The sequence below is a fragment of the Hyperolius riggenbachi genome, chromosome 7, assembly GCF_040937935.1.
Source record: "Hyperolius riggenbachi isolate aHypRig1 chromosome 7, aHypRig1.pri, whole genome shotgun sequence".
NCBI lineage: Eukaryota > Metazoa > Chordata > Amphibia > Anura > Hyperoliidae > Hyperolius > Hyperolius riggenbachi.
Window position 1 is genome coordinate 278,355,251 of NC_090652.1, and position 71,896 is coordinate 278,427,146.

A 71,896-nucleotide genomic window follows, 5' to 3' on the forward strand; every position below is an offset into this window, starting at 1 on the left:
CAATTCAGGTATAAAGTTTTCTATTACTATTAAGTATTTATATAGCTCCGACACCTTACGCAGAATTGTACACAGTACATTGTCTTGTCACTTAGACTCTCAAGCGAGTCTAAATCTGCATTTTTAACTTCTATTTATGTTAAGCACTATAGCTCGTGCTAAAACGCCGCATCCCTGTGGCAAAACAAGGGGTTTATACCCCCAAGTCCCCTTGTCTAATTGCGGGGAGCGCTTCCTGATTGAGGAAGAGCTTAGGGCTGTAGCTCTGCCTCTTCATGCGTCAATCCCTGCTTATCACCGCCTCTTCCCGCCCCTCTCAATCTTCCTTCAGAGGGGGGCAGGGAGAAGCAGACATCCACCGGCAGATTGATGAGAATGGAGGCAGAGCTGCAGCTCAAAGCTCTGCCTCCATGAGCAGCAAAATCCATGGCCAAGAAAGTTGTGGATTTTGCCCTGTGATTTGAGGGGATATAAACCCCTCGTTTTGCCATGGGGATGCGGTGTTTTAGCACCAGCTATATTACTTAGTATAAATAGCAGTTAAAACATGAATTTACACTCGCTTCAGAGTCTCCTTATAGAGGAACATTAACCAAGGAATGAACTCCATTCCAGTCAGTAGCTGATACCCACTTTCCCATGAGAAATCTTTACCTTTACTCTAATAGATCATCAGGGGAGTCTGTATGGCTGATATTGTGGTGAAACCCTTCCCACAGTGTGATGTCAGGGCCATGGTCCTGACCGTTTGCTCTCTGAGAACCTCGTTGCATTGTGGGAAATAATGGCTTTTTCCAACTGCCAAGCAACCAGTATCTCCCTCTGTGCATAGAACTCCCAGTAATGAACATTCCGTACAGATCACCTGGCAGAACTAAACACATCACCACCAGTGATCCATTTCAGAATGTTATTTTCACTTCAATTCCTCTTTAACTGTCCCTCAGAGGGGCTCACAATCGAATCCCTACCTTAGCCCCATGTCTATATTGTGTAGTGTATGTATCATAGTCTGTATGTTTTTGTGATGTGAGAGGAAACCAGAGTGCCCAGAGGAAACCCCTATAGACACGGGGAGAACATACAAACTCTGTCCTTTTGTTATAAGGTTACTGAATGGCCAAAAAGATGCAAATAATTCATAGATGCAGAATTATGCAACATTCTGGTTCATTTAAAATGCATATATTTGCATAATTCTACATAATCTGTTTTATTTGCATCTCATTAACCACTGGCCCATCTATAGCCTGTCATTTCTGAGGATTGTATATTATCTGGAGTATTCACACTGGCAGGGATGACACGCCTTGCATGGTAAGAAATGTATATTTACCATTCATTTCCTGTATGGATGTGTAATTGAAGGAGGTTGGAAGTGCTGTGGGTAAAGAAATCTGAGTTGGGTGTTTTGTGTGTCCGAAGCCCTGCATAGCAGTGTGCTAATAGGTGCATTACTCATGTTTTACCACTAGGAGGCTCCAGAGCTCTCATCTCTCTCCTGGCTCAGTGCAGTGATAATAGTCCTGCTTTGTCTTGCAGAGTGGATGTTGGAGTTACTGCTGGAAACACTGGCGTAGGGCCCGTGGTCGCAACGGTCGCCGTGGTGACCGGGCCCGCCTCCTGAGGAGGCGGGGAGGGGCCCGGGGGCCTGGACCGACAGGTGTTGAAATCCCCGCAGCGCACTGCGGGGACTAGCTCCCGGAGGCAGAGGAGGGCTACGAGAAGATGGTTGCCGAAGCCCTGCACTGGAGACTATTTGTGTCTCCAGTACAGGGCTTCGGGCGCCATCTTCCGTAGCCCTGCACTCTGCCTGTCAGCACGGGAGAAACTGGCTGCAGGAGAGGATCGTCTCTGAGGAGCTGCACGGGGGAGGATGGCTGCACGTCGAGGAGCTCACGTCAGAGGCTGGCCAGGTGAGTAAATATTTTTTTTTTTTAAATTTGTACAGGTTTTTTTTTCTGGTGACTGCCTCCCGCATAGAGTTTGTCTGGTGACTGCTCCCCACATAGTTTGTCTGGTGACTGCTCCCCAGTCCCCACATAGCGTTTATTTTCTGGTGAATGCTCCCTACATAGCGTTTATTTTCTGGTGAATGCTCCCCACATAGCGTTTATTTTCTGGTGACTACTCCCCACATAGCGTTTATTTTCTGGTGACTGCTCCCCACATTGCGTTTATTTTCTGGTGAATGCTCCCTACATAGTGTTTATTTTCTGGTGAATGCTTCCCACATAGCGTTTATTTTCTGGTGACTGCTCCCCACATAGCGTTTATTTTCTGGTGACTGCTCCCCACATAACGATTATTTTCTGGTGACTGCTCCCCACATAGTGATTATTTTGTGGTAAATGCTCCCACATAGCATTTATTTTCTGGTGAATACTGCGCACATAACAATTATCTGGTGAATGCTGTGCACATAATGATTAATATCTGGTGAATACTGCGCACATAACGATTATTTTCCTTCAGACTGGCATTTTGCTACTAATTGCCCTATTTCCTCTGGGTGCTGCGTATGTGTGGCACCCATGCTGCTGGAAAGCTGAATTGATATAGCCATGCCATGCACATCTATAGGGATTCGGATATGTGTGTGCTTCGGGTGTTGCGGAGGGGGGGGGGCTGTTGTTGCCGGGAGGGGGGGGGGGCACATCCAGATTCCGCATCGGGGCCCAGAGGTTTGTAGCTACGCCACTGGCTGGAAATTATTATACAGGATAAATCCTCCTCGCCTGATCTCTTCCACCTGGCCTTCAAATTCCTTTTTATCATTTCTAATGTAAGTCAGATAAACCCTGGCCTGGGAAAGCTCTCTGAAGGCCGGTGACACTGATATAGACTGTAGGGTATCGTACCATGTCAGCCATCAGTAAAGAAGATTTGAATTAGGATGATGCTATTTACAGTGCTGCCCATAATTATTCATACCCCCTGACAAATTTTGACTTAAAGTTACTTTTATTCAACTGTCGCAAAACACGGAAGCGAGCCGGAGTGACGTCACCCGCTGCGCGTCTTGACAGCGCATGGATCCGTCTTAGCGTGGACCTTGATGCTCATGATAGGGGTTGAGAGGAGAGGCGAGCAGTGGCCGGAAGAGTCCTGAGGAGTCCGCTGGAACATCTGAGTGTCCCAAGGAGGTGGTGAGAGCCCTCCGGGCAATACATTTAAAGTGTGCATAAAAGCTGAGCTGAAGAAGTTTGCGTGGAGGTGGTGAGAGCCCTCCAGTTCTTGCTGAACGCTGCTTTGCTGAATTATGCTGACTTATGTTTGCTGTGTGGAACATTAATCGGACTAACACCTGGGGGCCCCCAATGCATGGACTAATACAACTGCATGCCTATCTCCACTCCCCCTGAGTTCATCCTTGAACATATCTGCATATAGAGTGCATAAACTGTTTGTATTAACGTGAATTGATAACCTGGAATGAACTGGGACAATTCATTACTTGCCATATACAGCAGAATCTACGCAATCGGATCTGCCCACACATGGCAGAGGAACATTGCTAGTGCCATTGGAATTATTCCCGGGAGTGCAATATCTGAATGTGTGGAGTGCAGTGTGAGTGACATGGCCGGCTGTGTATGCCAGGTTAATATACACTCTGAGGCTCGTTTTTAAAGGGGGTAAATGGGGGGATTTGTATGCAGATTCAATAAAATTATATGTGTTTATTGTAGACTGAGTGATACAGTTTTTTGCTACAAGAATTAAATATCACTCATCAGGCTCCCCCAATTGGGGTGTAACACTGATTTAAATATAGTGAGCGCTGGTTATCATTGTTGTTGCTTATTCAACTGTCGGCTTGCTGAGTCACATGCAGCAGGTGAGAGAGTTCAGCCAATAGCAGCAGCACCAGGCAGCCCACTAACCAATGCTGGTGCTGCTGTGGCCAGCCAATGAGGAGAGGAGGATTTCCAAAGAAGCCCTGCGCTGAGCTGCACTGAAGAGGAAATGTGCAGCACAGACAGGTGTAGTGATGTATTACCTCTGTCCTCCGTGCTGGTAACTTCCACATTGCTACATTTTAGTGCATACAGTGTGGGCCTGCTGATCTCATCCATGCTCTGTGCTGTCCAGTGTAATGTCTGATTGCGCTGCCCGGAAGCTCCATTCCACACTGAGTAGCATGCATGCTCAGTGTGAAGTTAATTATGCTGCTGATGGTAAAATATTAAATATCTCAGCTTCTACACATCCTACACTCCTCAAATTTTCAGGGTAGGGAGAGGATCCCCCGAACGACCTCTATGCCAAATTGCAGCCCCCAAGCCCCGCTGGTTCAGGAGATAGGTTTCTCTAATCTATCTTGGGAACCAGTGGGGCTGCAATTTGGCATAGAGGTCATTCGGGGGGTCCCCTCCTTACCTTGAAAATTTGGGGAGTGTAGGATGTGAGGAAGCGGAGATATTTAGTATTTTACCACCAGCAGCATAATTAAATAGGAACTGTGGCCGCACAGTCTCCTACTGCGCATGCGGGGCAGCGCAAATTAACAGGCAGCGTAATCAGTCTAAGTAATATACTTTGTCAAGGGACCCTACCTGGACTATTTAAGCAGAGCAATTAGAAGTATATGTCTGTCAAAGTATCATACTGCTAAATTTTGTACTACCAGGTAGGATTCATTGACAATTGATATGTAAGTGTCAAAGTAACATACTGTCAAAATTTGAACTACCTAGTAGGATTAATTGACAATTGAGAAGATGTCAAAGTATCATATTATCAAAATTTGGATTACCTGGTAGGATTAAGTGACACTTGATAAGAAGATGTCAAAGTATCAACTATTAAAATTAGAACTACCTGGTAGGATTAATTGACACTTGATAAGATGTCAAAGTATCATACTATCAACATTTCATCCACCTGGTAGGATTAATTGACACTTGCTGCACAGTGCTGCAGCTGGTTGGTCGGTCCACCTGGAAGGGTAATGGATGGAAAAAAGAGAGAAGGAAAAAACAAAACAAAAAAAAAGCAGCAAAGTAATAACTTCATTAACATCAACTTTTATAAACTTTATTGAACATTTTTAACCCAAGCATTTACATTGGGAACCAAACATTATCTTTTTTGCTTACCTGTTTGTTTGTTTTTGCTTGTTTTGTCTGTTTTTTCTGTTTTTCTTACCTTCCTGAGGACAAACCCCTCCTCCCCCATGGGACAATGTGCAAATCGCACAGAGATGTGGCGAAGTACATTATGCACTTTGTCCCAAGTGAAGGGAGAGGTTTCTGGCAGCACTGTGTATTAGGGTCTCTGGAAACCTGCCGTCTGGGTTCACACTGCATATTGGCGTATCCGGTGGGTCGCGCGCATCGCCCAAAACAGACCTTCAGGGAATACCGCAAGAGTAGCATTCGACTTAGTAATCGCATTCTGCCTAGTAATTAACCTCCTGAGCGATAATCCCGAGCTGAGCTCGGGGTATGTCGCGCAGGAGGATTTCTCAGGCCCCGCTGGGCCGATTTGCATAATTTTTTTTTTGTTACACGCAGCTAGCACTTTGCTAGCTGCGTGTAACTTCCGATCGCCGCCGCCGATCCGCCGCTACCCGCCGTTCCGCGCAGCCCCCCCCCCCTCCCCAACCCCTTGCGCAGCCTGGCCAATCAGTGCCAGGCAGCGCTGAGGGGTGGATCGGAACTCCCTATGACGTCACGACGTCCATGACGTCGGTGACGTCATCCCGCCCCGTCGCCATGGCGACCAGGGAAGCCCAGCAGGAAATCCCGTTCTGAACGGGATTTCCTGCTTACTCTGATCGCCGAAGGCGATCGGAGTGGGTGGGGGGATGCCGCTGCGCTGCGGCTATCATGTAGCGAGCCCTGGGCTCGCTACATGATTTAAAAAATAAAAAAAATTAAAAAATAGTGCTGCGCCACCTCTTGGGCGATATAATTGTATCGCCCAGAGGGTTAACTGCGTCACTGTAGACTAACTACTTCCGGGCCGACCCAAATTGCTGCAGAAGCCACGCAGTAACGTAGGCATGCACTAGCGTTGAGTCAAGCACTTCCGGCGTAGGTGGGGAGAGCAAAGTGTGACTTTCGCTAGGCAATTTTCCCTAACGCATTGCGCCAGTGTGAAATAGCACAGAGACCCTTGTGTGCCTACTGCTATGTCTGGAGTTCCCTACTCTCTAAAAGTGTATCTGCTCATGATATCTCTGGAAACACTCCCCTAGGCATAGGCCAGGCTGGCCAGGACAGGTGGGACAGTAAACAGTGGTGTCACGCCTTATTCCAGCCCTGCTGCAGACACAACAACGTTTTGTTCAGATGCATTGATTTGGGGTACTCGGAATGGGAAAGGCGTAATGCCTTCCATGCAGCCGGCTAACTGCATTTTGGGGTTGGGCCACGGTACCTCCTGGATACAGGAGTTCCGTAATGATCTCTTCCTGGAATTTAAGGAAAGATAACAATAATATTTATATAGCGCTTTTCTCCCTGGGGACTCAAAGCGCTGTGACCCTGCATTATGCAGTCTCAAAGGCTCGGGAAAAGAGGTGAGTTTTAAGCCTTTTTTTTAAAGCTGTCCAGAGAAGGAGCCTCTCGTACTGATTGTGGAAGTGAGTTCCATAGAGTAGGGGCTGCGTAGGAAAAGGCCCGAGCACCAAATGTTAAGCGTATCCTGGGAATAACCAGCTTCATCTTGTTGGCAGAGCGGAGGGTGCGTGAAGGGGCATAAAGTTCCAATAGATCCGCTATGTATTTGGGTCCCATGTGGTGTAGAGCCTTGAATGTCAGCAGGCAGATCTTAAAATTGATTCTCCATTTTACTGGCAACCAGTGAAGAGTTTGCAGTACTGGGGTGATGTGTGAGCTGCGGGGGGCATTGGCTAGGAGTCTGGCTGCAGCAATCTGTACCAGCTGTAAGGGGCGCAGAGCCTTATCTGTAGATCCGATGAACAGGGCGTTGCAGTAGTCTAGGCGGGAGGATACAAATGCGTGAACCAGGGCAGGTAGGTCTTCAGCTGGGATAAGGTGTTTGATTTTCGCTATATTTCTTAGATGGAAGAAGGAAGACTTGACGACAGCTGATACCTGCTGTCTGAGTTTTAGATTTCCATCCAGGATCACCCCAAGGTTTCGCACAGAGTCTTTATACTGTACAGTATCTCCCCCAATTGCTAGTTTGAGGTGGTGAGCGTTTTGAACTTTATCCATCATGTGTGGACCACCTACCACCAACACCTCTGTTTTGTCAGAGTTCAGCCTCAGCCAGCTGCTGGTCATCCAATTTTGTAAATCCACTAGACACGCATTTATGGATGCTGATGGGTCTTGCGTGCCAGGCTTGAAGGACAGATACAGTTGTGTGTCATCTGCATAACAATGGTATCCTAGGCCATAGTTCTGGATTATTTTGCCCAGTGGGAGCATATAGGCTGCAAAGAGTAATGGTGATAGTACAGAACCCTGTGGAACTCCATAGGCAAGTGGCACTGGATTAGAGTAGTGTGTGCCCAGACATACTTGCTGTGTCCTGCCAGATAGGAAGGTCTGAAACCATCTAAGAACAGTACCCCTTAGGCCACAGTAATTCTTCAGGTGCTGGATAAGAATTTCATGATCCACAGTATCAAATGCTGCTGACAAGTCAAGAAGAATCAGAATTGAGCAATCACCCTTGTCCCTTGCAGTAAGTAGATCATTCATTACTCGGACTAATGCTGTTTCAGTGCTGTGCCTTTTCCTGAATCCTGACTGAAAAGTATCAAAGATGTTGTTATCTGTAAGCCTGGCTTCTAGCTGGTTGGCGACTGCTTTCTCGATAACTTTTGATAGGAATGGTAAGTTCGCCACAGGTCTGTAGTTGGTTACAGAATCAGGATCTAGTGATGGTTTCTTCAGGAGGGGTTTTATGATTGCTTTCTTTAGTTCTTCTGGGAAAAGACCACTTTGCAAGGAGCACTGAGTGATTTTGTGAAGTGCTGGCCTGATCAGCTCTGGGCACTGCATTAAGGATCCAGTTCTCCCAGCCTTACTGTAGAGAACAAAGCTGTTGTAAATAGCCAATTTAATTAGATAAACTTTTTTATACCAGCGTCTGTTTTTTCGGGAAACTAAATAGGGCCCTAACATCTGGTCATTGAAGTCCACCCCTCCCATGCTAGCATTATAGTTGTGGACGGCGAGGGGTTTTTCAATGACCTCAGTTGCCTGTTGAATTTGCACTGTTGTGTCTGTGTGAATGGTGGACAGAAGGTAAACATTCCTTTTGTCCCTCCATTTCGCCACGAGCAGGTCATCGGTACACAAGGCAGCCCCCCCCCCCCCCGTGCAAGCCGGGTACTAACGAGCCATTGGGGTAAGCCCCGGCGACTAGGCCGTGCGGTGCCACAGCAGCGGATTCCTTCTATCTTTAAATGCTGATAGAGGGCCACACTTCTGTAAAAGTTGACCACATACAGATGGTACCCCTTCTGGAATAAGGGTGACACCAAGTCTCACACAATCTTGCCACTGCTCCCCAGGTAGTCAGGGCATCCAACCGGCTCCAATTTTAAGTCTTTTCCCTCATAGACCCTAAAACGAGATGTATAGCCTGTGGCCCTTTCACAGAGCTTATACAGTTTCACCCCATACCGGGCGCGCTTGCTTGGGATGTACTGTTTGATGCCAAGGTGCCCGGTAAAATTTACGAGGGACACGTCTACGCAGATGTTCGGTTCAGGAGTATAAGCATCTGCAAATTTTGATGACAGGTGGTCTATGAGGGGCTGAATTTTGTGGAGCCGATCATAAGCAGGGTGGTCTTTATCATGACAGGTTGTGTTTTCATTAAAGTGCAGGAAGCGCAGGATCATCTCAAATTGTGTCCTGGACATGACAGAAGAGAACATGGGCATGTGATATATTGGGTGCGTAGACCAATAAGACCGCAATACATTCTTTTTGACTAGACCCATGTTAAGGAGAAGGCCCAAAAAAGTTTTAAGTTCGGAAACTTGAACTGGTTTCCACCGGAAAGGCTGGGCATAGTAGCTATCTGGTTTGTCGATGATGTATTGTGCGGCATAACGGTTGATCTCAGCCACAATTAAGTCATAGAGATCCTCGGTGAAGAACAGATGAAAAAAGTCTAGGGCCGATCCTACATTATCTGTCTCCACCTGGACTGTAGACTGGGCGGTGAAAGGGGGCAGTACGGGTGCGGCGGAACCAGGGGATTGCCAATTGGGATTTGCCAGCACCTCTGGAAGACTATGGGTAGTACGGGCCCGTTTTCTTGGTGGCTGCGACTCGGGTCTTAATGCACGTGCCACCGAACCAGTTTCAACTTCCATTCTGGTGCGCACTGTCAGGAACCAGCCCCGCGGCACGCCTGCGTATACGGTCCGCGACTGCGGGTTTGTCCAGATCAAGCGGGGAGCAGCCTTATTCAAGCTAAAACAAGTCTGTGACCCCTCAGAACACTTCTCACTGCCACCACTAGCTGCCGCTAGACACTTCCACTCAGTTGTCGAGTGATCTGCACGTAATCTGCGGTTCCGTATTCTGGTCAGCTTTGCGCTTTAGGCCGAATACGGGAACGCCACGCACACACATACAATCGTACAGTAGCACGGCACAATCCGGCACGGAACTTGTAATGCAAGTTACACTGCAGTCTCTTCTTCTAGGCTATGAGCGTTAGTTAGTTTAGTATAGCAGAAGTCAAACTTATTAAATAACGATTTAATATTCCAGGAAAAAGTGGAACAATGCAGAAAATAATATATATATAAAAGATTTACAAAAACAAAGTTAAAAGTTACAAGGATACACAAGACAAGTTGCAAAAATAAAAGGGAAATAAAAACGTTACCAGCGTAGGTTAGAACGTGGTTGGCGGGAGAACGCTGTTTCCGATTCGCTCGGGATCATCCCTAGCTATGCACTACCTCCAAGAGAAGATGATTTGTGACTTTCCTAGCTAAGGTTATATAGCCCGATTTGGGGCCTGAGGCATTTAAGGGTCAGTCCCAAATTGTTTGCACAGAACGCTTGTCATATCCCTTCTGTGATATGCAAACTTCAAAGGGTTCTTGTGTCAGCTTCTGAAGTTCACCGATTTCAAGCACTCAAACGCCTCCAGACCAATATTCAGACCACAGGTAAAATTGTATAAAAAAAAAATTCAAACACTTCACCCACTTCCAGTAGGCTGTCAGATGTAAACTTCAAACATTCCTGTGTTAGCTTCCACTGTCCCCAACCCCTGATAGTCTTGCTTTGTATATTGGGACAATGGGCTGTCTACAGAGTGCAAAAGCCATGCAGACCAGCCTATTCTTCCTCAAGTGGCTGCTAATTAGCAGTTCCCTGCTACCCCAGGAACTTAATGCAAACGTAGTTTCACAGACAATCACACCTGAGACAGCAGATCAAAGGTGACTGGCTAGTGGCCTAATGAGCCATTTCCTTGCCCCAAGCTAGTAACTCAAGGTACAGCTTCCTTTTAGCAGACATACACGTGACATGGGCAGAAAAATGGGGAAAATATGGTTTCTGTATTATCCCAACATCATAACTAGCTGCGATATCATGACATGCACCACTTCACCAGGGTCTACGGAAGTACTGGTGCTAGGTCCAGGAGATGCTGCGCTGCTGGTGTATGCTTTACCATGAATCCTCAGACCAGCGCTAGCACCACTCTGCTGCCCTTGAAGCAGATCCTGCTACACCTGCGGTCCAGTGACATGGGGTGTGGCTCTAGCTGGGACCTCAACCTCGTCATCGATCAACGAGCCACTGCTGTCTACGGGTTCGAACTCTGACCCAGAAGATTCGTCGAATGAGTCGTCCCAATCATCCTCATCAAACTGGGCCATGTACCTGTACACCTCATCGAAATACCCCTATCTTGCCATGGTGGACTGCTACATTTAGGGGGTATTCCTCTGAGACTACCCAGGAAAAAGAGCACCTACCTAGCAAAAAAGAGTATTTGTGGAGTAGAAAGCTGTGGTCACTGAGTTTTGATAAAAAAAAAAAAAAAATCAAAACTGATCTTTACAGTGCCACAGCTATGGTACAGTGTTTTTTGCAGTGATCAGAAAAAAAAATTGTCACTGCGGTGGGGCAGGCTGAATGCAAGTGCAGGCATAGTATAAAGGGAATGCAAGTGTAGGCAAACAATCAGGCCTGATCGGGCAAATACTGCGTTTTTAGTGGATCCTAGTGACCCTAATCTAGATCTGACTGCGATCAGTAATGATCACTTACAGATACTATATAGTACCAACGCTGCTTAGCGACAGTGATGACGCTAATCAGCGACTAATTAGTGACTGTGGTGCGGTGGGCTGAGCGCTAACTGACACTAACACCGGGCCTAGCTAACTGGCCTAACTGTTAACACTAGTGATACTAAAAAAGTGACAGTTTTCACTAATCACTGTTTTTAGATCACTAGGATGGGGAGGGGGGGTGATCAGGGGGCATTCAGACAGCAATGGGGGCAATCAGAAACAATCACAGACAATCAAAGCCAATCAGAGGGCAATCAAGGCAATTACAACACAATTAGAGCCAATAAGAGTGATTAGAGGCAATCAGACGGCAATCACAGCCAATCGGCGCAACCGAAAACCAATCACGGGACAATCGAAAACCAATCTGAGGGTGTGGGCGGGTGATTGGGTGCCCACAAGGGGCAGATTAGGGTCTAATCTGATGGGTAGCAGTGACGGGGTGATTGATAGGTGATCAGTAGGTGATTACAGGGGAGAATATATGCAAGCAATGCACTGGCGAGTGGATCAGAGGGGTCTGAGGGTGTGGGCGGGTGATTGGGTGCCCGCAAGGGTGACAGGGGGTGATTGATGGGTGATCAGTGGGTGTTTAGAGGGGAGAACAGATGTAAACCATGCACTTGGGAGGTGATCAGGGGGGGTCTGAGGGCGATCTGAGGGTGTGGGTGGATGATCAGATGTCGCAAGGAGCAGGTTAGAGTCTGATCTGATGGGTGGCAGTGACAGGTGGTGACAAGGGGTGATTGATGGGTGATTGACAGGTGATCAGTGGGTGATTACAGGGGAGAATGGATGTACACGGGGGGGGGGGGTCTGGGGGGGATCTGAGGGTGTTGGGGGTGATCAGAAGCCCCTGGGGGGCAGTTTAGGACCTGATCTAAAGGATAGTGTTGACAGATAGTAGGGATGCTCGCTGGATTCCGCGGAATTCTAAATTCCGCAATTCCGGACGGAATTGGGCCGATTTCCGCCAGTCTGAACGGAATTGCTAAACCTCTCAAACGGAATTCCGTGGAAAATGTTTTAATTCCGTGGAATTTTACGGAATTAAAATGTATTTCCTCACCTATCTATTTTCTCTTCCTCCTCCCTCCCCCCCCCCCCCCCTTCCTACCCCCTCCTCCCCGAGGGTCTCATCCTCCAGGGAATTGTAGTATTTCAAAAGCCAGCTTACATACCGTGGCTGGGAATTGAACCTATTGCCGGCGGATGCACGCGCATACCAGCGCGCGATCCCCAGCCAGACGACACATAACGACCCGCCGCCGATGGGCGTATTGTGCTCGTTTAGGCCCAGCCTTTGCCCCGCCCATCGGCTGAAGGCGGTCGTTATGTGGTTAACTTTGTAACCAAAGAGCTGCCTCTACTGCTTATGCTGCTGTAACCTGATCCCTCACCCTCAGTGAGCTGGGAGGAGATGCTTCTTTCACTCCCCAGTCACTCTTTGCAGTTCAGCAGAAGCTGCAGTTCCTCACTGTGAACCGAATCACTCCTTGTGGTGATCCGGCTCACAAAAAAGATTCGGATCAAAGATCCGAATCGTTCATGATCCGGAAAACACTGGGGAATACTGCATGGACACTACTGGCAACAGAAAGAGGGATGAGCGCGCGGCACACGCCATTTGCGTACAAGGCTGTCAATCAACCCTGTCAGCCAATCGCCTTCTGAGCTCCGGATGTTTCCGTACTTCCGGCTTGTCAGAGACTATGCGACATCGTAAGGGGGCGGGGTCGCCGGCGGCCAATGAGAGGAGGCGTCAGGTAGGCAGAACAGGACGGCGGAGGACGCGGCTGTGTTGGGTTTGGGGGTGATTGAGAAAGGTGAGGGGGTGCTGGCGGATTAGTAGGGTGACTGAGGGGTCCCCCCCCCCCTGAGGACGGGGTGAGGTGCTAGGCTGCAGAGAGGGCCCATGAGGTGAGGGGCTGCTGGGTGGCTGTGGTGTTTCCTGGTCAGGGGGTCCCCTGAGGGGTGCTGGGATACAGAGGTCTCATGAGGGCTGCTGGGTGACTGTAGTGTTTCCTGGTCAGGGGGTCCCCTGAGGGGTGCTAGGATACAGAGGTCCCATGAGGGCTGCTGGGTGACTGTAGTGTTTCCTGGTCAGGAGGGGTGTGAGTGCCTGCAGAGACTGGGCCCCTGAGGAGAGGGTGGTGCTGGAGCACTGAAGGGCTCTGTGAGGAGGGAGGTAAGGTGCTGGGTAAAGTGTCTGTGTAGTGTTTCTGTTGGTGAGATGTAAACAAGTTTTGTAGGGAAGTTTTATGTCTGGTACACATGATGCAATTTCCTGTTAGTTCTGGATGACTAGTCTGGACATTCCCTGTTTGATAATCTCCAACATGTCTGATCTGTTTTCGATCAAGAAAGGGATTCATTTTTAGATCAGTAGAGCACAAAATCGATCCCGTTATCACTAGAAAGCAGATCAGACATGTTGGAAATTTTGGAACGATGGGAAATTTCTCATCCATCTGATGGGAACATTGCATCATATGTACCAGGCATTACAGGAAGATCAGGTTAATCTGGCTGCTTGTTATAGGCAGACTTTACTAGTGCCCTGCATCAATGGTCAGCCACGCCAGCTGGGAAATCTCGCATCACTGCACCCATGCCCATATCCACGACACAATTTTTCTGAACGATTTTTTGCACCGAACAATTTTTTTTCTGAGATATCACACAATGTTTCGTGACATACGCCATTCACAGTGATTGGTCATTTTTGAACAACCCCTGAGGAGGACCACGGCTATGAAAATCAACTTGGCAAACTAAAGTCCAAAAATGTGACAGGTTTTCACTAGCGTGGGCCCACAGTGGTTAAGATTAGGAATAAAGATGTTTATTTTCACTTCAAGCTTGGAAAATACAGATTGCAGTTTGTTTGCTTTAGGTTCCCAAACATTAGGCAACTTTGGCGGCCGATCGACCAACCAATTCAATTAATACTATTGGATTGGTTTAAAATCGGTGCCGCCAAGTGCAGGCCCGATCGACAATATGACCAATTTTGTCCCGAAATTGGTTGCATTATTCGATCGTGCCTTAGTGCAAGACATTGGGCCGAAGTTGGTTGCTTGGAGTGCACTCCAGTAGATATGCAATTAGATAATGCTGAGAAAGTTAGAGAACCATTCATTTCATGAACTGTCCTTCAGCGGGGTTCTGATGATGTGGTGTTTTTGTGTTAGAGAGGGGTTTGAGGATGTATGTAGCCTCCCGTTATGTCTTTTTAAAGTGGATCCGAGATAAACTTTCACTCATTGCATATTTGTGTTCCTTTCATATAGTTTATAGGTCATTCCTCAAGCCAAATACGTTTTTGTTCTAATACTCTAATCCCGGGAATACACGGTACAAACTCGATTATGCCGCCGGATCGATTCCTGCTCGTCGCCGCGGGCGATTCTCTTATCTTCTGCTCGTTTTCCTTATCTTTTTCCATTGTCCCGCCTGCGGTATCGAGCATGGAATCGATCCGGCGGGTGATCGGACATGTCGGAAATTCTCAATCGAGCCATCTAATGGCTCAATCGAGCGGTACAAACGTACTGTGTATTCCCAGCATAATTCCCTATAAACAAACAAGCCGTGCCCACAGCTTTTCAGAGTGCCTTAGCATTTTCAGACAGTAGCAAGGCCTTACAGGAAGCTCAGTCTGGGCAGGAGGAGGGGGAGGTGTTACTAGCCATTGATTTCAGAGGCAGACCCCCGGAGGAGAGGGGACTGAATTTACACACAGGCAAGCTGATAGCCTATCCAGCCCTTAGCCTGTGACAATGTGACAAACAGAACATGGCTGCCCTCATTGTATCACAGGAATAAATAATCATAAACTTTTGCAGCTAGATATGCTTTGTAAACTACCTAAACTTTAGATAAGATATATAGACAAGTTACTTGTTATAGTTAGTTTTTCATCTCGGATCCGCTTTAAAATGTGTGAGTAAACCATCCTCAGGAGAAAATACAGAATACAGCCACATGGATAGTATATATACGATTTTATGAACTTACATTTATAGACATGAGGCTTGAGTTTAATGTTTGTGTTCTTATTCTTTTTAAGGTAAAATAAATTGCTCAGGAAACATCAAAATATAATGGCTACTGTGAGTAATTATTATTTTTTTTTTTTTTTTAATTTGTAACTAAAATATTTATAGCATTATTGTTGCACACTTTTGTGGCGCTTATGTTGAGATGGAAGTGTCAGTGGGCTGTTAAAGGAAACTTGAAGTGAGATGGATATGGTGAATGCCATATTAATTTTTCTTAAAAATTCTTCAAATTGCCTGGGTGTCTTGCTGATCCTCTGCCTGTAATACTTTTTGCCGTAGACCCCCAAAACAAGCATGCGGATCAGGTGCCCTGGCTGCATAAGCTGCATGCTTGTTTCAGGTGTGCGATTCAGATACTACTGCAGCCAAATAGATCAGCAGGACAGCCAGGCAACTGGTAATGTTAAAAAAGAAATCAGTATGGCAGCCTCCATATCCCTCTCAGTTCAGGTGTCCTTTAAGCTACACTAACTGGCTCCAGATTGCTTAACTAGTACTGTCGCACATGGGCAGATCTACACGCATTTTTGAGGCAATCGATCATTACAATCCATCTCCTTCTTAATCAATTGGGCTGCCATGCGAACAAACGCTTGGTTATGATGGATATTCTATCCAGTCTTTTGTCCCAAGCAAGTTTGTTACATTGTGTTGATCAGACAGCACATTATATATAATGGATACCTAAGTGGTGTCCATCCACTTCTGTTTTGGTGTCTGTTGGACTACAAGGAAGACAATAGCAGACATGCCTGGTTTTATGTGCCATGGCTGGGTAAGACATGACGGACAGGTCCGCTTCCGCAAGAGACACAACACATACATTTAAAATGGACAAGTCTGAACGGTTCCTATAGATAGCATAGGATCTGTTTATCCATTGGTCTCCTTTGTAGAAACTGGTCTGCTTTTAAGCCTAGCGAGAACCTGGCCTTACCTGGGTATTACTGTGCATCACTTGACGTTCTATCAGATGTCAGTAGACTGGAGTGGAATATTTGTCTTAAAGCTTTGTACTTCTCAATGACAAATGAGCAACGCTGCAATGCAGTAGTCCCTGTGGTTGGATCACAAGCGACAGAATAACACCTGTACAGACTGTATGACAGACTCCTAGAACATGATTATGATGTTTCTGTTAACTGTGATGAGAAACCAGGGCTGTGGAGTCGGAGGTTTCATAAACTGAGGAGTCAAAGGATTTTTGTACTGACTCCACAGCCCTGGTGAGAATTAGACTAAGGAGTACCCGGAGTCAGTGGTTTCAAAAACTGGGGAGTCAGTCGGATGATTTTTGTATCGACTCCACAGCCCTGGAACAAAACAATGTACCATTTACCATAGAGACCCTTACTGGCATCATACTTTGGTAACCAAAATAATATTTTTTTTTTTTTTTTTTTTAGTTTAAATAGTCAGACCAGAAACCACCTTGAGGCCTCTTGCACACTGCATGCATTTCAGATTCCGATTCCGCTTTTTAATCTGTTTTTACATCCGATTCCGATTCAGATTTTTAATCTTAACTGCATGCTGCGTTTTTTGATCCGTTTTTCTGTTGAATGTATTCAAGGAAAATCGGAAACGGAATCGGAATCGGAAACGGAATCGGAAAACGGATTTGCAGTGTGCAGGGAGCCTGAATGTGTGCCTAGCTTTAGTTCATTAATCCTTAGAATGTGTATAGTAGCGGTGACAATATAACAATCATGAAAGGTTTCTCTCTCTTTTCCCACAGCCTTAAAATTAGTGTAACTATGCTGAAAGTAAAATATTTCTCAGAATAATGGTGTGCTTGTTGTGGTGTTTTGCAGGTGCTCTGCAGCAGAGCCAGGCTGGTCACCTACCTCCCCGGGTTCTGCTCACTCATCAGAAGGGTGAGAGGATCCCGAGCTTTTTCTACCGGCTCTGATGAACCACATGTAGCAGCTGCACCACCCGACATACGTAAGGGGTCCTGTTTACCACTTATAATCCTTGGCAAAGAGATATGAGGAGTCTTGTAAGCAATCATTAGCGGGGAAGAATCTTTGCTTGTTTGATTTACTTGTTATTTTGTATCGGCTGTTTTCGCTTGTAGGGAGAAGTTGATATTATTGCACTTTTAAATTAGCGATGTTGAGCTCCAGGGCCGAGGTCAGCTGAAATGAATTAATGGGACTGAATCAGGAAAGGTGTGATTCATTCATTAAAGAACAGATAAGGAAAAAAAAAGTGCCCCTGGGGGGTACTTACATGGGAAGGGGAAAGCTTCTGGAACCTAATGAGGCTTCCCGCGTCCTCGGCCAGCACACTCCTGTACTTGGACCCTTCGGCAAAACTAAAACAACCTCCATTGCACAAAGGTGCTTTAGCGACTTCCCCCTCAGGCTCCAGTGGAAGTAGCAGAGTCTGATCAGGACCACTCTATCGAGCAGGTGTGAGGCGCCTACGTAGTTGAGTGAACCAAATCTAGCTGCATTACGGCCGCAGTCTGAGTGGGAAGTTGCTAGTGAGCATGCGCGCCCGTTGACAAGGAGGTCTTTGAGTGTTCCAGCGCTGGATGCGTACGAGAGAGAACTGCGCCGAAGACTTGGGCGCAGGACACAGCCAGTATATGGCTGATCCTGTTGCCGCACAAGTCCGGGCCGTGTTAATTACTATTCCCCCTCCAGGCCGACATGGATAGTGAGGGAATGAAATAATTCGGCTTCCAGCAATTGCTGGAAGCCGAATTATTGTTTTAAAAGAAACTTCTGGTCCGTCTTCTGACGGCGCTGAAGTTACTCCCTGTGCCTGCGATAGCCGTAGTTCCTATTACGGCCTATGGTGGCGCTGGCTGCGCCCAAGTCTCCTGCGCTGCTGCGCCCAAGTTTCCAGCGCTAGATTTACCGTCTTCGCGCTGGATCCGCTCTACTGTGGAGGACAGTGGAAGCCTCTTTATGATCCAGAGGCTTCCCCCTCCCTAGATAAGTACCCCCCTAGAGGCACTTTTTTCACTACAGGTTCTCTCTAAGTAGAACACCTTTCTCGGTTTGTCCTAAACACAGGCATGGATCTGGCCCTGAGGACTGGAGTTTGACACCTGTGCTTTAAATTACAGAACCCCAATTCAGTCTTTTGTTTGTATTGGCCTACCTATATATTACATTAGAAGGGAATCAATTAAGTTTCCCTGTTTACTTCAGTTGTTTGCATTATGTAGCCAGAGGTGCAAGAGGCAGAGTGCCGTATTTTGCTGGAGAGATGTAAGAATAGACCTAATCCGAGACCGAGGAGCTTTATAGATCTATGTAATGGGTTGTGTAGAATCTGTCTCTTCGTTCCACTGATATCCCCAGTTCAAAATGTATGCCTTCAGGACTCTTTGGAAGGCTTCAGAAGATCTTTCGTCCGAAGAAGGGCACACGTCCGTACTGCTCATGCTTGAGCTCAAACTTGCTCATCTTTGAAAGCATTCGGGGCAGGAGTACTTCCGAGGAGGCCTGAACACATATTTGACGTACTAATTGAATAATTTAATCAGGGGGGACATTGGTGGGACAAGGTGGTGGAGAGAGTACTGGGAAGGCTTTATGGGATCCACATCTAAGTGTATTTTTTCTTTTGTTAATTTTAAGTTGGGTTGTTTTTCTCAATGCACCTGAAGTGTCAGACTTTGAACACGTGCATACTATGTAATGTTTGTATGGAAGACCATCCCAGGATTCTTTCTCTGTGTTCATTATTGTGTTTTATATTGGCAGTCCCCAGAACCGTGTGGCCAGATGAGGTTATGGGCCCCTTTGGCCCTCAGGATCAGCGATTCCAGCTCCCCGGTAATGTTGGCTTTGACGCCCACATGCGTGGAGTGAACCCACAGAGGATTCCAGCTCATACAAATCTACCTGACCTCTTATCTGAGCCAGCCGCCTGCGAGAGGCACGAGTTTGTCATGGCACAGTTTGTCAATGAGTTTCAGGTAAGGGGCTGGTTTACCACCGGTGCTAGTCCTCTTAGCTTTGCTTTTAGTTGTGTAGAAATAGATTGCTTCCTGCATATAAGATTATTTTTAGTTAAATGTTCACATTTTGTTCTGTAGGGAGTGACGCAGGCTCATGCAGGGCTTGACAGGGCTGCTGTCTGCTATCATTGTTTGAACAAATCTATTGTAGAACAAGTTGCATGGTATCTCTTTGAGGTTTCATCCCATCAGTCAGTAGAAATAGATAGCTCAGTGCAGTAGAGCTATAGTAATGCTATGGATGCTGGTTTTACACTATAGCTGTGCGGTGATCACGTGGCAGGGGTGCCTCCTGCTGCCTTACCGCATAAACTCTTTTCATATGACCCTGTGCCACGGTGCAGTGACAAGTTCATGCATAGGCCCGCCCCTGCGCAAAGACCTACTCCCTTCTGGACAGGAAGTACGTCACTGGGATTCCGGTCGGTACGCACATGCGCGCCGTGATGCACTGTGCTCCATCTTTCACACTTACTGCATTGCCCATAGACTTCCTTTACCCCAAGCTCTACGCATTAAGCCCAGTACTTGCGATAATGCGCCGCAGCACTTGTGTCGTATTGGCTATTTCTGGCGTACCGCAACTGACCGCATTTGGTGAGAAAGTCTCCACATACTTTCATTGCTTTTGCGCAGGCCCTTGCAGTAGCAAATGGCAACGCAACGCAGGTCTCACCTGCAGGTTTAAAAGAGGTCCTAAATGACAGCTGTAGCTAGAGGGCTATGGAGTATGCCATATTTATTACATTTTGAGCCATACTAGTTGCCCTGCTGATCCTGTTTCTGATACTTTAAAGGACAACTGAGGTGACATGATGAGGTGTGTGTGTGTGTGTACAGTGTGTGTGTGTGTACAGTGTGTGTGTGTGTGTGTGTGTGTGTGTGTGTGTGTGTGTGTGTACAGTGCCAAGCACAAAAATAACTAGGCTGCATTGTTTTTTTTTCTTTCTCTGTCTGAAAGATTTAAACATCAGGTATGCAAGTGACAGTTTCTGGTCGGGACCGGTTCAGACTGGGTCAGACTATACTCACTGATAAGTAATTACAGCCATAAAGCACTTTTCTGTCAGTAAATGGCTTATGGGAGCTGCTAAGAGATAAAAAGGGTCAACAATTCATAGATTTGAGCAGAGACAATGAAACAGTAAAAACTTAAAAACTAGATTTCAATTCAAAATAAAACTGTGCGATATTTAAAAAGTCATTTTTAGGAGAAGGAGGTATAGATACAATTGTTTTTCTCATTAGTTTGTTTTCACCTCAGATGTCCTTTAAGCCATACACCCTGAACAAGCATATGCAGATAAGGGGTTTCTGATATTATTGTCAGATCTGACAAGATTATCTTCATGCTAGTTTCTGGTGTCATTCAGACGCCATTGCAACCAAACAGAGGCAGACAACTGGTTTTGTTTAAAAGAAAATAAATATGGCAGCCTCCATGATTCTCACTTCAGTTGTCCTTTAAAAGATACCTATACTTATAAATACACATACTCCAAAATGAACCCCTGTGTCCCATCTCTTCTTCACTTGCAGGTATTAGGAAAAGGGAACTGAAACTTAAAGAGAATCTGTATTGTTAAAATCGCTCAAAAGTAAACATACCAGTGCATTAGGGGACATCTCCTATTACCCTCTGTCACAATTTTGCCGCTCCTCGCCGCATTAAAAGTGGTTAAAACCGTTTTAAAAAGTTTGTTTGTAAACAAACAAAATGGCCACCAAAACAGGAAGTAGGTTGATGTACAGTATGTCCACACATTGAAAAATACATCCATACACAAGCAGGCTGTATACAGCATTCCTTTTGAATCTCAAGAGATCATTTGTGTGTTTCTTTCCCCCTGTTCTCATGCACTGAAGTTTCAGGCTGCTCTTTTCTTCCTGCAAACAGCTTTGCCCTTGTTTGTAATTCCTCAGTATGTGAAAGCCCAGCCAGCTCAGAGGACGATTTATCCAGCTTGTAAAAGATAAGAGAGAAGAGAGAAGCTGCTCTAATCTAAATAACACACAGGCAGTGTGCAGAGAGGGGCCTGGAGCGGGGAGTTCATAGCAGAACCACAACACTGAAGAACTTGGCAGCCTTCCAGACACAGGCCGACAAGTCTGACAGGGGAAAGATACATTGATTTATTACAGAGACAGTGATAGTATAAAGTGCTGCAGTAAGCCAGAACACATTAGAATAGCTTTTGGAACTTGTAGGATGATAAAAAACAGGATGCAATTTTTGTTACGGAGTCTCTTTAAATTTTATTTACAACAGCTGTAGCGCTTCTCCTGGCTGCTAGGTGGCACTGTTGAGTAGAAAGCAGACAGCCTCTGTATTCATTTTGGTGTACAGTAGTGGCCCCAGCAGAAAAGACTAAGCAGGGACACTTGATGTAAAGAAAGGAAGATCACGCGGCCCCTGCTACATGCAGCTGTGGATGAGAGGGAGGATCTCAGGAGTCCTGCACTTTTATATTTATCCTTTAAAATTTGCCTCACATCTGGGAAATGAGTCATGCCAAATAAGCAGGGTTATTCAATGTCTGGAAGGTCCTGTACATAAAAATGAAGCACAATTAAAGTGGTTTTTTTTTTTTTTTTTCTCCATTCTTCTTTAGGGAAATGAAGCTTTCTCAGGCCAACAGGAAGTGAGCCGCATGGGCTCCTACTTTGAGAATGCAAAAGTAGAGTGTGCAATGCAGTCCTGTCCAGAACTCCTGAAAAGAGGTACCAGCTGGCTGAAATCTGCCCACCTCCTGTCATGTCCTCTTATGTGTACAGTCACTTCTCCTTATACATGCATGGGGAAAGTACTAATGGGAAGTAATGGGTTCTGCTCGACTTTCCTCAGTATATTTGCTTTGTGTAGCATTCCTTGAATGGGATACCCCCAAACCTCAGGTGAGCTCAGAGTGATACAGGCAGCGCTGCAGACAGGAGTGTAGTGATGTGCAATTGTATGGGTCGGGTGTAGCTTCATCTGTAACAAGGAAATGCAGGAAAGGGACCTGGTCTTTTAAATTAGATAGCGCTGCTTACCTCAAAGGGGGGGTTAACTTGCGCCACTGCTCATAGCCGATGTATTCCACTTATATTCAGTTGTAGTTCAAGCGTTCAGCATGCGTCTATATATCTTGCCGTATAATGTAAACTCCTCCACCACTGTGGGAGAGAACTCACCGGGCTGTTGTGACCACCGTTAAGTTGGCCAATGCTCGCTCCGGGCACTTTTTGTGTGTTACGGGGCCCTTTAATGCAGTCTCCCTCCGTCCTCGTTATCTTCCTTGCCTCAATAGGTTTATACCCAATGAAAAATAAATGCTTGACATAGCGTAATTCCATAAAACAAGTACAACTTTATTCCACTCACAGCTTGGAATTTGCACGCTCTCCAATACCCCCCGTGCCTCCCGGATAGGCTGAAGTTCTGCACACGTCTGCTCTCTAATCCACCACACTGTTTCACTAATTAGCAGGATCCACCGCTAGATTCCACCCGACATGTTTCGTCACATAACTCATCAGGAGCACGGCGTCACAGCGGTAGGACTCAACTTTAAGTTGCGTCTCGTTCTACAGCATCCGGCTGTCTTCCTTGCGAGCCACCCCTTCTACTGGTTTATCCCCACTGGCCCGTGAGCGGCTAGGTGCGTACCTCTGATGCGGTCCACGTGACCCCACTACTTGCTCCTGCTGGGTTTGAAGGAGGAAATAGTGGAGTCACATGGACCGCAAGTGGAAGGCATCCACTATAGGCAGCAGCATAAGTAAGTTAACCCCCACCCCTCCCACCACAGACAGCGCTATCTAATTTAAATTTAGATCACAAGTAGCAACGTACTCGTAGCTAACATCACTATTCAGTAGTACAAAGCAGTGTGCAATGAAGGGCGTTACCTTGCCGGCTGGGAAAAAAATAAACCCTGTGACCATATTACTTAAAGTGGATTCGAGATGAACTTTTACACTTTGCATAATTGGGTTCCTTTCCTATTGTTTATAGGGCATTCCTCAAGCCAAATACTTTTTTTTTGTTTTAATACTGTAATTCCCTATAAACTAAACAAGCCAAGTCCACAGGTTTTCAGAGAGCCAAGACAGTAGCAAGGGCTCATGGGAGCTCAGTCTGGGCAGGAGGAGGGGGAGGTATTACTAGCCAGGGATTTCAGAGGGGGAGGAGCGGGGGATAAGGGTTTTTTTTGCTCAAGATGCAGATAAGCTTTTGCCTCTGTGTAATGTTTACAAACCAAATGGCTGCTGTCATTGTATCACAGGAAGAAAGAATCATTCTATTAAAGCGGACCCAAACCAAACATTTTTTTTAATTCAAAATATTTAGTTGCATCACTCTGACACATACAAAGATAAATAAACACTCCTTCAAGCCTATGAGCATTTCAGCGCATGCTTTTCACCCTTCTCTTTTCTCAACTAGGGTTATACAGGTGGCAGCCATTAGCAATTCCTCCTTTGCCAGACACCACCTACTCCACCAGTTTGCCGGATTCTGTCCCGGCAATATGAAAGGAAGGGAGGGGTTCCACCAATAAATGTAAAATATTTTATATTTATCATCATGCAGCTGAAAAAAGGCTTCTATTTATTATTACAATTTAGAAAATAGATTTTATTTCTGAAATCTTGTATTTTTAATTTGTGTCCACTTTAAAGCTGTTTGCAGCCAGATTTGTTGTGTAAACTATCTAAACTTTAGATAAGATATATAGACAAGTTACTTGTTATAGTTAGTTTTTCATCTCGGATCCGCTTTAAGAGGATTCCTTTACTGCTAAATTAGAGCGCCCAATTTATGTATTTGGAATACTAGTATAGGATTTCCCAAATTATAAAGGAATACCCAGACAGCTCATAGTGACCCAGAATCACCTGGCCCTATCCCAAAGGGCCATATCAATCCATACCGTGCACTGATGAGGACCAAAAAGACTTAAAGTGACTGTATGTTTGTTGAATTGATGTGGCTCTGTAAAATGTATAAGCTATAGGCTCACTATACACCAGAGGTTCTAGATGGGTTCTGGCTTTCAGGGGCAGAAAGACTATTTGCATATTCAGGAGTGGTGCATCATGGGAATTCGTAGTTGTTCACATAAAGCTGAATCATTCCCTTCTGTTTAAAGAAACCAAAATTGCATTTTCCATATTATATCCATATTATAAAGATCATTTAGACAATCTACACTCTAGAAAAGCGCCCCAACCCTTCCCACCTCAGGGTCACTTGACTTTACCATCTAAATCGGGGGTGTCAAACTCCAATCATGTACTGGGCCAAAGTCTCAAAGTGGAGAAACTGAAGGGGAGGGGGGGGCTGGATTTCTGCTCCCCCCCCCCCTTCTGCTGAGTAGTGCAGTGGAGCAGTTTAATATTTACCTGCTCCTGTGCTGCTTTGGGTCTCCTGTAATCTTCCAGACACATGCTCCGTGCTGCATACCTCTGGCTCTGAACGCATGTCATGTGATCGGGAGCTGGAGGCAAGTACAGAGCGTGCAGCGGCCAGGAAGAACAGAAGAGATGTGATGTATTGCTGGAGCAGGTAAATATTGCACTGCTCTTCTGCACTACTCTGTGGGGAGAGGGTGCCAGAGGGGAAGGTATGTAGTAGGCCTGAACGATTTTAGGAAAAAATTGAATTGAGCGATTTCTGTCTGAAATTGCGATTTCGATTCGATGCACGGTTTCCTTCCAATCAAGCTTTGTTCCCCTCTTTGCTTAGTTGTTCCCTCCTCTGTCTCTCTTTGTGCCCCCTTTGCCTCTTTATGCCTCCTCTGGGTCTCTCTCTTGCCCCCTTTGTGTCTCTGTGCCCGCTCTTTCTCTCTGTGTCTCTCTGTGCCTTCTCTGTCCCCCAAGCTGCATCAGTTCTGGACATAGCTTCTAATGCACGGAATACTTCCTGTATGTCATGTGACATACAGGAACCCGGAGTTTTGCCAAGCACACTTCTTCAAACTTCCCCATGTGAAAATGACGTGATTGCGATAATTGGTGCTTTGACGATTCCGAAATTGTGATCTTGGTGATCACGATTTCGATTTAAATTCGATTTATCAGGCCTAGTATGTAGGTGTGTGGTTTTTTTTTTTATCAGCCACACAGAGGGATTTGCATCAAAGGAGGGGGCCCCATAGTAATTTTGCAGGGGGGTCCCAGGGTTGTTGCTGCGCTCAGGCTCAAACTGTCATCCTCTGGATGGGAAGGCAGTGTACTGTTCCATTTACTGCTTAGAATGGTGCTCATTGTAGCTCTTGAGGGCCACCTAAAATGACAAGGAGGGCCACATTTTGCCCAAGGGCCTTGTGTTTGACACCTGTGATTTAAATAGACGTCAAGGGGGCTAAAATTGCTCCAGTTTGGAGCCTTGCCCAAATACTCCTTAGTGTTTTATGTACTGGCTTGAGCCAGGATTCCAACCCTGGTCAAAGGCTCTAATCCCACAGGCTTAACTAGTATACTATCCAGCTTTATACTTTTTGTTGGCCAAGTCAGTATATTTGCATTTTTTTTTTTTTAGACCGCTCAGGGCGTATGAGAGGAATCAGCGCGGGAGACTTGGGCGCGGGAGACTTGGGCGCAGGATACAGCCGGTATATGGCTGATGCTGCTGCACAAGTCCGGGCCATGTTCAATAATATTCCCCGTCCAGGCTTCCATGGATGGTGGGGAATGAAACAATTTGGCTTCCAGCAATTACTGGTGGCCGAATTATTGTGTTTTAAAAGTAACTTCAGCTCCATCTTCTGACGGTGTCGAAGTTACTCCCTGTGCGCTCAAGTCTCCTGCGCTGTGTTCACTGTGTTTGCCGCTCAGGTTCCTTTGTCAGGCTCAATGCATCATGCCTGATGAGGTGTCCTGTGCTGCCATGAAAACTTGCTAATGTAATTTTATTCAGACGGTAAAGAAAAGTCAGTGAATGCTACATTCTCCTGCTTCTGCTGATAGCCAACACAGTACAACACTCTCCTCTGTTACAGACTTTGCATCTATGTTCCCTGAGATCTCCAGCAACAACTTCATGGTACTGACAGTGACGCAGAAAACTGTGAATGATATGACCATGTGGAGTGAAGAGGTGGAGAATGAGAGGGAAATGCTGATGGAAAAGGTGGGTGATTTCTACTAGGCTTAGCATCTTATTGCAGCTATTTTCTCCAGTGGCGGCTCCTAAGAGTGATCATAAATATGGTACTTTGGTTGTTTTGGCTGAACATCTGCAGGCAGAACAGGTTCCATAACACTCAACATTTGCTTTCATTAAAAATTCAGATTCAGTTGGTGGAGCGCTAAACTCGCCCAGTGATCTGCAAACTTGGCTCTCCAGCTGTTAAAGGAGTCATCAGGCAAACTGTAGTAAAATGAGTGGTACTTACCGGGGGCTTCCTCCAGCTCCCAGGATGTCCCTTGCCGCAGCTCTGCCCGCAGCCGTTCACCGCAGCTCTGACCCGGTCCCCGGCGATGACGTCAGAGCAGTCCACTCCGGCCCAAGTGGTGGTGATTGACAGCGCCGCTCACGCAGGCGCAGTACAGAGTGACCTGGAGGTCGCTCTGACGTCATCGCCGGGGACCGGGTCAGAGCTGCGGTGAACGGCTGCGGGCAGAGCTGCGGCAAGGAACATCCTGGGAGCTGGAGGAAGCCCCCGGTAAGTACCACTCATTTTACTATAGTTTGCCTGATGACTCCTTTAAGGAACTTACAAGTCCCACAATGCATTGCGGGAGTCTGACAACCACAGTGATGATTCATAAAGGCAAATGCTTTGTGGGACTTGTAGTTCCTTAACAGCTGGAGAGCCAAGTTTGTAGACCACTGAACTAGCCATACGCAAATGGATTTCCACCCAATGATCATGAAAGGAACCGACCCCTACTGCACACAGCACATGGATTTTTACTAGATTTCTGCAAGGTATGTGCCGTCACTCTACCACCACTCCTGCCACACCAGGGGCAGCCTTCTCCTTCCAGTGCACTCTGGGAGACCAGATGTTGTTTCTGCTCCGTTGGAAACAAACCTACAAACATTCTGCGGTGACGAACCTCGCCAGCAGTAAAGATGTCGACACCTGTCATACATTTCAGAATGTAAGCAGGTGTATTCAATAAGTTATAGTCCATAAAGTACCTCTTTCAGTTTCCCCTTATGTGGTTTTTAGCAAAATAGGGAATTGCATTCTGAATTTTCTCCACATGGTGTCACTATATCTATTAGAACTGTAAGGGCTTATTTCCACTACACGCAGATTGGATGCAGAAAAACTGACTCCAATGAATGTCTATGAGAAAATCTGCATCAGAAAAATCGTGTTTAGTGGAAACAGGCCCATAGGCATTCATTGGAGTCAGTTTTTATGCATCCAATCTGCGTGTAGTGGAAAACAGGACCTAAGCAGTACTGTGCTCTTATGAAAATGGTCTCCATATAGAAGTTTGTATGTGCACAGGCAAGATATGGGAATGCAGGGCCGGTGCTTCTGTGCACAACTCTGCTTACAGAATAGGAGGAGGTGAGCTGGTAACAGCTGGGTGCCTACCAAAACTAGCTGGGTGGAGCACCTGGCTAAAACAGCCTGGGGAGAACACTGCAGTAGATTTATACTACATGATCAAATGCAGAGATGTTCCAAATTAAATAATTTATCCACGTTTCACCATGTTTAACACGGGACACAACTTACAAACAAACTCAACTTGCAAATAATGCCACAAAACCGGTTTGTAAGGAGGAGACTTCCTGTACTTAAAGGGCAACTGAAGAGAAAGGAATGAGGAGGCTGACATTTATTTCCTTTAAAGCAATATTAGTTGCCTGGCAGCCCTGCTTGTAGCTGCATGCATGTATTGCTGTGTTCTATTGCTTGTGTGTGTCGAGCCCTGCTCTTCCACCAATTCTTTTAGTAAAAAGCATGCAGCAGATCTGGTGTTTCTGACATTATTGTCAGATCTGACAAGATCAGCTACATGCTTGTTTCAAGCATTATTCAGACCCTGCTAAAGCCAAAAAGATCAGTAGGGCTGCCAGGCAACTGGTATTGTTTTTAAGGAAATAAATATGGCAGCGTCCATATCCCTCTCACTTCAGTTGCCCTTCAAATTAGAATGTTTTGTATTCACCAATCACAACTGGGCCATGCCCGAAATTGGATTTGGTGCGTACGTGGCTCAGAATAGAAGTAGGAATGAATAGCTAAACAATAAAAACAGAAACGCGTTAAACAGCAAGATACATAAAAAACAGTGGTTCAGTCTTATCAGAGACAACAGCCAGCAGCTGCAGCCTATAGAGGGAGAGTGGGGAGCACTGGAAGGGGGAAGGCATGGAGAGAGTTCAAGAGGTTGACAGCAGAGGGGAAAAATAAGAGTCCCTGGCCCATATGCAATTCACTTTTTCACCTGAGTTTTCTCCTAGGAGATAATTTTTAATCTTCGATTTAAAATAACTTTCCAGCACTTGCATATGGGCCCCTATGCCTTGATGTCTTAGTAAAGATGGCCTGAAACTTCTGGCCAGATGGGAGCCAACTGAAGGAGCGGTGGCCTAGGTGTGAGGGTTTGTTGACCCTCTGGAGCTGTAGAGGAGGTCAAGCCAGGAAGGGGTTTCCCAATGAACCTGTCCGCTGATCCAGTAACCCCCTGTAACTTGTATCTGTTGCTGGTGGAGGAGCCAGCGTACCAGACCAGGATGGATGAACACAGGAGCAATTCAATAGCGGCGGTGTAGAAGCTCGATGGGCGCTCCTGGGCCATACCAAACTTCTCCAGTCGGTGATGCAGTATCCTGCATGCTTTCTTTGCAGACAGCGCACATTAGTGATGGTCAAGTAGATGCAAATAACTTAGAACTGATGCAAATTTTTGCAGCTTGAAAACAAACCAAACCAATCCTGCTGAGGTAAAATTCGATTAGTTCAATTTCAAGCTGCATAAAAATTTGCATAAATTTGCATCAACGAAGTTATTTACATCTACTTGACCATCACTAGCGCACGTCTGGCAGAGTGGCAGCCATGCTGAATCAGTTTCACATTAAAGATTCAACTTGCCGCAGCCTCTAACAATCCACATTCTTAGCAGACTTTACTACATTTCAGCGGTTATTTTACATTGGCTATAAATGAGTCTGCTTGGACACAATTTGCAATGTCAGCATGGCAGCGATCTCTGTACAGGAAGCTGCTTTTGTTTCCCAGGCTTGTGCCGGGCTCTGGTTCTGCTCTGTTGCATTTTGCTCTTGTAATGTGGTCTAATTATGCAGTAATTGTCAGATTTCCCAGCTCATCACCTCCCTGTCAACTCCAATCTCACAGCAGCAATGGTGTTTACTTATTAGTGTGACCTCTGCGGTGTGCATTCCCAGTGTGGAGCCGGGATACCGCTCCATGGTTCAGTCCTTGTATAGCAAGACGAGATCTTATGAACAATAAGGCCTAGTGCGCACCAGAGCGATTCGGCTGCGTTTTGCTATCCGCTTGCGGCTGCGGATACGCTTGGGTAATGTATCTCAATGGGCTGGTGCACACCAGAGCGGGAGGCGTTTTGCAGAAACGCATACTCCCGGGCTGCTGCAGATTTTGGATTGCGGAGGCGTTTCTGCCTCAATGTTAAGTATAGGAAAAACGCAAACCGCTCTGAAAAACGGCACTTCAGAGCGGTTTGCCAGGCGTTTTTTGTTACAGTAGCTGTTCAGTAACAGCTTTACTGTAACAATACATGAAATCTACTACACCAACAACAGTTCACAAAACCGCAAAACGCTAGCTGAAATGCTACAGAAAAATAAGAAAAAGCGTTTCAAAATCTGCTCGCATTTTGCGGATCTGCTAGCGGTTTTTGGTGTGCACCAGGCCTAACAGATCATGGAAATATTTCTTAAGGGAACCTGAAGTGAGAGGGATATGGAGGCTGACATGTTTAAAAGCAGACCTGAACTCAGAATTTCCTTTCTAAAAGATAAGCAACAGCATAATAAAGAAAAACATTTTATTTGTTACAGCTGATACAAATCCTATAATCTGCACTGTTTCTACTTCCTGTGTTCATGGAAGCAGACATTTTAACATCCTGTGCTTTCAAATTTGCTTATCTGCCATGGCAATCAGCTGATACAGCGAAGAGGTCAAATTTACAACTTGTGACTAGTCACAGATAAGGGGGAAGGGATAAACCAGCGCTAGGCAAACTACGGCCTGCGGGCTGGTATGCTGTTACTGCGGCCCACTGGCAGGCGGCTGGATTCCTCCTCTTCCCCCTCCTTCGTTTCTCAGTCACAAGCAGGCGGTTACGGAGGAATTTAAAGCTCACCTGATCATCGATTACTGCGTCGCGCCTCCATAGCAACAGGGCGGTACATGACCCGACGTCAGTTTTAGGTTCCCCCATAATCGCCGCTCTCGACTTTGCAGGGAGGGAGGGGGAAAGAAGAAAGGAGGGGAAATATTTCAAGAACGCAGTCCGGGCCACGCAAACTTTGCCCAGCCCTGAGCTAACCTCTCTAAATACATACAGCGTGAATTTCTCTATTTTCTTTCTGTTCTGTGCAGGAGTTCAGGTCAACTTTAAACACTACTTACCTGCCAACCTGCTGATCCTCTATTTGTAATACTTTTAGCCATAGACCCTGAACAAGCATGCAGATCAGGTGCTGACTGAAGTCTGACTAGATTAGCTGCATGCATGTTTCAGGTGTGTGATTCAGACACTACTGCAGCCAAAGTAATCAGAAAGGCATGCAAAGAAATTGGTATTGTGTAAAACTTTAATATAGCAGCCTCCATATACTTCTTGCTTCAGGTTCCCTTTAAGGTCTGTAAACATGCTAGTTAAGTCGGCACACACGTGAGTGGGAAAACATTTCATGGCAAAAAGAAACAAGAAGTTTAATCGACATTGATCACAAATGCTGATATTTCAAAGGATTATGTTGTTCAAAAACTGCGTGCAAAAGGGACATATCACACAACATGTACGTATGCTCTTGTGCAATGCTGGTTGAATGACTTGTTCACACTGGTCAGTTGCATGATATCTGCTTAATAGTCATCTGAATTGATCTGACAGTTGAGTAAGGTAGAAGGTTTGGAAGTGGCACACCTTGCCATTTGAGGCTGGGTGCAAAGCAACACCCAATGTAATAAGCAAAAGTGCAAGTTTGGTTAGCACACCATCAATTAATGCAGAAGGGTTTGATTCTTCAATGCATGTGTCAACACGATAATTGACAATTGTTTTGGGGCCATGGAGGGTGTCCATCATGAGGGTGAAGGGGGCCCTCTGTGGCCCTGAAACAATTGTCAATTATCGTGTTGACACATGCATTGAAGAATCAAACCCTTCTGCATTAATTAATGGTGTGCTAACCGACTTTTGACCTGACCGTTGGATTGAGCAGAGTACCTGATTATTGGTTTCTCGTCCTTGCAGTTTAGCTATCTTTTTTTTTTTTTTTTTTTTTTATTGTCATCTAAAATGACGAAATGTGTGTGTTGGCAGTTTCAAACTATTTTTATCTAGTGTGTATACAAAACTTTACACTGACTCCTCCTGCAGCTGCGGTGGAGATCTGGGGTTTATTGTCTTCTAGATAAGGTTTCTTCTTTTCTTTTTGGGCAGTTTTGTTCAGCCTTTATCACTCTATTTCATTTGATTGTTGACTTGACAGCAATGCTGACAGAGCAGGAGAGCATATGCTCTCGTTTGTTGTTTTCTTTATTTGATGTGTACGGTATATATAATGCACTTTTCTTTCTAAATGCACTAGCAACCTTTACACTAAGCACTTTTTCTCCCTGACGACGGCTCCATGTAGGAAGTCGAAACATGTTGGATTGGTGGAGGGTATTAATTTATATGTAGAAAGCAAATAGCAAACTTGTCAAAGTATAGGATTTTTTTGTTTGAGCACTATTACAAAAACTCATGTCAAGAGGTGTATGTGCTCTCTAAAGTACTTAAAATCATACCTTATGTACTGAAAAATGAAAACATTTTTAATGAATTTAATATAATGAATTTTATATAAGACTATTAAAAGTTATGTTTTACTTATACTTCTGAAAGGATTAACCCTGTGTATATGGTGAGGTAAGTATGTAATATTCATTTGCAGGTACATCGTGTGTTTATTTAAAATTTTACTCGCTTCAGGTTCCTTTTAAGGTGGCCATACATCAAGTAATTTTGGGGGTCAATCCAACCAAAAGACAAATCTCTCACTTTCTCTGATCGAATCTTAGCGGGAAGAGTTCTGTTGGCCTCCATAAACAGCAGGCTGATTTCAATATGAATTATTTTGGGAATCCAAAAAAAAATTTAAACATGAATTATTTTGGGAATCCACCTAATGACGTCCTCTCACCGCCCCCGGCCACATTCCCCCCCCCCCCCCACCCTTCTTCCTCATTCGAACCCCACATGGTTGCTGGCGTATTGGACGTGTTGCGCATGTGTGATATCAAAGCCAATAAAGTACCTGTTTTGTAAGCATGTGAATTTTTCTTTTGTTTTTTTTTTCCGCACAGATTGAGCTTTTTTTTTGTGTAGTATTTAGATATATGTTCGTATATGTCTTTGTAGTTAGGTAAATGTATAATTCCTTGATGTGCCTGTTAAAATACACACAGTTGGCAGGGCTTGAACCTGTAATTGAATATGTATTTCTATAGTTAATGTTGTAAGGCATAGTTTTTTAATGTATGTTTCCTCTTTTGGTATTGCAGTTTATTAATGGTGCCAAGGAGATCTGCTATGCCCTCAGATCAGAAGGCTACTGGGCAGACTTCATCGACCCATCCTCAGGACTGGCTGTAAGTGCTCTGCCTAGACTATACATGTCAAATTCCGGCCTGCGGGCCAAATTTGGCCCTCAGAGCCATGACATTTGGCCCTCAAGTGGTTTCCCCCCTTTGCATTATGTTTGGCCCACTCTAGACCACCAGGGAAGCTATAATGGAGGTGAAGCCCTAAAACACCAGGGAAGCCATATGGAGAGGTCCAGGGGTAAAGCACTAAACACAAGGGAACTGTATAGGGGAGGGTGGGGGGTCTCTAGACACCAGGGAACAGTATAGGGGAGGAAGAACCACTAAACACCAGAGAACTTTATAAGGAAGGAAGGTGGCCAGTAGACATTGAGGTTGGCCTGCGACTAGGTCCCAGTGTACAATTTTGGACCCCCTTTGTACTTGCGTTTGACACTCCTGGCCTAGACACTATACAAACATTGTTGGCTGAACAGAACACCTGAATTGTTAGTGACCATTAAAGAGACTCTGAAGCCTTGCGAAAATCATGTTTTTCTTTTAAAAACCTCTTAAGCATGATTGCAGCACCTAAAACGCCGCAACCCCGCGGCTGAAAACTCAATTACCCCAAACGCCCGGTGCAAAAATCCATTACTTTCCTGGTCCTGGATTTTGCTGCCCTGGGAGGCAGAGCTTTGGGCTGTAGCTCTGCCTCCATTCGCATCATTCAGCACCGATCGCCGCCTCTCCCCGCCCCTCTCAGTGAAGGAAGACTGATGGACGCGTGTAGAGGAAGAGCTGCAGCCAAAAGCTCTGCCTCTACGTGGAAGGAGCCCCGCGATGTGCCCCAGGGAGTTTGGGGTGATTAAGTGAGTTTTCAGCCGCGGGAATGCTGCATTTTAGGTGCTGCAATCATGCTTAAGAGGTTTTTAAAAGAACACTTGAAGTACAGCCCTACAAACCTAGCTGGTAGGGGATGGTTAGTGAGATGCTAATAATTTAGTGTTGATGCAAATGTTATGCTAAAGTTACGCAGCTTGGCATTTGGACCTGTAAAAATCAAGTACTGCATTTTGGCCAAAATTAGCATAATATTTGCACTGAATTATTAGCGTCTCATTGATCATCACTACTAGCCAATAATCAGATTACATACTCAATAGCAATGGCTGCGGTAACCTGTGGGGGTCTGCTGAGCCTCCTATGTGCTCAAAGATGGATGATAACCTGTCAGCGTACAAGAGAACGGCGCGGGAGACTTGGGAGCAGGATACAGCCGGTATATGGCTTATCCTGCTTCTGCACAAGTCCCGGCCGTATTAAATACTATTCCCCCTCCAGGCCGCCACGGATAGTGGGGAATTATGTAATTCGGCTTCCAGCAATTGCTGGAGGCCGAATTATTATGTTTTAAAAGTAACTTCAGCTCCGTCTTCTGACAGCGCTGAGGTTACTCCCTGTGCTCCGCTATAGCCATAATTCCTATTACGGTCTATGGTGGCGCCGGCTTTGCCCAAATCTCCTGCGCTGGTTTCAGCGTGTTCGAACCTGACAGTGGGCCAGACTAATAACTTCATAGAAAAATCGATCGAAAAATAGAAAATCGATTGAAATTCAGATTGGACATGTTGGAAATAATCGATCGGGACTGCGCATGACGTCATGTCCGATCGTCGCCATAGCAATGACTGGAAGCTGATTGCGGAGGCTGCGGCTCTTGCGGGATCGCGGCTGGGTAAATGTAAGCGGCGGCGATCGAGGGGATCAGAGAGGTGCTGAGGACTTGGGGGACACTGGTAGCTAGCCTGATGCTAGCTACTACTTTTACAAGTTTTATTACAAAAATCCCTCCCGTGGACGCAGCCACCGAAACTGTGTACCGCCAGGAGGGTTAAAGAGGAACTTCAGCCTAAACAAACATACTGTCATTAAGTTACATTAGTTATGTTAATTAAAATAGATAGGTAATATAATCTCTTACCCACCCTGTTTTAAAAGAACAGGCAAATATTTCATGAGAGCAGCCATCTTTTTGGTTGAAAGGAGATGACAGGGAGCATGAGACACCGTTCCAACTGTCCTGTGTCCTGAGCACCTCTCCCAGTTGCTAGGCAACGTGAATAACATAGGAAATCCCATCATGCTTTGCACATCATCAGGGGAAAAAAGCCTGGGCAGTTTTCTTTGATGGGGCGGAGCTTAGTTTTTGTGCAGCTAAAAATAAGTCTTATATAAGAAAAACAAAGTTCTGATGTTATGAAACTGTTAAAGAAACACCAAGCCTTTTATAGAGAACCAGAGAGGACAGAAAAAAAGCTTTTATACATCATTTAGGAGAGAGAAATTGTGAGCGAATAGTGTGATGCCCCAAATTCACAGCCAGTTGGCGACACACAATCCTACCTACCTAATAATGAATACAGTAAAATCCCTTTATAGTAAACTCCAAGGGATCAGGACAAGTAGTTTACTACATCAGAAGTTTACTAAATCAGAATTGTTCATACATTGTACATTGTACAATTATACAGACACATTTGCTGGGGCCTGAGGACTGAGTTTACTATATCCAATGGTTTTACTATATCAAGAGTTTACTATAATGAGATTCAACTGTAATAGAATGTTCTGCTCTGGTCCTCGGCTGCTGGTATTTCTGTATGAAGCACAGACAGTATTACTATTTGGAGCCAGGTAAAATTGTCCCAATGGCAGCAGAGGATGCCTTTATAGACATCACGGTTTTCCAAAAGGATCACAAATTATTTTTGGTGGACAAAAATGTATTTCTAGTTGTTCTGTATTAAGCTTTATGGCTGTATTTCGGAACATAGTTTCAGCTTTTAAAAAAAAAAAAAGTCTGCCTAGCTAAACTTTAAAGAAGGGGGGCAGCTGTTTTTTTTTGTTTGTTTGTTTGTTTGTTTTGTTATGCTAGCAACCCTCTATCCTTCTGACAGCATACCTTCTCCTATTTACAGCCAGTTGTAAACAAGTGTCAGAACCAACCAGTGATATTTTTTTTTCCCTGTATTGTCACCTATAGGCGTGTTGATGTAGTAAAGCCTCTGAGTGTTGAAAAGAAATGGTCATTTCCCTCCCCTCCCCTTATACCAGGGCGTCCTCATGTATTCTCCAACCCCACTGCTGAACCCCAGTGAATAGGAATTCATTTCCTGTCACTCAGTGCATTTGAATGAAACTGACATGCTGACAAAATGGTGCTCAGCAGATTATTCCTCAGTCCAGTTGTCAGACACAAAAAGTAGCTTTTGCCTGTTCTTTGGAAGAGGGCACACCAGTCTGCTTCTAGCTGTGCATGGCAGGGGAACACCATAAGGTAAAGGCAAAATCAGGTTTAAAAAGAGTAACTATGACTTTCATGAATATACAGTCTGCTCCGCAAGCTCATGGTGAACCAGAACTTCTAGGAGTCCGTGAGGGTCTGAAAATGACTAAAAAGCCCTCTTACTAAAATGCTATGCGAAACAGAAATTTGCCGCCTTAAAACAGAAGGTATGTGATTGATCAGAATTGGAGTGAACATATGAGGTCTCCCATAATGCATCACTGCTGAATATGTAAATTATCCTTTGTTGTCGCTGAAAGCTAAACACACCTCCAGAACCGCTCAAATGCAATGATGTCAGCTTGTTAAAGAGGAGCTGTCAGCCATACTATCTCAGAAAAAACCTCATAAGTAGATAAATATTTGCTCTACTTACATAACATATATATTGCACTGTCCACATTTTGATTTTAGTGATTTTTCTACAGTAAAAAAGAAAATCCTTCTTAGCATTTCCCATTTTAACTGTGGCAATTTTGAAGCCAATCCTGATGTCATTTCCTCCCTTACTCTCTTCTGCCTGATTGTGTATGCATTGCCCGTCCTTCACTGTAGACAGTGCATTGTCTCAGCATGAGAAATATTGGCCAGAGAGGAACAGAGGTGTGGGAGGGAAAAAAGGAGGGAAAGATGCAGCCTGATTTGCTGAAGCCTTAGTTAAGTCTAAGGGGAAGTAGAGAAAAAAAAGAACCCAGCATGCCCTGCAATTTCCTTTATGTGCACCAAATAAGAGTCGGGTAAACTGGGGAATAATTTATCAACAAAAGTAATAGTGATTTTAACTTTTGGATTGCCTGATTAGCATCCTTATTACTTGTTTACCAGATATAAAGAATTGATTTTTGATTTTACACTTTAAATCTACAGAGCCACAATAATCCAACATGCATAAAGACTGTTTCAGACTGGTTGATCCTCATCAGTACATGGCATGGATTAATGTGGCTCTAAGGGCCCGTTCTCACTTGAGCGGGAATCGCACGATTCCCGCTCAAGGCAAACCACTAGGGGTTTTGTAAAAAACGCTACAACATGTAACACATGGCAGTGTTCTCACTGCCGCGTTTGCGGTTAGCGTTAACCAGAAATGTGTTACATGCAGCGGTTTGCTGGCGATTCACGATTAGCGATCGCCATTAGCATGCATAGCACGATAATCGCGATCGCTCCAAAACCGCCACAGTGTCCTGTGATTTTTATGCGTTATCGCTGGAAAATCACTCCCGCAATTTTGCGATTCTTAGATGTGAATGGGCCATAAGGGGTAGAACTTGAAATGCGCAGAGTTACAGATTACCCGACCTCAGAGCCACATTAATCCATGCCATGAACTGATGAGGACCAACCAGTCCAAAACAGTCTGTATGCATGTTGGATTAGTGTGCTACATTCTGTTGCGATGCGAGTATTTTGCTGCTGCTGCTGCTGTGCGACCACATGGTGAGGCATACATTACAAAGAAAGTATGCTTCACTGACAATCCAAATGCACTTGTTGTTCAGTGCATTACTGCGCCTGGACCTGCCACACCGCAATCAATCTAATAATCCCATAGGTCTATCGTTGCTTCTGCGACGGGATGCAGCGATATTGTGCAACGCTGCAAGTGTGAAAAGAGCATAAAAGTAAATCTGAGGCAAAAAAAAAAAGTTTTATACATTCCTGGGGCTTTTCCATCCTCCTTCAGGCTGCTCGGTCCCTCAAAGTCCTCCGCCTCCTGGATCCTCCTCAGTTCAGTCCGGTAATCCAGCTAGTCGGCACATACTGCGCATGCTCAGTCATGTGACCCCGTTGCCGGGAGCGTTCTGTGCCTGCGCAGTACTGCAAACAAGGCCAGACGGTGCTAGCTGACTGGATTACCGGATTGAATTGGGGAGTATCCAGGAGGTGGAGGACAGTGAGGGGGCTGGAGAAAGCACCAGATATGTATTTTTTTTTATTTTTTTTTGCCCATGTGAGGTACTCTCTAAGAATCCAGTGCCTTTTATTATTATTATTATTTTTTTTTATTTTCACATTTCGATTGCGATTACTGTGATTGGCACACAGGGTCAGAAGCCAATGAAATTGGCTCCCATTCGGTGGACAGAGCTCAGCTGCCATTAGACATCTGAGTGCAGCGGCGGGAGCGTGTGGTGAGGGGAGATTGAAATCTATGCCCAGTTTGGGGCCTCTTATCCCTGCCAAGACATATTTTTCAATCAGCTGCATCCAGCACTGGTTAAAGGACCACTATCGCGAAAAAATTTAAATGTAAAATACATGTATCTACATAGAAATAAGTATGTTTCTTCCAGAGTAAAATGAATCATAAATTGCTTTTCTCCCGTGTTGCTTTCACTTACAGTAGGTAGTAGAAATGTGACAGAAGCGACAGGGTTTGGACTAGCCCATCTCCTCATGGGGGATTCTCAGCATGGCCTTTATTCTTTATAAAGCCTCTCCCTGAAAAGGATTTATGCAAAGATGCTGCCCAGCCTCCCTGCTCACTTCAGTTTTTTGGCAGTTGGACAGAGCAACTGCCATTTACAAAGCTTTTGAAAATAAAGAAAACCCTGAGAACCCCCATGAAGACATGGGCTGCTCCAAAACCTGTTGGTTCTCTAAGATTTCTACTACTTACTGTAAGTGACAGCAACATAGAAAAGTAATTTATGGCTCATATTCCTATGAAAGAAATGAACTTCTTATCTGTATATGTTTAAATATATGTTAAATTTTACGATTTTTCTGATAGTGGTCCTTTAAGGGCCAGAGAGTTCTGGGTAAAAAAAAGGGCTTACCGACATCATACCGCATGGACCTGTCGCTCTTGCCATTTGTGCTCTTCTCCCATTGCTGATGCCCATTCGTTTCTGCTGTAGCATTACAGCAAAACTCTGTGAGCTGGTCTGGAGCTGATTTCATTGGCTCCTGACCCTTTGATCACTGGTCAGCCTCCCTGCTCACTTCACACTTTTTTGGCAGTTGGACAGAGCGACTGCCATTTACAAAATGCTTTTTAAATTAAGAAAATTCTGAGAACCTCCATGAGATGGGCTACTCCAAAACCTGTCGGTCCTGTCAGATTTCTACTACTTACTGTAAGTGACAGCAACATAGGAGAAGTCATTTATAGCTAATTTTACTCTGGAAGAAATGTACTTGTTATTTGAATGTGATTACATGTATTTGAAATTTTACGATTTCCGCAATAGTGGAACTTTAAAGAATCCCCCCCCCCCCCCCCCCCCCCCCCTTATGCCTTCCCAGGTCAAAATCCACAACTACATTTTCTCATGTTTCTTCTACAATATGTCATTGTTATATTAGTGACTGTATTCCTTTTTTTTTTTTTTTTTGTCTTTACTAGTTTTTTGGTCCATACACAAACAACACCCTCTTTGAGACAGACGAACGTTATCGGCACCTTGGCTTCCGGGTGGAGGATCTCGGCTGCTGTAAGGTGATTCGCCACAGCGTTTGGGGAACCCACGTAGTGGTGGGGAGCATATTCACCAACGCACCTGCAGACAGCGACATCATGAGGAAGTTGGGGGATCATTAGCTGCTGCCTCGGGAGGTCCGCGGGCCCCATTATCACCTCTATGCTGATTGTTCACCCTCTCAGCTGATGGCAACGCAAACCCTGGGCATGGACCTTATATTGTGCAATTATTTAACACAAAAGGAACTTTTTAATTTATGGAAAGCTGGGCCACCAGCGAGTAATGTGATCTGTGTACATGATGTGATGCGTGATCGTTCTGCTTGTAAAACAGAATTGTGGATCTATTTGCCACTCAGAGGAAACGCTGTGAATACAAACTTGAAATAAACTGGTTTTACAAAGTTTACAGAGGTTGTACAGCTGTCTGCTTCTGTATAGAAGGAAAGTGTGAGATTTTGGTCAGTGTAACTTTTTTTTTTGGGGGGGGGGGTGGCGGCGGTGGAGTTTGTAGGTTGGAACATTCAAATATTTGGTAAAAAGTTATTTAACCTCCCCAGCAATTTTGCAGTTTTTTTATGAGCTTTAAGATCTTCCTGTCATCATCACAACAAACAGCGATCACACCAGAGGGATTGAGAGCCTGTGAGGACCAGAAGAATGGCTGCCAGTGTCTGGATCCCAGGGGGAGGTGTTAGAACACAGACATGCCACGCTGTCTCTCCATACCATCTGGTGGCTACTCCGAGTCAGGCTCGGGATTACTGCTCCTGGCTTTTTTTTTTTTTACCCCCAACCAGAGCCTGACTCGGGGTTACTGCCAAGGAGGTTAAAACCATGGTCACCCAGAAGCATAAAGGAATACTGAAGTCAAAATTAACTGATGAGATAAACATGTGTACAGTGCCAAGCATACAAGTAACTAGGCAGTGTTCCTGCTTTTGAGAGCAGGAGCTAGATGAAAAGCGTCAATAGCTCATAGATTTTAGCTCTGGCATACTTCTAAGACTGTGTCATTGAGCTGATGCAATGAAACATTAAAAACTCAGATTTACACATAAAATAAATTGAGATATAGGAGGTACAATACAATTATCTAATCACTTCGTCTTGTAATTCCTTTAAAGCGTATGTAGGCAGTTTTCTTTTGTTTTATGGAACATTATTTTTATTCTCCTTAAGTTGTGTGGAAAGAAAATACATTTTGCAAAAAGAATACCAGCTGAACAAATTGTCCTTGATGTCCTCAGTAGGGATGATCAATGATATGCAAATATTTCTGAGTTTATGCAAATTTATGTGAAAATGGACCAATCTAGCCCCACCCATGTTTAAATTGCTTGGTCCATTTTCAAACTGCATAAAGTTGCATCAACTCTGAAGTATTTGCATATCTTTGATCTGTAGTCCTCGGTATTCGGGATGATCAATGAGATGCAAATATTTCTGAGCTTATACTCTCTACTGCAGCCAGACTCCTGCCCGTGCTACATACACATGATTTTGGCACCGGCTAATGCCGGTGGCTGAATTCAGGTTTTTGTCACAGAGCGCCGATATATACTGTACATACACTTTTCTGGTGGCACCCAAATCATCGCTGCAGTGTTGCGCCAAAATGAGCTGATTCACCCTGCTGAGCCTTCCTAAGCTGCGTGGTATTCTGTGAGGGGAAGTGTGTCTAGCCTGCCTCTTATCATCCTCAATCAGAAGGCAGGGTGCGGACAAGCTGCCACTCTGCTCCTCCCCTGGGGGTCAGAATGTGGGGTTTGGATGGCACAGCTCTGAGTCTGCAAATAGTCACACTGTCATTAGGGAAGCCCCCTTTTTTTTTTTCTTTTTTCTTTTTTTCTTTTTTTTTTTCTTAGTAAAGAGAACCCAAGGTGGTTTCTAAGAATGATATCCGAACACAGAGGCTGGGTTCTGCTTATATTGCCCAGCCTCTGTTGGTATCTCAATCCCCCCTAAGTTCCCCCTGCGTGCTGCTATGACTCCATAAATCGCAGCGTGTCGGGCGGTTTACACCTATGTAGTGTCAGTCTCGCTGCTCCCCCGCCTCCTGCATAGCTCCAGGCCACGCCCGCGTCCCCTCCAATCAGCGGGGAGGGAAGGGATGCGGGCGTAGACCGGAGCTATGCAGGAGGCGCGGGAGCGGCGAAACTGACACTACATAGGTAAACACTGCCCGCTGCGTGTCGACAGCTCTGCTGTGATTTATGGGGGCATAGCAGAGTGCAGGGGGAATTTAGGGGGGATTAAGATAGCAACAGAGGCTGGGCAATACAGGCAGACCCAGCCTCTGTGCTGATATCATTCTTAGAAACCACCTCGGGTTCTCTGACGTTTTTACATTTCTATAAAAAAAAAAGTGTGTATACAGTATATGTATACACACATATATGTGCCCATAATTTTTTCATACCCCTGGCAAATTTTGATTTAGTTACTTTTATTCAACCAGCATGTCTTTTTTTGATGGGAAATGACTTCGGTGTCTCCCAAAAGAAAAGACAATGCACAAGAGGCATTGTTGTAGGGAAAAAACATTTCTTAGGTTTTATTTACATTTAAGCAAAAAGTGTCCAGTCCAAAAATATTCTTACCCTTCTCAATAATCAATAGAAAAGCTTTTATCAAAAGCTTCCTATAATTGCAGACCAGCTTTTTTCATGTCTCCACAGGTATTTTTGCCCATTCATCTTCAGCAATGAGCTCCAAACCTTTCAGTTTATAGGGTCTTCTTGCCATCACTCTGATCTTTAGCACCCTCCAGATTCTCAATTGGATTCAAGTCAGGACTCTGGCTGGGCCATTCCAACACGTTCATGTTGTCTGTTAACCATTTCTTCACCACTTTTGCTGTGTGTTTTGGGTCCTTGTCATGCTGAAATGTCCACTTGGTGCCCAAGGCCCAAGTTTCTCTGCAGACTGCCTGATGATGTTGTTGAGAATCCTCATGTATTGCACTTGCAAAGGTTAAGCGAGGAAAACTGATCGCACTGGACCCATGAGACTTGCCGTCATGACATGCTAAACTTCCCTGTAGGGAGCTTGCCTTTATACGTGGATTTGCATATGGTCACTGATGGTCCTAGTGATACATATATATTACGCAAGATCGCCACCTGAATATGTTGGTTTACATCTGGTGAGCCTTTCTGCTTTGACGTGGTGGGCACTATGTATGGGCACTGCTTGTCACCTGCACGGTTGAGTTGAAGTATGCTTATGTACCTGTCGTAACAGTATTACACTATGCTAGATTGTTCTTTGTAGGAGGTGGAAGCGGGCAGTGGAGTGCATCGTACCAGATGAGCTTTTACTAAGGTCAAGCGAGCTTTTTTTTGTGACTTATGCTGGGAATACACAATGAGGTTTTTTTCAGCAGATTTACTGTCCGATCGTTTATTTTCTGATCTGAAAACAGATCGGACATGTCGGAAATTATCCTATCGAACCATCTACAGTGGTGTGAAAAACTATTTGCCCCTTCCTGATTTCTTATTCTTTTGCATGTTACACTTAAATGTTTCTGCTCATCAAAAACCGTTAACTATTAGTCAAAGATAACATAATTGAACACAAAATGCAGTTTTAAATGATGGTTTTTATTATTTAGTGAGAAAAAAACCTCAAAACCTACATGGCCCTGTGTGAAAAAAAAATTGCCCCCTGAACCTAATAACTGGTTGGGCCACCCTTAGCAGCAATAACTGCAATCAAGCGTTTGCGATTACTTGCAACGAGTCTTTTACAGCGCTCTGGAGGAATTTTGGCCCACTCATCTTTGCAGAATTGTTGTAATTCAGCTTTATTTGAGGGTTTTCTAGCATGAACCGCCTTTTTAAGGTCATGCCACAACATCTCAATAGGATTCAGGTCAGGACTTTGATTAGGCCACTCCAAAGTCTTTATTTTGTTTTTTCTTCAGCCATTCAGAGGTGGATTTGCTGGTGTGTTATGGGTCATTGTCCTGCTGCAGCACCCAAGATCGCTTCAGCTTGAGTTGACAAACAGATGGCTGGACATTCTGCTTCAGAATTTTTTGGTAAACAGTAGAATTCATGGTTCCATCTATCACAGCAAGCCTTCCAGGTCCTGAAGCAGCAAAACAACCCCAGACCATCACACTACCACCACCATATTTTACTGTTGGTATGATGTTCTTTTGCTGAAATGCTGTGTTACTTCTACGCCAGATTTAATGGGACACGCACCTTCCAAAAAGTTCAACTTTTGTCTCGTCGGTCCACAAGGTATTTTCCAAAAAGTCTTGGCAATCATTGAGATGTTTTTTTAGCAAAATTGAGATGAGTCTTAATGTTCTTTTTGCTTAAAAGTGGTTTGCGCCTTGGATATCTGCCATGCAGACCGTTTTTGCCCAGTCTCTTTCTGATAGTGGAGTCGTGAACACTGACCTTAATTGAGGCAAGTGAGGCCTGCAGCTCTTTAGATGTTGTCCTGGGGTCTTTTGCGGCCTCTTGGATGAGTTTTCTCCGCACTCTTGGGGTAATTTTGGTCGGCTGGCCACTCCTGGGAAGGTTCTTCACTGTTCCATGTTTTTGCCATTTGTGGATAATGGCTCTCACTGTGGTTCGCTGGAGTCCCAAAGCTTTAGAAATGGCTTTATAACCTTTACCAGACTGATAAATCTCAATTACAGTACTTTTGTTCTCATTTGTTCCTGAATTTCTTTGGATCTTGGCATGATGTCTAGCTTTTGAGGTGCTTTTGGTCTACTTCTCTGTGTCAGATATCTCCTATTTAAGTGATTTCTTGATTGAAACAGGTGTGGCAGTAATCAGGCCTGGGGGCTGGCTACAGAAATTGAACTCAGGTGTGATAAACCACAGTTAAGTTATTTTTTAACAAGGGGGGCAATCACTTTTTCACACAGGGCCATGTAGGTTTGGAGTTTTTTTTTCTCACTAAATAATAAAAAACATCATTTAAAACTGCATTTTGTGTTCAATTATGTTATCTTTGACTAATAGTTAATGGTTTTTGATGAGCAGAAACATTTAAGTGTGACAAACGTGCAAAAGAATAAGAAATCAGGAAGGGGCAAATAGTTTTTCACACCACTGTATCTGCTAAATAATCTCATGGTATATTCCCAGCATTATCTGGAGGCGTGGTGTCCTCCTTGGTCTGCATCCGTGGAACCCACCAGTCTGCAGTGTCCGTTGGATTTTCTGCCTTGAGACATTGCCACCAGCAGAGCCCACATTCACCAGGATGGCCTTGGTGGTGATCCCTTGATTCTTTTTCACCTCTCTCACTATCCTCCTGGCCAGCACAGGTGTCACTTTTTGGCTTCCGACCATGTCCTCCACAATGCGGAACAGCTTGTCTTTTTTTAATAAATACTTTGGTTTGTAGCCACTGGAATTTGAAAACCTTTAGAACTTGGGATTTTCCCGCAGGATGTAACAGTTTGTGAAGGTTATGAATAATTTTGGACTGGACACTTTTTTTTTTTTTTTTTCAAATGTAAATAAAAGCTGAGAAATGTTTTTTCCCCGCAATAATACCTCTTGTACGTTGTCTTCTTATCTTTTGGGAGACACCTATGTCATTTTCCATCAAAAAAATTACTTGTTGGTTTAAAAATAACTAAGTCAAAATTTTGCCAGGGGTATGGTGGAGAGAAGCTTTAATAAAAGTGAATTTACACTTAAAAAAATGTTTGTGTATAGTTCTGCCCATCTATCTGGAAGGCATTCTGTGGCTTTGTATTCTTGTTGCATGAAATAGCTGGTTATTCATTGGATCTAGCATACATCTCGCGCTGTAGCTCCAAATACCATCTATTCATATAGTTCACTGAGATAAGAAGGCAGCAGCAAGCTGGCGTCACTCAGGGCCTGTGAGCTGTGAAGGGGCCATTATCTTCCCTCCGCCTCTATAGTCTGGAAGAAAAAAGCAGTTTTATAAAACGAGGTCAGAGGTCATTCTCCCGAGAGAGTGCGTTCTTTCTTGTCTGCCATCTTGATTTCCAGCTCCTTTTATTGATTTTTTTTCTTTCATAATTGAGGTGTCATTCAACAGAAGATGCCCCAGCCTCAAAGCTCAGAACTACAGACTCGTAACTTGAGATGGGCTGACCCTCGGCAGGTGAGGTCTAACAGTACAGCAACAACAATAATAAGAAAACATTAGTAAAGCGCTTTTCTCCTGTAGGACTCAAAGTGAATAAACTTGTCTCGGCTCAATATATAGTTGCAGTTTGTGATGTGTTATGGTAGAAAAAAAATGTGAGATGCCAATGCCAGACTAAACAGGTGGCTTTTCAGTTTTGGTTTTAACCTCCCTGGCGGTATATTAAAAACCGCCAGGGGGCAGCGCTGCCGTTTTTTTGCTTTTAATCATGTAGCGAGCCTAGGGCTCGCTACATGATAGCTGCTGCTCAGCAGCATCCTCCCAGCCCCTCCGATCGCCTCCGGCGATAGACGATCAGGCAATCCCGTTCCACGAACGGGATTTCCTGGAGGGCTTCCCCCGTCGCCATGGCGACGGGGCGGGATGACGTCACCGACGTCATGGCCGTCGTGACGTCTAAGGAGTCCCGATCCACCCCTTAGCGCTGCCTGGCGCTGATAGGCCAGGCAGCGCAGGGGTCTGGGGGGGGCTCTATGGCGGCGCGGATAGCGGCGATCGAGCGCGGGGCGGCGGCGATCGGTGTGCTGGCGCAGCTAGCAAAGTGCTAGCTGCGTCCAGCAAAAAAAAAAATTACGCAAATCGGCCCAGCAGGGCCTGAGAAAACCTCCTGCGCGGCTTACCCCGAACGTTACCGCCAGGAAGGTTAAGGACCCCTGAAGTGAGAGGTATATGGAGGTTGCCATATTTATTTCCTTTTAAACAATACCAGTTGCCTGGCAGCCCTGCTGGTCTATTTGGCTGTAGTAGTGTCTGAATAACACCAGAAACAAGCATGCAGCTAATTTTGTCACACAATGTCAGAAACACCTGATCTGCATATGCCTGTTTAGGGTCTATGGCTTAAACAACAAATGTAGTGAGAAGCATATGGAGGCTGCCATATTTGCTTCCTTTTAAGCAATGTCAGTTTCCTGGCAGCCCTGCTGGTAAATTTAGCTGCAGTAGTGTTTGAATCACACCAGAAACAAGCATGCAGCTAATCTTTTCAGATCTAACAATAATGTCAGAAACACCTGTGATATGCTGCATGCTTGTTCAGGGTCTATAGCTAAAAGTGTTAGAGGCAGAGGATCAGCAGGACAACAACCAGGCAACCTGTACTGCTTATAAGGGAATAAATATGGCAGCCCCTTCCCTCTCGCTACAGTTGTCCTTTCAAGTATTACAGGGACAGGTTCAGCAGGACGGCTAGGCAACTGGTGTTGCTTAAAAGTAAATATGGCAGCCTCTCTATCCATCTCAGTTTAGTTGTCCTTTAAATGCCTTCAGGGTTGGAGCTGTCTCAGTTGGGTGTGGAAAGGAGTTTCAAAGGTTAGGGGCAGCATGGCAGAAGGCTCTAGCTCCAATGGTTTTGAGTTGGACTCTGGGAGTGGTCAAGTTATTACAGCTTGTTGATCTGAGGTTGTGAAAGTTGTGATGCAGTTGCAACAAATCCTTTTGCAGTTTTAGTTTTACACTAGTCAGAACTTTATTTTATGCTAATTGTTTTAGTGCTGGGTTTATTATATTACACTAGTGACCTCAGCCCATTTAAAAACGGCCTAGGTCTGTCAGAGCTCATCTGGCGCGCACACTCTAAAGACCCAGGAGAAGACTGAAGCTGCGGCGAAGGAAACAAATGACTCTCAGGGACTGGAAGACGCCCCACGTAAGTAAACTGCATTTCTTTAGTCGCCTCGGAAATCCTTTAACCTCTTAAGGACTGACGCGGCGACAGCCCAAAGATCGCATAACGCTGAACGGGGTGCAGTCCACGGGGGGCGTGTTTTGCAGGAGATCGCGCGCACATCTCCACTTGGATGATGTAGCTCCGCCATCAGTCTCCCAGCGGCGATCGCTGTCAAATAACAGTGTACAGCAGTGCGATCTACAGCAGCGCTGGACTGGGGACAGCCGAATCCTGGGGGACTTGGGAGCGATCCACTGTGATAGCTGATTGCTGTAATTGGCTGATGGGGAGAGGGAGGGAGGGCTGTGAAAAAAAAAATAAAAGAAAAAAAATTACTAAAAAACATTTGGGGGAGCGATTAGACCCCACCAACTGAGAAAAGGGGGGGAATCACTTGAGTGCTGAGTTGTGTGGCCCTGCAGTGCGGCCTTAAAGCTGCAGTGGCCTAAGTTGTGAAAAATTGCCTGGTCTTTAGGGGGGTTAGAGGCGTATGAGATAACTGGCCGCTGGGAGTCTTTGGCGCAGGATACAGCCGGTATATGGCTGATCCTGCTGCTGCACAAGTCCCGGCCACGTTAAACACTATTCCCCCTCTAGGTCCATGTGGATAGTGGGAAATGATGTAATTCGGCTTCCAGCTGTGGTTGGCAGACAAAATACAGTGTTTTAAATGTAACTTCAGCTCAGTCTTCTGAGGGCGCCGAAGTTACACTCTGTGCACCACTGTAGCCGTAATTCCTATTACGGTCTATGGTGGCGCCGGCTGTGCCCAAACCTCCTGCTCTGCTATTACAGCGCTCCGGTTTAAGCCTGGGGTGCTTAAGTGGTTAAATTTAAAAGCTCTAAGTTCAGGATGGAATTAAGAAAGCCAATGTGCTGAAGCCCTAAGTCACAGTAAACATACATACTGTACCATAACCCAACCACAATTCATAATACAGAGGATTGAAAGGTGTGATACCCGGTAATTACTATTCTTTCACTTAATCTTATTGGAATCCAATCTACCTGTGAAGTGGGTGGCAGGCAGATTACCAGTAATAAATACATTCCAACTGATATGTTATTTTAGCCCTTCTCTGGAGCTCTTATTGGATTTAAAGTTCCCAACAAAACTGCAATTATGGAAAGCTGACGGCTGCAGGAAATTCAAGCCTCTGGTAAAAGGCTGGAGGGGGCGAGAGGAAACAGGAACCTCTTTCAGAATGGTCTCCCATGACAACCGGGGCAGAACAGCTCTGAGTTTCATGGGATATCCTTATTTGCAGATCAGACTGACGGCGAGATGTAATCAGATTTTCCGCTCACGTTATCGATCTTCTCTTTTTTATGCGAAGAAGGGAGCTCACAATGGTGGTTTTTGCCTCTCTGGGGGTCCGTTCATGCTGCTAGCTAGACTGAGCCTACCTGGGTGGTTCACAGGGTGCTATATAGCTCTGATGACTGCCTGGGTGCTTCTGTAATCATGTAATGCAGAGGGCTGGACTGACAAAGCAGTATTATAATCCTCAAGCTTGTAGCCAGGGATGTAACGAGAGGGGAGCAGCTCCTGCCCTGCGATCATAAGAGGGGTCTAGAGCTGTAAGTGGGCCCCAAGTACTAACCTTTACTTCCCTCCGATACAGGGGGCTGGACTTCGGATCAGGTGTTTTTGTGGAGTGAAGATCATGATGACCACACTTGTTTTATGATCCTGGTGAAGTGGGTCCTAGGCTGTGAGGTTCAAAGGAATTAATTAATTTTAGCAATAAATGCAAATGTATTCACTTACCATAGCCTAAAACCACACAACATTTCCCTCTGGGCCTTTGTCAAGTATTTAAAGAGGAAGTGTTGCTAAAATCTTAAAATTTAAAACGCATACAAAAAAGAAGTACGGTACATTTCTCCCTGAGTAAAATGAGCCATAAATTACTTTTCTCCTATGTTGCTGTCACTTACAGTAGGTAGTAGAAATCTGACATTACTGACAGGTTTTGGGCTAGTCCATCTCTCCATGGGGGATTCTCAGCATGGCCTTTATTCTTTATTAAGACATTCCCTGAAAAAGATTTACATAAAGATGCTTGCCAACTTCCCTGCTCGCTGCATCCTATTTTGGCAGTTGGACAGAGCAACTGCCATTCACTAAGTGCTTTTAAAAATAAAGAAAACCCTGAGGACCCCCCTATGAGAAGATGGGCTAGTCCAAAACCTGTCAATAATGTCAGATTTCTACTACTTACTGTAAGTGACAGCAACATAGGAGAAAAGTCATTTATGTCCCTTTTTACTCTGGAAGAAATGTACTTCTTATTTGTATGTGTTTTAAATTTTAAGACTTTCGGCACAGTTTGTCTTTAAGCACTTGACAAAGGTCCACAGGCCGAAACGTTGTGTATTTTTATTCTATGGTACGTGAATAAATTTGCATTTATTACTATATTCCAGGTGGAGACTTAAGGTGCCCATACATCTAGCGATTTTGCAGTAACGATCGATCATTCGATTCGATCATTTTATCGAATCAAGGGGGAATCGAGTGTGTTCAAGAATTCCCAATCAATGAAAAGTGGCTGATATCGTGTTGAATTGACCAGATTACTCGATTGCGCAGATTGCAAGATATCGGTCGACCGCTCAAGAATCTGCTACTGTTCACATATCATTCGGTCAACTTTTGCATTCAGAGCATGAAGATACAACATTTGTCAGATTGATTAGTGAAGGTGAATTGCATAGGATATCATTTGTAGTGTGTGGGTCACTAGTTGATCGACTTTCGATCAACTACACGGTAGTCCTTTCCCCAATAAAGTTGATCGCTTTGTTGATTGAATCAGACTCACTAGATGTAGGGCTACCTTTAGGCCTCAATCACACCTAAAAACGAAAATTCAAGCATGTTGCATTTTTCCGCGCTGTTTTTTTTTTCCACTGCGCACTGTTTTTTGAAAAAGCGCTTTCCTAAGCGTTTTTTAAATGTACTCCCTGATGGAAGGCAGGAAGTAAACTCTTTGTCCTGGAAAAGAATACAATGTTTTTGTTCTAAATAAAAAAAAAAGTGAACGCAATCGCAGCATTGCACGTTTTGGATAGCGTTTAGCGCTCTTCCTATACCTGCCATTGGATGAAAATTGCCCACAAAAATGACACAGGCATCGCTTTCCTTAATGCACAGCGCACAAACCGCGCTGATATGAACCTTCTCATAGAGAATCCTTGCACAAGCGTTTTGGGGTTGATTTTAAAAATCGCCTTCGCTTGAAAAAAGCCCAAAACGCCCCTAGTGTGAATGAACCCTTAGAGCTTGTTCACAATAGAGGCGCTTCGTTTCCGATCCGCTCAGTAAAGCGGTGTGTGGACCATTTTTGAGGCGCTTTTTCTTCAATGGAAGGTATAGGAAAAATGCAAAACGCTCTCAAAATCGATTTGTACATTGCGGGAGCGGGAGCGTTTTTAAGAAGAAATACATTCTATTTTGTTATTTTCCGGGTCAAAGAGTTCACTTCCTGCTTTGCTTCAGGGAGTGAATTTAAAAAAACGCTCGGGAAAAGCGCTTTTCACAATAACGGAACGCCCACCCAAGCGCCAGGAATTGGAAAAAAAATTGTGTCTAAAAAAGCTCAATGGGAACGCTAACGCGATCGGAACACAATGTGAACGAGGCCTCAAGCCTTGTACACACGAGGCACAAATGTCTCGCAAGACGCACAAAAAAAGCAGCGACAGTTTGTCGCCAGGTCCCTCTGTGCAGCAGCCCTACACACGGCGCACAGAGGGACAGAGATGCGGCGGAAGCTGTCGCCGAAGGTTCCTCCCCCCCCCCCCCCCCCCCGCCGGAAGCTCCGTACATTGTGTATGGGTTGCTGTCACTAGTCCGCATACACACGCAGTACGCGTGGCGAACTAACAACAGTTGCGGTGACAGCTGTTGCTGGCGATTGGCCACGTCAATCTCCTGGCGACAGCTCTGAGTGGCGACGGTACGTGGCGTGCGCCTCATGCACACGGGGGACCTGTCGCCGCAACATGCGCATGCCATGTGTTTGTGGCGACAGTTGTGCCCCGTGTGTATGAGCCTTTAGTCATTTATTCCTTTGGAACTCTGCTGCTGTGCTCCTTATTTGAGCAGTGGGACCACTCTTCCTTTTGCCCAGGCTGGTGAAGTCAACAAGAAGAGGCAAAGGTAATGTGAACAATGGCAGGGGGGGGGGGGGGGGCATTAATTATAGTAACACCTCTGCTTGTAGCAACCAGAAATCACCATGCAGGAAGCTACCGCAGCTTTCCCTAGCATAAGAATTTCAGCGATGTGCAGAGAATTGGGGGCAGCAACCCCGCTTCTATTTGCCGAACTATACTTGTCCCAGTGTTAAGGAACCAAGGAACTTTTCCCAACTATGTGGCCACAAGTTGAGGTAAGAATTATATAGGTGACTGCTTGTGTGCTATCTGTCCACCACCCTCCACCAAACGCATAAATAGTGTTTTATGGCTGTAATTCCTTATCAGTGAGGGTTGTGCTATAGTCCAACCCAGTCCAAACGTGGACAGAAACTGTCAGGCTGAGAAAAGAAAAAAGGAACACAGCCTAGGTATTTGTGTGTTTGGCACTGTACATACACATCTATCGAATCCCGTCACACGTCACCTTGGATGTCCTTTAAGTCCATTGTACATCCTTGTCTAGCTTGAAATTCTTCACCTGTGTTCTTGCTTGTCTGCACACTCCCACGCACAACTGGAACATGGCAGTTTTCAGCCAAGACACCTCCACAAAAATTACGTAGCAATTGTGTTTTGGGTTAAGTATAGGTGGTATCAGTGGCCTGTGGCACCCTGGCCTGGTGGTGGGAGCTGCACAGGCAGCAGGAGCAGGGCAATGCAGCAGCAGCAGGTGTACTGTGTGCCAGGAGCATGCCGGACGTGGCACATGGCAAGTGACACGTGACAAGTGCCGAGTGACAGTCAGACAGCAGAGGAGAAGACACTAGTGCACACTAGCTGTCACACTGCCACTGTTGACAGCACAGCACTTCTGTAGAAAGCTAACACAGTAGTACTACTACTCTAATAACTACTAGCACACTGACTGCAGTACTACAGTACTAACTACACAATAACACAGTAATCCTATTCCCTAATCCCTAACTGATACCTAAGGCTAATAGCGGGCCAGCAGGCAGCAGCTGGCCTGGTCTGTGCACAGCACACAGACAGACACATAGCAGCTGCCTGCAGCACACACTCTGTCACACAAACAACATCAAGCTAATTAATGATTTAATAATAGTGTAGTGATAGTGAAGGGGTTAATCACTGAACAGCTTATCACTGTCTACAGCCCTTGGCCCAGCAGCATTGGGGCACACACTCTGACTGACACACTATGACGTCAATCAAGCTAATTAATGATTTAACAATAGTGTAGTTATAGTAGTGAAGGGGTTAATCACTGAACAGCTTTAGGTTTATAACTGAGTACAGCCCCCTTGCTAGGCCACCAGCACTGGAGCATGTCTCTCAGTGAGCATTCAGCAAGCTAAAACGATATGTATCATCATGGCAGCCCTCCTTATACAGGGGGGCTGGCCAGTGTTCCTTTCTGTGATTGGGTGCCAGGGTTTAGGCTGGGAGACCTCTGATTGGCTCAATGAGGTCAGGTGGGGCTGGCCAGGGTTCCCCTCTGTGATTGGTTCTAGGGCTTCTGCTGGGAGCCCTCTGATTGGTTCCAGGACGTCAGCTCCTTAGTTACAGTATTTCGGATCCAGATATCCGTGGATATCTGGGTTATGCGGCCAAATATCTGCAGATAGCTAGCCGGATTTCTAGAGAAATCCGGAATCTTGAATCCGACCCGGATTGCGTAAAAAAGTTCGGATATCCGAGTTACCCGGATATCTGGAATCCTGATGAGCAGCCCTGATGCTGAGCCTTTTGTAATGCTGCCCCTAACCTTTCAAACTCCTTGCCATTACTAATCAGGGCAGTTCCAACCCTGGAAATACCTAGACTGAAAAGCCACCTGTTCAGTCTGGCATTTATGAACACTTGACTATTTCCTCTGTAACACAGTCCACCCTGCAACCCTTTATTGATCTGAGACATATCTGTGCGCTTTGATTCTTATGGGAGAAAAGCACTTTACAAATATTATTGTATTGTAAATGTAATATTGTATTTCCTGCCATAGGTGAAAATCTATATTGACATTATTTTACTTACAAATATTGAATTTAAAAAAAACTGACCAAGATAGCTTTCACTCTGTGGCTCAGCAACAGGGGATGCAGAGGTTGTGACCAGATTGGGGCCTTTGGACCAGAGGCGCCCCATCCTCCATCTTATTAGAATTGTATTAGTACTATGCTGGGAATGAACTCCTCTATATGTGCATTGAATAGTAGTGATCCTTAAAGGACCACTACAGCAAAAAAAAAAAAAAAAAAAAAGCAAGTATTTAAAATCTGACATAATCGTCAGGATTTGGACTAGTCAATTTCCTCATGGGGGATTCTCAGGGTTTTCTTTGTTTTCAAAACTTTTCCTGAATGTCAATTGCTCAGTCTAACTGCAAAAATAGTTCCCAAGCAAGTAGGGAGGCTGGCTGGTATGCTACTATTTTGGCAGTTAAACTGCTGTTCAGGAAATGTTTTTGAAAACAAAGAATCCCCCATGAGAAGATGGACTTGTTCAAAACCTTTTGGTTCTCTCAGATTTTAACTGCTCGTTTTTTTCACTGTAGTGGTCCTTTAACAAACTGTTTCCTTACTCTGATTACACCTCTCAACACTGAAGCTGACTTTTCGGGCTCCACATATCGATAGAGTTCTTGGGGCCCCATAATCCTTAGTTGCACCCCTGCTCTTACTGTTTATGTTCTTGTGTTCTTTTTCTTTTTAGCTTTCAGATGTGGCTTTCTAGACATAAGCAGATTTTTGCAGGAGAATATAGGTAGTGATTAGGATGAAGTATGGTGGATGGGGGAATGTAATAGCCGTGTTCTCCTCACTGCTATCTCTCCTCTGCAGATCACATGACATCGGCCTGGTAACGTTTTACAGAAAAGCAATTTGTAGAAAGTTATAAAATGACTAGATTAGCAGCGAGCGGTCTGTAATTCCACCTCCATAATCCTCTCTCCATTTCCTCTCTTAGGACATGAAACAGATTTGTGGTTTGTGAATTTCAACCCTCCACTCAGCTGTGACTGCGCCGGCCGAGGCGGCCACTTTCATTAAACAGTTACAGGAAACGCGCCTCGCAAATAGAAATGTTTATATAAGAAAATAATGGCGCTCTTGTATGAAAAGCACAACTCATTCATCAAAGTCTCTGAAATAAGGACTGTCTGTGTTCAGAGTCAAGCTTGGGCTGAAAATAGCACATGTTGGCGAACCAGTCAAGAGAATGCAAATATGAGGGAAGATATCAAAACGAATAGCGAATGAGAGGGTCTTTAAAGAAGCACCGCAACAACATAGAATGTAATACATTATTCTGGATACAGAATTTTATGCTTAATTATCCTAGTTTCAGCATCAAAAACAGTTCCTATATTGCTGTATATTGGTATGTAACCCCGCCCTCCCAGTGATGCTTAGCCTAGGCTGTTATACAGAATTCTCCCACATAGCACTCTGGGAGACCAGGTGTTGTTTCTGCTCACTTCGGTACACACAATAAATAAACATTCCACAGTGACTAAATTAACATTGCTAGCAGTAAAGATGTGATAAATTTAAAGAGTAACAGTAACCAAGGATTGAACTTCATCCCAATCAGAAAACAATTTTCCACGAGAAATCTCTACCTTTCCTCAAATAGATCATCAGGGGGACTGTATAGCTGATATTGTGGTGAAAGCCCTCCGACAGTTAGAAATGGCCCGAACCGTTCGCCGGCAGACAGTTCCCGGCGAAATTTCCGCTGTTCGCGTTCACGGCGAACTGCGAATATTTGGCATGTCCGACCCCCTGTACATCATGGAGCCAAACTTTGATCCCTTACCTCACAGTCAGCAGACACAAGGCAGCCAATCAGCTAGCACCCCTTCCTGGACCCCCCTATCAAAAAGCAGTTGCGGTGGTCATATTGGATTCTTTCTCTGCTGGCTGCTGTTCGTGAAAGCAGGGTCAGACTTGCTGCAGATAGGTAGGGAAAGCATTAGCTAGGCTTGCGTTCTTGTTCCTCACTGACTACTTACTGAAATCACCCCAAATAGCCCTTTTGAGGGCTTGTACATGGGTTTCCTGTTTTTTATTCTGTGTGTGATACTCCACAGCCCACTGACACCCAGAGCTGTGCACACTACTGCTATTGTGGTCACATTAAGTTGCAGGCACAGTACCACTCCAGTGCATAATTTGTAGGAATGTACTGTGATTTCTGCCCTGTAGGGTTTAAAACCTGTCTCTGCGTCAGCTGCGTATGATGATTATGTGCAGACTGATTGTGGATCAAACAATATGAACAAATTACATGGCGAATATCAATTATTTCTTGATCACTCTTCTATTATTTAACTTCTCACTTTGCAATGTATTCATTTATTTTTTCCCCTTTTCGCTAAAGTTCCTCTTTAGGAATGCAAATCAAGGTGAAGAAAGATTTTAATTTAAATAATTTATAAATTAATATTGTATAATATAAGATATTAAAATCGTTCCCACGGCATCCTCCAGTCAAACTGCTCATGGACCCTCCAAAGATTACTGACAAGGGCTTCTGGGTAATCTGATCAGGGCTGCGCTCCTCTTCAAGCACAAGTGCGGGCGTACTGCTGGAGCTGGAGGGTGCGCGAGCCTCATTAGGATTTATGAGAATTCCCTCTCCTTAGGTAAGGACAGAAAACTCACTTGTGACTTCAGTTCCAACTTTGTGTTTCCCAAGAAACCCCAGTCTCTGACTGAAATTAACATTGACCGTCAAAAGAGCATGTTTGGGCTACACTTTGATGATGCAATTTTGTGACCTCTCACCCGAGGAGGGCGAAGGGGAGCAGCAGCCATGTTGTATTTGTAAGTTAATTCCTAACAATAAAGTTTGTTGCCTCACCAGGAACTAGTAACATCCACTTGCTGGCCAAGCAGCAGCAATCATATGTTGCTGCTCACAGTGAAGACCTGCCACAGGTTTATACTGGCAGTGATAACAAAGCGTTTCTGCAGCTTGGCCAGCTGGTGGATTTCCTCAGCTTTTCCACCTCCCAGTCCAACACTGCCTGGCTAACCTATACTGGAGGCACATATACCTGACTGCCTATGTGTAATGATCCGCTCAGCTGTCTGCACAGACAGACAGCTGTTTGACCATTCCTTAAGTCTGAGGGCTGCAGGTTTCTGGAAAAGAGACCTGTCTTTGCTTTGCAAGTTTCAGACCTGCTCTGCTGCTGAGGAATTTGCATACATTTGTTATGCAAATTGCCTAGCTGCCTCCTTTGAAGGCAGGCAGAATAAATACCATGTTCTCCCAGAATCCTTGGCTGGTCATCTTAATGGTTTGTTACTGCTAAACACTCCTAGAGTGTCAGCCTTGCCTGTTTGTTAAAGATTAGCATAGAGTAATTCTTGGGACTGCACTAGGCAGCTCGGTACTTATCCGTTAGCCGGGCGCATCCGGCAGGTGGCGCTAATTACTATTCCCCCTCCAGGCCGACATGGATAGTAGGGAAAGATGTAACTCTGGTGGACTTTTGTCGCCACCTAGAGGATGCGCCCGGCTCACGGATAAGTACCGGCAGCTCTTCTAGTGCAGTCAGGTTGCTTTATCTGTTTTGTCTGTGTTGCCTCTCTGCTGCGATTGTCCTGTCGCCAGCGGTGGTCGACAGGAAATCGTTCTCTCTGTCTGGGGGTGCTAACCAGAGCAGCGGTTGCTACTGGTAGCCCCTTCTGTTCATCTGTCTGGATCGCACTTGCCCTAGTGGTAGTGGCAGTGCCTCCTTCTGTATTCAGCCTCAGCGGTGCTAACCAGAGCAGCGGTTGCTACTGGTAGCCCCATCTGTTTGTCTGTCTGGATCACACTCGCTCTAGCGGTAGCAGCGGTGGTTCCTTCTGAACTCTGTCTGGGAGTGTAGACCAGAGCTGTGGTTGCTGCTGGCCGCTCCTCCTCTCTGTCTTGTCTGATACGAACGCTTGCTGTAGGCTCGGTGAGGTAACCGTTTAGCAAGCATTCACGTTCTCTATTTTGTGTTGTGTGTCATTGGTTAGTTAGGGTGGCACGCTTATCACTGGGCGCCTAACGCGCGGTGATCGTGGAGAAACGCGTTCGCTGTTGCGAATGAGTGCGGTGTTCGCGTTTAGCTAGCGTTTGTTATTTTCTTTATCTTCTTATTGTTGTTTGCTGTGCCTTTGCTACTCTCGTGCTCTGTTCTGGTCAGTCTTGTGTCACTTCTGGCAATCGCCTCTCTCTTGCGATTGCGTTCCCGCTTTGTTTCTGCGAATGTGTGTTCGCCGTCACTGGGTGGCGACTAGATTGGTGGACACACATACATTCTATCCCTGTGCTCTTTCAGTCTTGTGTCGCTAGTGTTGGCAATCGTCACTCTTGAGATTGCGTTCCCACTTCATTTCCGCTGTTGTGTGTTCACCGTCGCTGGTTGGCGACTAGATTGGTGGACACGCACACACATTCTGTCTCTGTGCTCTTTCAGTCTTGTGTCGCTAGTGTTGGCAATCGTCACTCTTGAGATTGCGTTCCCACTTGGTTTCCGCTGTTGTGTGTTCATCGTCGCTGGGTGGCGACTAGGTTGGTGAGCACACATTCTGTCTGTCCATGTGCTATTTCTCTTTGAGGGCTATTCAGCCCTGCTTAATCCTGCTCGTACAATTCCCATCTAGCATCTGTGGCAGTGCAGAGGCAGGACTCGTCTGCACTCCACAGCTCCATCTACCGGTGGGAATTGCCCTCTACCGGTGCATTGCACCTAACCTGGGTTCTCCCAATTACAAGTTTGTGGAGGATTTCCGCCACGTCAGCGCACGTCTGGTGCGCTGACCACAGAAACGATTCCGCAAACGTTACACTATGCCTGTCTAAACTATACTCACAAGTTTGCTTCAGGGAGTAAAAAGTCTACAACCGGCCCTGGATATGAGACATTGTTCTTTAACCTCCTGAGCGATAATCCCGAGCTGAGCTCGGGGTATATCGCGCAGGAGGATTTCTCAGGCCCTGGTGGGCCGATTTGCATAATTTTTTTTTTGTTACACGCAGCTAGCACTTTGCTAGCTGCGTGTAACTTCCGATCGCCGCCGATGCGCCGCCGCTCGCCGTACTGTGCAGCCCCCCCCCCTCCCCGACCCCTTGCGCAGCCTGGCCAATCAGTGCCAGGCAGCGCTGAGGAGTGGATCGGGACTCCCTCCGAGGTCACGACGTCCATGACGTCGGTGACGTCATCCCGCCCCGTCGCCATGGCGACCGGGGAAGCCCAGCAGGAAATCCCGTTTTGAACGGGATTTCCTGCTTACTCTGATCGCCGAAGGCGATCGGAGTGGGTGGGGGGATGCCGCTGCGCTGCGGCTATCATGTAGCGAGCCCTGGGCTCGCTACATGATTTAAAAAATAAAACATTTAAAAAAATAGTGCTGCGCCACCTCCTGGGCGATATAATTGTATCGCCCAGAGGGTTAAAATAATATCAATGTAGCAGTAAAGCACAATGTGGCAGTTTACTTTTAGACAATAAATAAAACAAATGTCAAGTGCGTTGGCCGTAAGGTGACTCCATTTTGTCCTGTGTGAAGTTGACACTTTCCTGAGTATAAAGACTTGTTTTAGAAAGCTAATATTTATTTAGTTTATTTTCTCCTGATAAACCATACAAAAGATCACGTCCACCAACCACACGCCCTGAAAAATAACCTTTTCCTGCGAAATTCTGACTGCCTGAGACCGCCTGTGTTTGTTTTGTTCTTTGCTTTCCAAACAGGACCCCACACAACTGATATAAAATATTACGGGCCTGGGCTTACAGTGCTTTGTCTCCACTACCACACAAGCGTTCTATGAATAGCTCAGTGCTGAGTAACCATAGATCTCTGTGCTTAAAGAGAAACTCCGACCAAGAATTGAACTTTATCCCAATCAGTAGCTGATACCCCCTTTTACATGAGAAATCTATTCCTTTTCACAAACAGAACATCAGGGGGCGCTGTATGACTGATATTGTGGTGAAACCCCTCCGACAAGAAACTCTGAGGAGCGTGGTACTCCTGGCAGTTTCCTGTCTGTGAACCTTGTTGCATTGTGGGAAATAGCTGTTTACAGTTTCCAACTGCCAAAAAAGCATGCAGCAGCTACATCACCTGCCAACAGTAAAAATGTCACCATATTATAAATGTCAGAATGTAAATCAGGGATTTAAAAGATTTTACAATGGGCAAACACTGACTAAATCATTTATACATAATTATTGTAAAATTGAAGCACTTTTTTATTACATTATTTTTACTGAAGTTCCTCTTTAACTTTAGTTGAGCATTTAAAGGACAACTGTGCATTTGGTGCAAATTACCTAATATAATAGTATTATGTGGCCTTTGTCTGAATCAGGTACAAATGGTGCAGGATGAGGGTTGCTAAGAATGGTGCCGACATAGACTGTAATAGTAAAAGTCACAATCAGCGGCAATGAACAGTAATTATGGCACCCGATATTTATTGGGCACCCAGCAGAGTAGTTTAGGGGGCTACGGTTATTAGGCGCGAGGGGGGGGGTTGTTAAGACAGCTGGGAGGGTAGTGGTTAAGATTAAACAAATGTGGACCTACGTAGTATGAATCTACATCCAGTAGGTGGTGCTGCCACCCTGACTGGACGTAGATTCAATGTCATCGTAAACGAAGCGTCCCACTGCAGTCGTGTGCACCTGAGAGGGGAGATTAAGCTGTCATATGTCTGCTGACATCTCCCCTCAGTGACAAGGAGCCATCGCGATCCTGATCACGTGATCACTGTGATCGCCGGCGGATAGTAGTGATGATCAGTACAGAGCAGCTGCGGTAGACGGGGAAGAAGAGGATCCACCCACCTTCCTGACGTTCCCACGACGATTGTCGCTCCGCTCTGGCTGGCATCCCTGCTCGCTCTCAGGGGTGCTGCTGGGGTTGCCCCCCCCCCCCCCCTTCCACTGAAGGCATTGAGTCTCATGGCCCCAATCCAGGACCAAGTCTCCCCAATCTCCTGCTGGTCGCTTAGCTCTGGTCACCATGGTTACTTCCGGCTCTGACATCATGAGAGGTGGCAGCTGGAAGTAACCATGGTGACAGGACTCAAAGCTAGCAACGAGAGACGTGAGTTTGGGCGCTGGATCAGGGCATGTGAGTTATGGAAGAAGGGGCCGGGGGCCATGGAGATCAGGGTAGCCCACCAGGGACAGTGAGGCCCCTCTAAAGTGAGGCCCCAAGCAGGGGCTTGCCTTGCTTGTACCCTGGCGGCACCCCTGCTCGCTCTGACTCTAATGTCGGGTCCCGGCTTGATGCCATCAAGTGTCATCAAGCTTACTTAAACGTACTTAAAGGCTGCTGGATGTACTGGGGACACCTGGCCACACTGGGGACATAAATGCCCAGCTATCTAAACTAGGGATCCGGCTGCATGACCCCCCCCCCCCCAAACGCGCCCCCACCCCAACAGGTAAAATGCCCTGGTCCTTAAGGGGAGTTAGGCTGCCGGTCCCCAAAAGGTTAAAGAGAATCTGTATTGTTAAAATTGCACAAAAGTAAACATACCAGTGCGTTAGGGGACATCTCCTATTACCCTCTGTCACAATTTCGCCGTTCCTCGCCGCATTAAAAGTGGTTAAAAACAGTTTTAAAAAGTTTGTTTATAAACAAACAAAATGGCCACCAAAACAGGAAGTAGCTTGATGTACAGTATGTCCACACATAGAAAATACATCCATACACAAACAGGCTGTACACAGCCTTCCTTTTGAATCTCAAGAGATCATTTGTGTGTTTCTTTCTCCCTGCAGTTCTCATGCACTGAAGTTTCAGGCTGCTCTTTTTTCTCCTGCAAACAGCTTTGCCCTTGTCTGTAATTCTTCAGTATGTGAAAGCCCAGCCAGCTCAGAGGACGATTTATCCAGCTTGTAAAAGATAAGAGAGAAGAGAGAAGCTGCTCTAATCTAAATAATACACAGGCAGTGTGCATAGAGGGGCCTGGAAGGGGGAATTCATAGCAGAACCACAACACTGAAGAACTTGGCAGCCTTCCAGACACAGGCTGACAAGTCTGACAAGGGAAAGATACATTGATTTATTACAGAGATGGTGATAGTAGAACGTGCTGCAGTAAGCCAGGACACATTAGAATAGCTTTTGGAACTTGTAGGATGATAAAAAACAGGATGCAATTTTTGTTACGGAGTCTCTTTAAGGTAAATGTAAATTCGCTAAGGTTATTACCGTACGGGAAACTGAAAAAATATCAAGCAGTCAGGTGAATTACTGATGTGGTTAATACTTCAATAGATGTCAATTCACAAAGAATAGAGCATGAGGTAAAACAAGTGAGATGTTTGGTATTTATCTCCAGCCTGGAGATATCGGTAACTAATAAACAACTATTCTATAAAATGGAAAGGCAAAGTAGCCAGCCAAGAGGAGGAGCCTCGCTGTCTATCTCCTCACTTCACTGGTACCTATGTGCAGCCGGGCGGGACATCACAAAATAAACAGAACAGGAGAAGCAGGAGCAGGACACATTTATAGACATGCCTCCCAACTTTCTGAGATAGACACGCCTCAGCCGCACCCCTAGTCATGCATACCAAAAAGAATCCATAAACAAAATATGTAGTTTTATCATTCATATTATGCTAGTCCTTTCTTTCATCATTAGGTTTACTTAATGTTAATATTTGCAAATAAGAAATGCATCAATTCAAAGGATGGGAGTAAAGTTTAGAATCAATTCAACACATTCAAGTAGAAAAATACAAATATTCACACAGATCTTTACACCAGTCCTGAAAGGGACAAATGAGGAAGAAAGAGGAACAGGGGTTTGTCCCTCCAAACAGGACTGTCCCCCCAAAAGAGGGGCAGTTGGGAGCTATGAAGAGGTTATCCTTTAATCCTGTAAGGAGGAGCTGTCAGCTATACTATCTCTGAAAAAAACCCACATATATAAGTAGATACTTGCTCTACTTACATAGCATATGTATTCCACTTTCAACCACTATATCACAATATCACATGGGCACCAACAGGTTTAAACTGTCCGGTTTAATAGCATAGCTTGGCAAGATGAGATTATTGACAGCAATTCCATTCACATTGTGCGTATATACATCACCGCTCTGGTGTCACCACCCACAGAGACCCTCCGGTCAACAATTGTTTCGCTTGGTAGCTTCCTCCTGGACCGCTGCTCTCCGCGGTGGGGATAAGGCTCAAACGCCACGGACAAGTGTGCGTCTAAAAGTACCCCGGAAGGGTATCCGCCCACTTGTTCCTCCCTAACTTGCGTCACGTTCCACGTCAGATCACGTGAACGTGCATCCTCTCGGAGCACAGCCCATCACCATCCACTATACGGCAACGTCACCACGCTCGTCGACGCTACCAGAGCGTCGTCGCCATGGCAACAAACCAGTCTCCTGGATGCGCTCCACCACCCGGAAGAAGGCAAAACAGCTTTCCTCATCGGGGAAGAGCCAGCATGCCGTGTCATGGGGCTGACGCGAGCCAAGGAGGTAATCCAGACCGCACAGAGCATACTGCTCAGGGGGAACCTTTAGTATCTAGACAATATACATCCTGTTTAAGAAAAGACCCACAACCGAGAGGAGGCTCTACAAGGCTTAATGACTAACAACCACAAGGCAAAGGACTAGAGAAATACAGAACCAACCGGTGATATCCCTAAACCAGACGAGAAAGCATATATAGAGAGATACAAACATCAAATTATAATAACATGATTAGTTTTTTTCTAGGAACACACTTAGTTCATTCCGATCATTGAACCCTAATGGGCCCACAGCTTTGGTTCTTGAGGTCCAGGTTGCTTCCTTTTGGGAAAGAAGTCTCTCCCTATCTCCTCCCCGCTGAGGGGTTACTACAGTAAACAGTCCAGTAATCTTTAGTTGGGTGGGGTCACTTTGATGGACCTCTTTGAAATGTTCCACTAATCTTGGAACCCCACCCTTGCCCTTCCTAATAAATCTAATATGTTCTACGAATCTCTCCCTCATGGGACGAGTAGTCTTCCCTATATAGAAAAATAGACAAGGAGACAGGAGGGCATAGACCACAAACTCGGTTCTACAAGTTATGAAATCTTTAATCTGGAGATCAATATCTCCCAATCGTACATTTTTTGTTTTATTAACGTGACCACACGTTGGACAATGTCCACATGGGTAACAACCCTGTTTTTTTACAGATCCTAGCCAGGATTTGTTTTGGGGTCTAACATACTCACTCCTAGTTACCAGGGACCCTATAGTGGGACCTCTTCTATATGCCAGAATCGGTGGGCTTTGGATCCTAGGTCCAAATCCATTATCCTGCTGTAGAATGTACCAATTTTTGTTTATAATTTCCTTAATCTTGTCGGCCATTGGTGAATAGTCGAAGGTCATAACAAACCTATCTTCTTGCTCCCCAACTTTTTCTTTTAGGAGATCCTTTCTATCTACCGCTCTAGCCTTGGTCAGGGCTATTCTGAGGTCCTGCTTCGCGTATCCTCTTTCAGAAAATCTACTGCTCATCTCCTCTGCCTGTTTCTCAAAGTCCGAGTCCCGAGAATTGTTCCTCCTCAATCTAATAAATTGGCTGTATGGAATTGCTGATTTAACATGGGGGGGATGGTAGCTAGCGTGGTGTAGAACCAAATTAGTAGCCGTGTCCTTCCTGTGTCCCCTAGAAATCAGAACACCTTTGTGGACCTCCAAAGTGAGGTCAAGGAAATTGACCGTATCTCCACCCCATTCACCTGTAAATAACATGTTCCTATCATTTTTGTCCAAATATTCCAAAAAGGAATTAAAGCGGTCCCTGGTGGAACCCCAAATGACCAACACATCGTCAACATACCTGGACCATGCCCTCAGATCACTTCTAAAGGGGTTTCTTTCCCCATATATGTATTCCTCCTCCCACTTTGCCAAAAAGATGTTTGCAAATGTGTGAGCTACTGATGTCCCCATTGCCGTTCCAGATGTTTGGCGATACCAGACATCACCAAATCTAAAGGCATTATGTCTCAATACAAATCTTAGGCAATCCCCCAAGAATTCACTTTCTGACTGTTCGACCAACCTAGTGGTATGTAGCATATCCAAGACAGCCTTCACCCCCATCTCCTGCGGTATCCTGTTGTACAGGCTTACCACGTCGATGGTGGCGAGGCTATCACCATCCTGCCACCTAAACTGCTCAATCATTTTCAGGACATGTGTTGTGTCTTTCAGATAGGATGGAACAAAGGACAACAGAGGCCTAAGGGCATGGTCCAGGTAACTTGAGAGGGGCTCTGTTACAGAGCCCCTCCCGGAGACAATGGGTCGGCCCGGGGGATCCACCAGGGACTTACGGACCTTCGGTAGGAAGTAGATCACTGGTCTCTTTTGAAATTCCGGGAATAATCTTCCCCTAGTTTTTGTTCCAGCAGGCCAGACATCACTCCCTCCCGCAAAAGATTACGCAACTTTTTCTGGAACATGGAGGTAGGGTCTTTGTTAAGTTTAACATAGGTGGATGAATCCTCCAACTGTCTCATTGCTTCCTTAACGTATTGAATTGTGGACATTACTACTATGTTCCCTCCCTTGTCAGCCTTTTTGATTGTGAGGTCAGGGCGGGACCTGAGCCATTTGAGAGCTTTCCATTCACCCGACGAGAGATTTCTCTCATCCCGTGGATAGATTAAGGCTCTAGATTCCCTCAGAACCTGTTTTTGGAATATGTCCAAGGTAGAGCCTGACAAGGGAGGGAACGGAGCCACAGATTTGCAGGGCCTAAACCTAGTAGTTCTACCTGTACCCTCTAAAGAATTCTCAATGGGAGTACTGTTCTCTGCAAGTAGCGACTGTAAATCACAAATGGCCACACTATCCTGGAATGACAGGGACGGCATAAAGCCCAAAGTTCCTGTAGTTGACTGTGGAAGTGAAGGGGGATTGCCCCCAAACATTCTATACAGATTAATTTTACGGACATTTTTGTAAAGGTCCACCTCAAATCTGGTATAATCGAAGGATGTAGTGGTCACAAAATTCAACCCTTTCTGAAGGGCCTTGATACATAACTCGGGTAATTGTTCTCCAGACAGATTCAACACCTGCAACTGAGTCTGGACAGTGCCATTCTCTAGGCAAATTCCTGTTGGACAGTCCCTTTACAGGACACTTTCTTTGCACATGATTCCTCGCTGTCGTCTCCTCCCTCTCCTTGTCTTTTTCCTCCTAAAGGGGACTTCTTAGGTTTTTTCCCTTTGTTTTCTGCTTCTGACTCAGACCCAGAGTCTGAAGTCCAGTAGCCTTTTTTCTAGGGATGGCACGAATCCACAATTTCTTCGAATCCGAATCCGGATCCGAATCTAAAAAGGTTCTCGAATATCTCGAACCTTTTGAATCCCGAATCTAATGAATCCTGCACATAAGAATTGTGCGATCCATGGTATAGTTGCCCGCAGTATAGGTACCCAGGCATAGGTAGCGAGGTAAAGGTGCCTTCAGTATAGCTAGCTAGGTATGGGTGCCTTCAATATAGGTAGCTTTCAGTACAGGTAGCAAGGTATAGGGGCCTTCAGTATAGGTAGCAAGGTATAGGGGCCCTAAGTATAGGTAGCAGGGTATATGGGCCTTCAGTATAGGTAGCAAGGTATATGGGCCTTCAGTATAGGTAGCAGGGTATATGGGCCTTCAGTATAGGTAGCAGGGTATATGGGCCTTCAGTATAGGTAGCAGGGTATATGGGCCTTCAGTATAGGTAGCAGGGTATATGGGCCTTCAGTATAGGTAGCAGGGTATATGGGCCTTCAGTATAGGTAGCAGGGTATATGGGCCTTCAGTATAGGTAGCATGGTATATGGGCCTTCAGTAAAGGTAGCAGGGTATATGGGCCTTCAGTATTGGTAGTTAACTAGGTATAGGGGCCTTCAGTATAGGTAGGTAGGTAAAGGGACCTTCAGTATAGGTATATAGGGTATAGGGCCTTAAGTATAGGTAGGTATGTAGGTAGGTATAGGGGCCTTTAGGTAGGTAGGTATAGGGGCCTTTAGGTAGGTAGGTAAAGGGACCTTCAGTATAGGTAGCAGGGTATAGGGCCTTAAGTATAGGTAGGTATGTAGGTAGGTATAGGGGCCTTTAGGTAGGTAGGTATAGGGGCCTTTAGGTAGGTAGGTGTAGGGGCCTTTAGGTAGGTAGGTAAAGGGACCTTCAGTATAGGTAGGTATGCAGGTAGGTAGGTATAGGGGCCTTTAGGTAGGTGGGTAGGTAGGTGTAGGGGCCTGTAGGTAGGTAGGTATAGGGGCCTTTAGGTAGGTAGGTAGGTATAGGGGCCTTTAGGTAGGTGGGTAGGTAGGTGTAGGGGCCTGTAGGTAGGTAGATGTAGGGGCCTTTAGGTAGGTAGGTGTAGGGGCCTTTAGGTAGGTGGGTAGGTAGGTGTAGGGGCCTGTAGGTAGGTAGGTAGGTATAGGGGCCTTTAGGTAGGTAGGTGTAGGGGCCTTTAGGTAGGTGGGTAGGTAGGTGTAGGGGCCTTTAGGTAGGTAGGTAGGTAGGTAGGTATAGGGGCCTTTAGGTAGGTAGGTATAGGGGCCTTTACGTAGGTAGGTAGGTAGGTAGGTAGGTAGGTGGGCCTGTAGGTAGGTAGATGGGTGGGTAGGTATAGGGGCCTTTAGGTAGGTAGGTAGGTAGGTGGGTAGGTAGGTATAGGGGCCTGTAGGTGGGTAGGTAGGTATAGGGGCCTGTAGGTAGGTATACGGGCCTTTAGGTAGGTAGGTATAGGGGCCTGTAGGTGGGTAGGTATAGGGGCCTGTAGGTGGGTAGGTAGGTATAGGGGCCTGTAGGTAGGTAGATGGGTAGGTAGGTATACGGGACTTTAGGTAGGTAGGTATAGGGGCCTTTAGGTAGGTAGGTAGGTATAGGGGCCTGTAGGTGGGTAGGTAGGTAGGTAGGTATAGGGGCCTGTAGGTGGGTAGGTAGGTATAGGGGCCTGTAGGTAGGTATAGGGGCCTGTAGGTAGGTATAGGGGCCTTCTCCATGCCTCCTCCGCTCACCCCCCTCCCCCCTCCCCGGCCTCCTCCGCCCCCCCCCCTCCCCGGTCCTCCTCCGCTCACACACCCCCCCCCCCCCCCCCCGTGCCTCCTCCGCTCACCCCTGCATGAGTATCTACTCACCTTTCCGTGGAGCGCAGAGCGGCAGACCTCTTCGATACTTCCCTGTTCCCTCTAGTGGCCGGACCGGCTCTTACTGATGACATCATTGTAAGAGCCGGTCACTAGGGGGAACCAGGAAGTCGGCGAGAGGTCTGCCGCTCTGTGCGCTCCGCTCAGGTGAGTTGATGCTGGCGAACGGAGGAGGCGCGGGGGGGTCGGAGAAGGTCGGGGGAGGACGAGTGCGGGCGGGGGGAGCGGCGTATGCGGCGATGCAGCGTCGGGATTCGGCGGATTCGGAAAGTGAAAAATGGCGTCGGGATTCGAATCCACGAATCTCGAATATTTCCCAATATTCGAGGGATTCGTGGATTCGCCGGATTCGTCGTCCCACCCCTACTTTTTTCTTTTTATTAAATTTACGTGGTTTCTTCCTTCTAAATGGACTTTTAGGTTTGGGCTCAGAGCGGGACCAATCAAAGATGTATTGCACTGTCCACGTTTTGATTTTAGTGATTTTTCTACAGTAAAAAAAGAGAGAATCCTTCTTAGCATTTCCCATTTTAAGTGTGGCTATTTTGAAGCCAATTCTGATGTCATTTCTTCCCTTACTCTCCTCTGCCTGATTTGCCCGCCCTTCACTATAGAAAGTGCATTGTCTCAGCATGAGAAATATTGGCCAATCAGAGAGGAGCAGAGGTGTGGGAAGGGAAAAGAGGAGGGAAAGAGGCTTCAGCCAATCAGGCTGCATTAGTTAAGCCTGAGCAGAAGTACAAAAACAAAAAAGGACAACCCAGCATGCCCTGCAACTTCCTTTTTGTGTACCAAATTTTGTGTGTACCAAATAAGAGTCAGGTAAACTGAAGAATGATCATCTATCAAAAAGAAAAGTAATAGAGATTTTTAACTTCTGGATTGCCTGGTTAGCATCCTTATTACTTGTTTACCAGATAAAAATAAAGAATTGATTTTTGATTTTATGCCCAACAGTTACACTTTAAGTCGTGAACAGGAAAAAACTGATACACAGAGGCACTAGACTAGAGGAAGTATGCAGATCTATAGGGATGCCGGGGATCAGTGTCTTAACTAGGAGCTATGGACCCCAGTGCATGTTTTACATGGGGCCCCAAGCACTTTATTGGTATTGAGCCCCAAAACCTACCAAGGGAAGCTGCAGTGTCAGAGAGGTGAAATCACGCTGAACGCTAGCGATTGCTGAATCGCAATTACCGCCGATTCCCCGACGTTCGCGGCCGCGATTTTGCTATGCTATGCACTGCATAGCAAAATCGCGGCAAAAGTCGCTCCGCGGCGCGATCGCGATCAAGTAAAAAACGAATCGCGGTAGTGGAAATGACCTACCGCGATTCCTATGTTAAAAAGCAAACCGTAGCGATTGTAAAATCGCTAGCGGTTTGCGTTTTTGCGATTCAGCCAGCGCAAACGCGCTGGTGGAAAAGGGCCCTAAGGAAACAGTTTGTTAAGGATTACCACTAGACAATACATACATGGGGCTTGATTCACAAAGCGGTGCTAACTGTTAGCACGCCTGTGAAAACCCCCTTAGCACGCCTAAACGAGTTTTTCAAGCGCAAAACTTTACGTGCGCACTACACAGAGCGCAGGGCGCTCCGCGCGAAGTGCCCATTAAAGCCTATGGGACTTAGCGCACGCATAGGACTTTGCGCACGTAAAACTTTGCGCACGGTACTTAGCGCACGATGTGATTGAGAAAACCGGTGATAACCTACTTAGCACTCTGGTTAGCGCGCCTAAAGACTTTAGACGTGCTAAGTAAGTTAGCACCACATAGTGAATCAAGCCCATAGAGGTGTTCATTACCAGCACAGCACCAATGAAAAGCTAATAAGATGGATGAAGCAGACCCCTAGTGTGGCCCGGTGCAATCGCAACCTCTGCATCCCCTATTGCTATGCCACTGCCGGGGATGCCTTTTACTCTGTCACGAGACAGAAGCAGTTTGCAGAGGAAGGCTCATGTTTTGGGCAGACCACTTGTACCAGAAGAATCATCACAATTCTGCATACCTCCCCACTTTTTGAGATAAGAAAGAGGGACACTTAAGCCACGCCCCTGCCAAACCCTTAATCACACCCGACACACCCCTAGTCATGCATGCCATAAAGATTTCATAAGCAAAATACAGTGGGTTGCAAAAGTATTCGGCCCCCTTGAAGTTTTCCACATTTTGTCACATTACTGCCACAAACATGAATCAATTTTATTGGAATTCCACATGAAAGACCAACACAAAGTGGTGCACATGTGAGAAGTGGATCAAAAATCATACATCATTCCAAACATTTTTTACAAATAAATAACTGCAAAGTGGTGTGTGCGTAATTATTCGGCCCCCTTTGATCTGAGTGCAGTCAGTTTCCTATAGACATTGCCTGATGAGTGCTAATGACTAAATAGAGGGCACTTGTGTGTAATCTAATGTCAGTACAAATACAGCTGCTCTGTGACAGCCTCAGAGGTTGTCTAAGAGAATATTGGGAGCAACAACACAGTGAAGTCCAAAGAACACACAAGACAGGTCAGGGATCAAGTTATTGAGAAATTTAAAGCAGGCTTAGGCTACAAAAAGATTTCCAAAGCCTTGAACATCCCACGGAGCACTGTTCAAGCTATCATTCAGAAATGGAAGGAGTATGGCACAACTGTAAACCTACCAAGACAAGGCTGTCCACCTAAACTCACAGGCCGAACAAGGAGAGCGCTGATCAGAAATGCAGTCAAGAGGCCCATGGTGACTCTGGATGAGCTGCAGAGATCTACAGCTCAGGTGGGAGACTCTGTCCATAGGACAACTATTAGTCATGCACTGTACAAAGTTGGCCTTTATGGAAGAGTGGCAAGAAGAAAGGCATTGTTAACAGAAAGCAGGGCCGGGCCGAGGCAGAGGCTGAAGAGGCTCCAGCCTCAGGGCGCAGTGTAGGAGGGGATGCACAATTCATTCTGCTGTCAATCATTCCCAATTGTGTTTGAAGCACAAAGAAATAAGAAAAGGGCATACATAGCAGTGACTGCAAGCCAGATAACTAGAGATTAAGGTGTTGGGGGTTTTGGGGGCCCTAGGGCGCCTCTTAGGCTAATTGCAATCAGTGTGTGATGGCTGGGGTGGAAGGGATGGAGGGGTGCACTTTGCTGTCTCAGCCTTGGGTGCTGATGGACCTTGTCCCGGCTCTGACAGAAAGCATAAGAATTCCCGTTTGCAGTTTTCCGCAAGCCATGTGGGGGACACAGCAACCATGTGGAAGAAGGTGCTCTGGTCAGATTAGACTAAAATGGAACTTTTTGGTCAAAATGCAAAACGCTATGTGTGGCAGAAAACTAACACTGCACATCACTCTAAACACACCATCCCCACTGTCAAATATGGTGGTGGCAGCATCATGCTTGGGGGTGCATCTCTTCAGCAGTGGCTGGATAGTGTACTGGTTAAGGGCTCTGCCTTTGACATGGGAGACCAGGGTTCGAATCCTGGCTAGGTCAAGTACCTATTCAGTAAGGAGTTCAAGGCAAGACTCCCTAACACTGCAGGGTGGCCTCTTGAGCGTGTCCCAGTGGCTGCAGCTCTTGAGCGCTTTGAGTCCGACAGGAGAAAAGCGCTATACAAATGTTTGAATTATTATATTATTATTATTATTATTCAGCAGGGACAGGGAAGCTGGTCAGAGTTGATGGGAAGATGGATGGAGCCAAATACAGGGCAAACTTGGAAGAAAACCTCTTGGAGTCTGCAAAAGACTTGAGACTGGGGCGGAGGTTCACCTTCCAGCAGGACAACAACCCTAAACATAAAGCCAGGGCAACAATGGAATGATTTAAAACAAAACATATCCATGTGTTAGAATGGCCCAGTCAACAGTGGCGGCGCTACACTGGGGCTTACCCAGGC

At 45.6% G+C, this 71,896-nt stretch overlaps 1 protein-coding gene and 1 long non-coding RNA gene across 6 annotated transcripts; one reads left to right on the forward strand and one right to left on the reverse strand.

Annotated features, from left to right (window-relative positions):
- The first annotated feature begins 12,940 nt into the window (after positions 1 to 12,940).
- On the forward strand, positions 12,941 to 40,239 carry MMADHC (metabolism of cobalamin associated D). Of its 5 annotated transcripts, none has more exons than XM_068245834.1 (8): positions 12,941 to 13,029; positions 15,336 to 15,378; positions 17,142 to 17,274; positions 19,053 to 19,267; positions 21,922 to 22,030; positions 26,296 to 26,426; positions 33,034 to 33,120; positions 39,756 to 40,239. In XM_068245834.1, the coding sequence occupies exons 2-8, from the start codon at positions 15,370 to 15,372 to the stop codon at positions 39,948 to 39,950; spliced, it is 879 nt and encodes a 292-aa protein (XP_068101935.1). In that variant the 5' UTR covers positions 12,941 to 13,029; positions 15,336 to 15,369; the 3' UTR covers positions 39,951 to 40,239. The 5 variants fall into 5 exon arrangements, with proteins under 5 accessions (XP_068101935.1, XP_068101937.1, XP_068101938.1 ...); XM_068245833.1 differs by having other exon boundaries at positions 13,019 to 13,089; XM_068245836.1 differs by lacking the exon at positions 17,142 to 17,274 and having other exon boundaries at positions 12,943 to 13,029.
- Positions 40,240 to 45,540: 5,301 nt separating this feature from the next.
- On the reverse strand, positions 45,541 to 49,738 carry LOC137525856 (uncharacterized). The gene is made up of 3 exons (XR_011023036.1): positions 49,603 to 49,738; positions 49,266 to 49,374; positions 45,541 to 45,742 (listed from the first exon to the last, which is right to left on the reverse strand). It is a non-coding gene; the product is annotated as an uncharacterized lncRNA (long non-coding RNA).
- Between the last annotated feature and the right edge of the window lie 22,158 nt (positions 49,739 to 71,896).

Bases quoted from the DNA above. Each gene is read 5' to 3' on its own strand.
- MMADHC (XM_068245834.1), top strand. The intron at 19,268-21,921 runs GTAAGGGGCTGG...ATTCTTCTTTAG, and splicing joins AGTTTGTCAATGAGTTTCAG to GGAAATGAAGCTTTCTCAGG. The intron at 33,121-39,755 runs GTAAGTGCTCTG...TGTCTTTACTAG, and splicing joins ACCCATCCTCAGGACTGGCT to TTTTTTGGTCCATACACAAA.